We start from the raw sequence: 72,089 nt of genomic DNA on the forward strand, positions 1-72,089 counted from the left end.
TACTGGTGAGTCGTGTGCCAGAGGTTGCCGACCCCTGGTCTAAGAGAACATTGTGAGCATTGGTCCTGCCTGATAAGAAAATGGGTACCCTGAAAGAGTAGTCTTGGGGCAGTTTAACAAAATTCTCCCCTTCAGAAAGTGGGAGTGGATGAAGCAACTCTGTTCCAAAGACCTCTACAATGCAGTAGCACTATCTCATAGTTATCTACACACCACTGTTCCCTTAGCAGACCCCAGAGGGTGGCCCAAACTCACCCCACTTGATGAATGCCACAGATGGGAAAAGGAATGAAGGTGGCATGAGAGGTCCCTGACAACTTGATCTTGGCAAGGCCAAAGCTGCAGATCAGTGGTGGTATTTGGGGGCCAGAACCCAGGCTGAAGAAGTGCAGCTGGCCTTAGTAGGAGCCTCTTCCTGAAAGTGACAGTGATTGTGGGAGACCAAGCAAGAATCCCTTGGCCAGGGCCGCTGAGAGCGGGTCTGGGCCCCAGTGAAAAAAAATTTCCGGGCCCCACAGCAAGGGCAGACTGGTTAAACAGGGCCAACGAAGCCAGGGAAGCCAGGCCCTTGGCCCCCTTCCTGAGGAGCCAGGCCCCTGTAATTTGTACTGGCTTCCCCCCCTTCTCATCAGCCCTGCCTTCGGTGACAAAGATTTGCTTCATATGTGGGCAACCAAGCCACTTACACTGAGACTGTACATACATAGACTATAACTATAGACAAAATTAGATGGTACACTTCCTCAGATGGCTTGAAAAATATTGGAGATTAAATCTGCTTAAGGTCTAAATCCTGTGCACTATAATATTAGAAACACAAGATTTATAACACTGAAAAATTAGAATCCCCATTTCCAACTGGGTAAAAGAATATTTCATTCTAGCCCTGCTGTGTCATTAGATACTCTACATTAAATTCACAACATTATTATGTAAAGAAAAGCTATCACACTTCATTTCCAAATGTTTCTAGACTGTGCAATTTATCATTTTCGTCTCCCTCAAAGACGTGTAGGTTCCTGGTAATGTAGGAATGCCTTTCATTACAGGTGGATGCATATGAAAATGCTAATAACAACAACAAAAAAAGATTTATGTGCATTGCATAAACAAAAAGCATGACCTTGAGTGGTAAAAATGATGGTCACTCATCTGGATGCTTTCAATGGATGTTCTTCAACTTTTTAGGCCACTTATAGCCAGATTCAAAGGGTGTTGCAATGTCTAATTTTAAGTGTCTTAAATATCACTGGTATCCAGAAAAGCCTGAGTTAGGCACTTAGGTTCCCTGTACAATGAATGGGGAGAGATAAGCACCCAAAACTGGCATCCACAAAAGGCAGCACGCTGAGTGGGGAGCTGCTTGTACTAACCAGTGAGAGATGCTAATGACAGGGGTGTGTCCGAAATCACACCTATCTCACAGAGTTAGACACGTAGGTCTGGGTTGTTGGGAAGTTCCTATCCCCCCTTGTGATCCACAACTGAGAACGCTCTCCTGGAATCAGATTCCTATGTCAATTTTTTACAAGGACCAGTGGACGATGTGGTGGTGCTGGTGCTGCCCATCTTATAGCTTTTGCCCAGTGATTAGATCACTCATTTGGGTTGTGGGAGACTCAGGTCCAATTGTCTCTTCTGCTTGATTGTGAGGGGAAAGGATCTGAACAGGGGTTTTTTACCTCTCAGCACTAATCACTGGGCTATAGAATAATCTGATACAACTATTACTCAGTCTCTCCTGTCGAAGCTGTTCCACTGTGGACATATAACTACAGAGCCATTGGAGCAGCGGGGCTGGACCCTGAATGTCCATGAGTGCCCTAACACAAGGCTGCAGAGTTGCTCTCATTCTCTCTATGGCCCAAGAAGTAGCATTTTGTGAATGCCAATACACCTAGATGTTAGATGTAGACACCTAAAATGGCAGTTAGGCATTTAAATTTCTTGTGACTCTGGCCTTTGGTTAAATGTCTAAAAATGCTTTTAGGAGCCTAACCCAAAGCACCTATTTTTGAAAATCTTCACATCCATGTTTATAGCATTGATTGCAGTGATTCTGAGAAGTTAGAACCACGTATCTTATTTCAATGGAATTTTTGTCAATCACTATCTGCTAAATCACTTGTTATTAAACTTAGGGAAGTATCCTATTGGTATTTGTCTGACCCAGAAGACAATGTCTGATTTATCACATTAATTAACTGAATGCAGGTAGGAATCACAGTTTATTTGTGACTGGGTTATCGTTTTTTTTTCTGTGGGCTAGGAAATTTGGTACTTTACTTCCTGTCATAAACAGATAGCTAAGGGTTAATGTCTCTTTCACCTGAAGCACCTGACCAGAGGACCAATCAGGAAACCAGATTTTTTCAACTCTGGGTGGAGGGAAGTTTGTGTCTAGGTCTTTGTTTTCTGGCTGCCTGCTTTCTCTGAGCTTTGGAGAAGTAGTTTCTACTTTCTAGTCTTCTGTTTCTAAGTGTAAGGACAAAGAGATTAGATAGTAAGTTATATGGTTTCTTTTCTTTGGTATTTGCATAAATATAAGTGCTGGAGTGCTTTGATTTGTATTCTTTTTTAATAAGGCTGTTTATTCAATATGCTTTTAAGCAATCGACCCTGTGTTGTGTTACCTTAATACACAGAGACCATTTGTATGTATTTTTTCTTTCTTTTTATATAAAGCTTTCTTTTAAGACCTGTTGGAGTTTTTCTTTACTTCAGGGAAATTGAGTCTGTACTCACCAGGGAATTGGTGGGAGGAAGAAATCAGGGGAAATCTGTGTGCGTTGGATTTGCTAGCCTGATTTTGCATTCCCTCTGGGGGAATAGGAAAGTGCTTTTTGTTTCCAGGACTGGGAACAGAGAGGGGGAGTCACTCTGTGTAGTTTTACAGAGCTTGTGTCTGTGTATCTCTCCAGGAGCACCTGGAGGGGGGAAGGGAAAAAGGATTATTTCCCTTTGTGTGAGACTCAAGGGATTTGGGTCTTGGGGTCCCCAGGGAAGGTTTTTCAGGGGGACCAGAGTGCCCCAAAACACTCTAATTTTTTGGGTGGTGGCAGCAAGTACCAGGTCCAAGCTGGTAACTAAGCTTGGAGGTTTTCATGCTAACCCCCATATTTTGGATGCTAAGGTCCAAATCTGGGACTAAGGTTATGATACTTCCAAAGAAAGCTCCGTTTTGAATTGAAATATATGATACTTGAAATTAGTTTTTAATCTAAATGATAAATTTAATACTGATAGGTAAGAGAACTATTTTCCATAATCTTTAATCCTGTAATCCTCCCTCCTGCATAAAAAGGGTCAGGAACTACATGCACTGTAATACAAGAAATAATTGATTTGTACAATGAAAGCTCATGAAATTTACTCCCTCCCTCAATGTTGGGGAAGATATACACAGCTTCCCTCCCACCATTCCTGCAATATGGGTTCCACAAACTGGCTTTAGAGAAAACAAAAACAAGTTTATTAACTACAAAAGATGGATGATAAGGGATAGCAAACAGATTAAAGCAGATTACTGAGCAAATAAAATAAATAGCAAAGTAAGATTAATAGAGTAAAGAACCTAGTTACAAGTAGTAATTCCTTACCCTATATGTTGTTTTAGGCAGATTGCAGAGTTTCTTGAAGGCAAGATGCTCTTGCTTGCAGCTTAAAATTGCAGATATTTCTTTCACAGGCCAGACGCTTTTCCAGCCTGGGCTCAGTCCTTCTCTCTCCTTTCTCTTTGTTTCTTGTTTCCAGTAGTCATTCTGAGCGGGGATTCAGTGAAGAATGAACCTTGATTATTTCTATCTCCTGTCTTAAATAGGTTTTACACATAGTGGGAATCCTTTGTTTTCCAGCATGGTTCCTCTCCTCTTGAGTGGAAAAATACTGGTATTCTATGATGGAGTCCAGTACTAGGTGACTTAATCACATGACCCTGTAGTGTCAAAGCAGCCATGAGCCAGAAGTTGTTTGTAGACTCCCAGGAAGGTGGGAGATTAGCATCTTCAAAGACCTATTGTTCTCTCTAATGGTTCATTGATTTATCCCCAGTTTACCACCTAGTCTAATTTCATTTTGTCTAGTGGGCATTCCCCAGATGCAAACACTATTGTAGTGCAGATTCATAGTCAATATTCCTAACTTTAGATACAAAAATGATACACGCATACATATAGGATAATCATATTCAGTAAATCATAACCTTTCAGTGATACCTCATATAATCCATCTTGCATAAAATGAATCTTAAATATACTATAATCATATTATAACAATATTTCTATGAAGAATGTCACATTCCCCCCCGCCCTTAGATTATTGCCAAAGGGTTAGTCACTGGCTAATATGAAGGCAATGTGCCTAAAATTCTTGATTATCTAACTTCCCAATGTTACCCAAAATTGTATTTTTATCCACAAGTGTTTTTACGAAGTTCTGGGTTTTTTTTTTCTAGTTGCCTGAAAGCATTGTAGTTGCAGCATTATTAACATAATATAGATATCAATATCTTTTAGAGTGTAGGTGTCTTGGCATTTAGCCACCAATGCCATGAAGTGTTGTGCCTCGGTTTGCCCTTCCACACAGCAGTCTAGGTTTGTTATGCTTTTTCTGCCATGACAAGCTTTAAGCCCGTTTACAGGTACTAGCTGAGAAGTAGTGTTCTTACTGGACTTCCTTGTTACCACTGCAACATGCTCAAAACTTTTCCCCCACAATTATACATATTACACATTTTTAAATGATTTATCATCAGCACCAATTTTTTTTTTTACAACCTATTAGCTGTTTAGCATAAGGCTCAAGAGTACCAGCAACTTAATTACAGGGAAGTGTTTCCAAGTATATTTCTGTTTAGACAGTCAGGTTTGTTCAATAGTCATTGTATTTCTCAACCCCTTCAGGAACCACTGTATGTGTTCTGATCCTGGCCTTTCTTCCCCTTTAGTAAAGGTTCTCAATTCATATATTTCTTTGGGGCTTTGATGAGGAAAGGGCATAAGGAGACCTTGCAAGTTACTGGCCAGCCCCCTGTGGAGCTGCATTCCATCTCCTGGTCTATGCCCACGTGAAAAATTCACCCCCTCCTGGGGATCTTTTGTAATTCTCACTTCTAGTGATGGAACCTTCCCCACCCTGTTTTCTCAGCTCTTGCCTAGCTATTAGCAGGAGTTTACCTGCCCAGGAGAGTATATCCTCCTCCTCTTTCTCAGGTGGGTCATTAGCATTTTCACTGACCCCCAAGTTGTTAGAAAGACTCTCACCCTGCCTTAAAGAGACAGAATTAGTATTCACAGATAGATCAGGAACATTTTGCAAAAATGGGACCTTGATTGGGGTCCTCTTTCTCACCCCTCTCTGTTCCCAAGAGGTCAGTTATATGACTGTCCTCCTCCGGGAGGTCAGTTACACAGTTCCCTCTTAAAACCTGAGTCCCAGGTGGGATGCCTGGGAGCACAGACACTGATCCAGCAAATTTCTCCTGGGAAATGTCTACTACGTAATCACTGAGGGAAAATTCCTGCACTCCCCCACTTATAAGACATACCCCTCTGTTCTCTCTAGTGTGGGATCTATCCCCTGTTCAGCTGTGGGCTCACAGCTAATAGCCAGAACAGTCCCTTCACTGGTGAGCATTGAACCCACCCTCACCTTTTAATTGGACTTGCCTCCAGCTACAGAGGCCATGGAACTCTCAACCACTGCAGCGATCTCTAGGATTCCATCCCCTCCTATGGGCTTCCCTCTATCTCCCTATGCATTCTAGAGTGAGATCTGTCCTTCACTTGGCTGCAATCTGCTGGCAGCCAGCAACCTGGACAGTCTTCTCATAGACAGGCAAAACATTCCCTTCCCCTGAGGAAAAGCTGCCTTTAGCCATAGGAGCTGGCCTCAACAAGCCATCTTCCCCAGTAGCAGACTATTCTCTACTGCTGCTGTGGACTTTTGGAGAGCACATCCCTTGGCCTGCGCTGCTACCCACATCCCCCAGTGGCCTGGGATGGCAAACTGTGGCCAGTGGGAGCCGCAATCATTTGAACCTGCGGACACAGCAGGTAAACAAACTGGCCCAGCCCACCAGGGTGCTTACTCTGGCGAGCCACGTGCCAAAGGTTTCTGGTCTGGCTTATTCTGCTTCCTGTAAGTCCATACATCTTTTGTGTTCTTTTTCATTTTCTCCTGCCTGCAAACTGCAGAGCTCCAATTTCAAAACTGTTTCACTATTTTCACTCATCTTGCTGTTTTTCTGTCCCTTCTTCTCTTACCTGAAATAAGCAAACAGAAAATAACAAACAGGTAAAGACTTTCTTTGTTCTCTAGCTTCAAAATTCACTGAAAAGCACCACTAGTGTCTCAGAGCAACAAGCTGTGCACATCACCCTGCTTGCTGTGCCCCAGTAACGCCCCCCTCCCTCCTCGGTGTGCCACCTGATATACTGCTGTCCCAAAGACCCTGCCCGCTCCACCAGCCTGGGCTCCCTTGCATTGTCCTGCTGAGCCAGACCCTCCAACCTCCTCCATCACACACACAGCTTCAGAAAGACACAAACACTGAAATAAGCACTACCTGGGAAGGCTTCAGCTAGGGAATTGCCCAGCACTCAAAGTGCACATCCCTTCTGCAGTGTAAACCCAAAATTGTATCATCTTGTACTGCACAGAGATCTGTGCAATGTAAACTCATGAAATTCACTCCCTCGCTCATGAGTTCCACAAACTGGCTTTGGAGAAAACAAAAACAAATTTATTAACTACAAAAAACAGATTATAAGGGATAGCAAACAAATTAAAGCAGATTACTGAGCAAATAAAATAAACAGACAAAGTAAGATTAATACACTAAAAAGCCTAGTTACAAGTAGTAGTTCCTTACCCTAAATGTTGTTTTAGTCAAATTGCAGAGTTTCTTAAAGGAAAGTTGCTTTTGCTTGAAGCGTAACACTGCACGTGTTTCTTTCACAGGCTAAACACCTGAGCCTGGTATGCTGGCATGAAACTAGTGTAACATAATGTAGAATCAGACTCCTAGGATATCTCAACACAGCAATAAAAAATATGTGGTACTGAATGTCAGAGTCTGGGACAGTTGACTGTGGGACTAAAATAGCAGTGTAGATGCTCAGACAAGGGACACAGACATTTGTAATTGACAAGCTCCTAGGGGCGTATTAACCTAGCAAAGATATTGACATCTTGAAGGAGAGGAAATAATTTAGTCTTCTTGTAAGGATAGAAGGCTGGCTAGATCACTGGGCTCAACGGGTAGTGATCAACGGCTCCATGTCTAGTTGGCAGCCAGTTTCAAGCAGAGTGCCCCAAGGGTTGGTCCTGGGGCTGGTTTTGTTCAATATCTTCATTAACGATCTGGAGGATGACGTGGACTGCAGTCTCAGCAAGTTTACAGATGACACTAAATTGGGAGGAGTGGTATATACAGTGGAGGGTAGGGATAGGATACAGAGGGGCCTAGACAAATTAGAGAACTGGGCCAAAAGAAACCTGATGAGTTTCAATAAGGACAAGTGCAGAGTCCTGCACTTAGGACGGAAGAATCCCATTCACTGTTACAGACTAGGGACCGAATGGCTAGGAAGCAGTTCTGCAGAAAAGGACCAAGGGGTTACAGTGAACGAGAAGCTGGATATGAGTCGATAGTGTGCCCTTGTTGCCAAGAAGGCTAACGGAATTTTAGGCTGTATAAGTAGGGGTATTGCCAGCAGATTGAGGGACGTGATCATTCCCCTCTATTCGACATTGATGAGGCCTCTTCTAGACTACTGTGTTCAGTTTTGGGCCCCACACTACAAGAAGGATGTGGAAAAATTGGAAAGAGTCCAGTGAAGGGCAATAAAAATGATTAGGGGGCTAGAGCACATGACTTATGAGGAAAGGCTGAGGGAACTGGGATTGTTTAGTGTGCAGAAGAGAAGAATGAGGCAGGATTTGAGAACTGCTTTCAACTACCTGAAAGGGGTTTCCAAAGAGGATGGAGCTAGGCTGTTCTCAGTGGTGGCAGATTACAGAACAAGGAGTAATGGTCTCAGGTTGCAGTGGGGGAGGTTTAGGTTGGAGATTAGGAAAAACTTTTTCACTAGGAGGGTGGTGAAGCACTGGAATGGGTTACCTAGGGAGGCAGGGGAATCTCCTTCCTTAGAAGGTTTTTAAGGTCAGGCTTGACAAATCCCTTGCTGGGATGATTTAGCTGGGAATTGGTCCTGCTTTGAGCAGGGGATTGGACTAGATGACCTCCTGAGGTCCCTTCCAACCCTGATATTCTATGATTCTATGATATGATAAATCATTGAATGTTATGTTAATTTAGGTTAAATACATATGAATTATCCATTTAGAGCTTGCCTTAACAAGAGGCTAAGCATTTCTGTGAGGTGCTGGGGGCCCTCAACCCCTGCCAGCTTCTAGCAGTGTTCAGTTTATGGTGCTTAACACCTTGCTGGTTAATCTTCAATAGTGCATATGACAATTCTCTGTTTGAAATTACTGTTAAATAGTTTTGATATTCTGTAGAACACAAGAAGTTGCTCTGATATACATAACTTATAATGTTTATATTTAAGGGATTTTTTAAAAAGTATTTCCCCCTTTTTAATGTTAAGTTCACAGAAGCAGGTGGTTCATAAGTCGTGAATTATGAACACCATTTTGTCACATGTAGACTACAAGCATTATTATTTTGTACAGAAAATCTCCATCAGTCTAAGAAGAGAAGATTGTTCATTAATCTTGCTTTTTTGCATGGCAGCATGATGGAACATAATGCAGTCTACAAGCTTGTAAACAGCTACCTTCTATTATATACCTCTCCTTCTGAACAGACTTTGTTCATTGCTTTAGTGTATTCTGCTATGTCAGCTGTTTTTTTAATCATAGAATGTTAACATTTACTTTGTCTTGAGTTTGCTTTTACTGTTATTACTTTACCTCAGCACTGTAATGAATGTTGGTTATTTTTTTAAAGAAACAGTTGATTTGCCCTGTACAATCTTCTTGACAAATTAATGTAGTGTTGTCATGAGTGGGAAATGTGCACTTTAATTATTTAGATTCTAGCTTATATACTTTCACATAACATCGGGCTGATTTTGCACACCAAGGTAAGTCAAAGAAAGACAAAAAAGGTTAGTTGTTGGGTAGTAATGGCAGCGTCTACAAAGGGTAACAACACTTTTAGTGATCAACTTGACAGACTTCAAAAATATTTTATTCTTAAGTAGTTATTATGCAGATGACTGTAATTTGTGTGAAATGTATGTTAAAGAAACTGAAAGCCAGCGAAATTCTCTTTATACAATTAAGTATTATAAAGTGTGTTAGAATCTGAAATCCCCTCCTCACATTCCAGACATACAAACCTCACTTGTAGCGAAAAAAAAATCCATTTTAGCAGTTGGTCATTGAAAAAAAATGGCAAATAATAAATTATAAATCAAACTCCTGTGAATTTCAACAGGAAGTAAATGTCTCCACCTTACTTTTATTGTACAGACATGGTAAAATAAGACAAGTATCTATCTAGAAATTTAGGCTGCCCCTATCACCATAGTAACTGATCATCCCAAGCTTTTTAAGTATTTATCATCGCATCAACCTTATCAGATCAGGCAGTACTATTATCCTCTTTTGAAATGAAGAAGAGAGATTAAATGAGTCTCCCAGGGTCACACAGGAAGTCCGTAGGAGTGCCAGGAACCAAACCCAGATTTCCTGATCTTCAATCAGCCTTAGCTACAAGACCATGAACAATCACATCTGCTAGGTAAGGTATTAACTGAAAAAAATCAAGGGAAAGACTCTAAGTCCCAAGACTCAATCCTAATATCATTGATAAAATGTAATCCCTTCCAAACCTATGAGTAAATGTCAGTAAAAAATTGATTTCATCTTATGCATATATGTACAGATAAAAAAAAAATTCCATTGGTCATAATTGAAATTTACAGATAGGCAAAGAAAGCAAAATGTTGCTTGAAAACTTTTTAGGGTTTGATTCAAGGATATGTACTTTGTATATTTTCACATGTGATGTTGACAAATAGTGCTTTAATGGTTATAAAGCTTTAACTTTTGAAAACTCAGCATCTACTGTCATTAAATAATTATTTTCTAACACCCCCCACAATTTTGTGCAACCATGAAAACTGAAATAGATAAAAATCAGAAAACAACTTCCAAAGAAACATTGATATCATCCATAAAAACTATAAAAAATGAATTCTGTCAGTCGTCTTGAAACACGATTATTGATTTTGTTTATTCTACCTTCTAGTAAAGATAACATGCAGAATTATAGCCTGCTACCTATTTGGTCTGTGGCAATCTCATCTTATTACACTGGCTGATGCTGACTTCTGAGTTTCTAATATTGTTTGCCAAGTTTGTTCTGCAGGCTGCATTTGTACGTAGCAAACCAGATTGGTACACAGCATTTTAGCAAACCCGATTGGTGGCCTTAGTCTACTTATGTTATAAAGTTTTGGAGTACGGATAGTCTTTTTTCTATGTTTTTTTACAGCGCTTGGCACATTGAGATCCTGGCCTATGACTACTGCAATTCAAAAAATAATAATTATGGGTAGTCACAGTGAACCAGAATCAGCACTGGTCCAGTTCCGATAAATTTGTGATTGCTTGTGATAGGATTGAATGTAGCCCTTTAATAATAAATTTCACCATCAGTGATCTGCTGAAGTAAAATATAAAAACACATATTGTCCACTTCTGGCAATCACATTTAAACTTGAAATCCTGATTTAAGTTGGGCCATGCACCTAGTTAAAGTAGTTTGCAATGACAACATTCTGTGTGTAAACATATTTGTGATCAGGTTTCAAAATTCTGCCCCTTCTGTTTCTCATTATAGAATATAATACATGTTAATCTCATCCCTTATTATATTATAACTTTCTACAATGTGAAATGAAACAGCTGGTCTTACCACAAAACTAAGTCTTCTATAGTTGTTTATAAATCATCAAAAGGACATTTAGATTTTTTTTTTAATTTAATTTTGGTAATGTGATCTATTATGTCAAAACAGCAATATTTGGTATTTACAGAATGTTCCACAAAATAAAACCAGATAGCTGATCTCCTGATTCATGTTGGATCTTAAAGTAGTCTTAAGTTTTAATTTAAATACCATATTTCTTCCAATGTCAGAGTTGCTGAAGATATCAGCAAATATCCAGAACCACGTCTTAATGCATAACCCCTCTACTCTGCTCTAAAATATGGATCTCAGAATAATATACTTCTTTGAACTTGAGTTTGATGTGGTTCTGAAAATTTTGACTGCATGTAATGATTTTTAGGGCATAATATTGCAATTAGATTGCTGGGGCAGTAAGTAAGTGGAAGGAATACAGGTATTATCATGACAGAAACCACTACATTGTCTCCATTTGTGCACCACCTCTGCAGTGATTCCATCTGATCTCCCAGAAAGTTCATTGTGAAATCAAAAAGAGAAGTTCTTCCTTCATGCATCTCTCCTTTACACTCTCATACTAGATGCTAGAGGAAAACGTGTTCAGTTGCAAGAAATATTCCATCCCTGCAGTGGACTTTCTGATTTACAACAGTCTCCAGAGACCTAAACATTTAAAAATTGATAAATGTATGCTTCTCTATATTAGTAGAGTAATTATTAATGTAAAGGCACCATGCTAGCCTAATCATGAAAATTATTATTTTTTCATTCCAATATCATGGGTTCAGTTTTTTTACAAAGAGTTATCCTTCTATATTTTCTCCACACCAAGTTAGGTACTCTCCAGTAAATCACTTTCTCTTTTGAGGAAAAGTCTGAAGCACTATTATGCAAATATGATGACCCTGAGGAATAGATAGTAAAATGGAAAGAATAGCAATGAATATGGCCACCATTAGAAGACAAATCAGGGACACTTTCTTGTCTTTATGAGTTCAGTGGTTAAAACATTTGTTTGAGCAAAATATGTTTGAAAATGGACAGTAAAGATCTAATAGCATACATCATTGGCTTTCTTGCTACAGACAAATATATATTTGGAGAGACAGTGACAAAAATATTTTGATCTTTGAGAGAGGAACACAGAATTCTTTGCAAGGGAAGGAAATTCCAAATATATACCTGGCTCCCCTTCTAATTTATTGGTAAAGTCAGGGAGCTTTGTGCATAAGGAATCTATTTCTGAGACAGATATTTTGTATCCAGGGAGACTGAGACTCAGATATGAAGAAACAAGTGATACTTCTGCTAATAAATCACTAGAGAGGATGAAGACTGACAAACACCTGAAGGAGCCAGAGGGTAATATTGAGGAGATATGATGGAAAATGCCCTAACCCTAGTAAAGAGGACATTAATAAGCCCTTCTGATTTCAGCAAGCACTAACCAGTCACACTTTCAAAGCTTGCTTCGCCTGGAAGGACGAGTCTTAAAATGGGAAAGTCTGGCACAGGAAGGGGTCGGCCTGCTTGGTGGTGGTTCTAGGTGAAAATCGCGCTGCTTGGTGGTGGACTCTAGGTGAAAATGGTGAGGCTGAGCTGTAGGAGCAAGCTATGTGGAAAGAAGGAATACATAGAAATGAAAAACAAAAACAGGATAAAAGTCAACATTTTATAATTGTCAAATCAGTGACAGAAGAATTGAAAATATGAGATGTTAACCCCCTGAAAATGACAGAATGGACAAAGCACAGTGATGGTGAGATACAAAGAGTTAAATGAATGCCAGGTGAAGATCTATGGAGAGAATGTATACATAAGGAGCAAGCTGAAAAAATTCTTAAAACTGTAACCTTAGGGAAAATGACAGTTACTTTCCAACCGCCTAAATTTCTGACAGGAGCAAAAGGGGTAATGTATGGAGTGCCATTAGGAATGTCTGAGGATATCAAAAGGAGTATATGTGAAGATAAATTACTGTTTGTTAACTGGCTACTTTGTACAAGAGAGGGAGAAAAACAGTCATCTATGTCTTTACACATAACACTTCAATGTGGGACACTTCCAAATAGGATATAAATGGGGTATCAATATTTCTGGATTAAATTATATATTCCCACTTCCCAACCTCCACACCCCTCAAAATACTGCAATTGTCAAAGGTTTGGACATTGTAGCAGCCATTTATAAGGGAACAATAAAGTGCAGTAAATGTGAAATAAATCACTTATATGAGAACTGTGTAGAAGGAACAGAACCTAAATGCAGTAATTGAAGGGAAGACCACAGTGCAACATATAAAGAATGTGCAGTAGCAGAACAAGCTAGAGAAATACCAAAAAATAAAATTATTCAAAAATATCATATGCAGAGGATAACAAAAGGTATTCACTGCAGAAAATAGAAAGAAAAAAAAAGAAAAGAAAAGTCGCAAGTAAGAGAAAAGATGTGCAGTGGCAGAAAAACACATTTCTGATCAGAGAGGAGAATATGAGAGGAATGGAACATGATGTATTGCATGTAGATAAAGAGATGTTTATAGTGTTCATTATAGAAGTAATTAACTGCATCTTGCAGATGGAGGGAAAACCTGAGAGGATTAAAAACATAGCAAAAGCAGCTGAAAAATATCTATAGGCAACCTTGCAAAACACTACATTTACACAGTTTTAAATTAAGGCAATAAAACAGTTTAAATAATATGCTCTTAACTCCTCAGTTGGAATGTGCATGGTTTAATAATGCATAGATAGGAATTTAAGAAAGCCATCTTTGAAATGGGAACAAGTCTGATATAATATGTGTAGAATAAATATGGCTAATAAATAAACTTGTCTTCCATCTTCCAGAATATGATATGAGGCATCGAGAAGCTACCAGATGAGGGGATCTATATATTTATAAAACAGGGACTATGTTGAAATAGATGTTCAGAAACAAAGTTGTGAATATAATGCAGTACAAAATCTCATATGGATTTATAATGTTTATAAACCATGTAAAAATAGTTATTTTAGAACTAGAAAAAATATTTAATGTCAAAAAAACCCATTCATAATTTCTGGTGACTTTAATATCAATAAGGAACTATGGGAAATAAGAAAAGTGACCAAATGGGAAACATGTAGAATAATTTATTGATATGAGTAAGCTTGTAATATTGAACATAGAAGCACCTATTATATTTGTTTCAGTGGATCCAGGTGATTCAGGTGGATCCAGGTGATCCAGGTGATTATTGTGATTCCCAGATCCAAAACAGAAAAGGATCCTTTTCTGTTTTTGATCTGGGAATCACAATAATCACCTGGATCACCTGGATCGATCGGTCTTCAGCTCTCGTTAAGACTGCGTCGATCACAACATGTCAGCTATTCTTCTCGCATTTTTGCCTTTCTTTTCCACATTTGTTCAAAATATTTAACAAAGTCATCTTCCCATCTACTCGGAGGCCGACCAAGTGGTCTTTTTTGTTCTCGCCGGTACCACTCAATAATGATTGTGGTCCACCTATTGTCCATGAACCGTGCTACGTGGCCAGCTCATCGTATCTTATTATATCTGCTTTCCACAACAATATCTTTCACACCGCTGTGTTCTCTAATTATTTCATTTTGGATACGACCCAAAAGGGAATTCCCAACATAGCTTGTTCCATTGCACTTTCGGCTACCAACATCTGCTGTTCTACTCTCTTCATCAGTGCCCATGTTTCACTGCCATATAGCATGGCTGGCAGTACTGTTGAATTGAAGGTATTTGTACATGTGGTCTTGTGGATTTTTCCTTCGAGGACATCCTTGATGGAATTAAATGCACATCATCCTGCCCGAATCTTTCACAAGAATTCTCTGTTCATGTCTTGGCACATATTAACTTCTTGGCCCAAATATATGTACTGTTGCACTTCTGTTACCGTTATTTGGGCTTTTCATAAAACGTCTGATCACATACATTTCATTTTGCAACAGTTCATTTTCAGACCGACCTGACTGCTTTTCTTGTCGAGATTTTGTAGCATGTTCTGCAATTGGTTGGTGCTTTCGGCAATTAGTACGATGTCGTCCATGAATCTGAGATGACATAATCATTCTCCATTTATATTAACACTACTTCTCCAATTGATCTTGTTCATAACCATTTCAAGGCAGGAGGTAAATAGTTTCAGTGAAATCGTATCTCCTTGCTTTACATCTTTTATGACTGGGATGCAGAGTGGAGTTCCTAGGAGAGTAATGTCTGTTGTATATCCAGTATTCTCTTCCTTCCACAAACTGATGTACTGGGTGTTAATGCCCTGCTCTACGAGAGCCTTTAATATTGCGTTGAACTCAACGCTATCAAAGGGCTTTTCATAGTCAATGAAGCAATGCACAGCGGGAGTTTGTATTCCCTCGTGCTTTCTAGTAGCTGGCTACGGGTAAATATATGGTTGATCATGCTGAAATTTCTTCAAAATCCTGCCTGCTCTCTCGGCTGTTGTTCATCCAGACTCTGCGAGAGTCGGTTAGTTATCACCTTTGTAAAGATTTTATAGATATGAGAGAGCAGGCATATAGGGTGATAATTCTTAAGGTTTTCTTGATCCCCCTTCTTGTACAGCAAGATGGTATTCGACTACTTCCAGCTTGATGGTATTTTTCCTTCTCTGACATATTGACTGAATCTTGAAGCGAGGGCCTTCCAAAGTTTTTTGCCTCCTATGGAAATCATTTTGTACATTTTTCCATCTTTGCCTGGAGATTTTCCCTTCTTCATCTGGTGTTGTGGGCTTCAGACTTTGCTGATGATTATTGAGGGGACACGTTCTTCTTACTCTTGGAGAGTTGGAAGAGGGACATTGATTCGTGATTTGAACAGTTCTGTACAGAAGTCCTTACAGACCTCCTCCATTTCTGCTCTGCAAATTGACAGTAATTGAGCAACAAATAATATAGCTAATAAATGCAGCTGGGAAATCATAAAAAGATAACTTCCTTATGCTTACTGAGTACCAAGACTAAGGAAATGTCTAAACCACAAAAAGAGTTCCTAGCTGGAATTTTCAAAAAAGCTGATTGTGGCCTCTGTGATAAATTAAAAGTAAATGTATACCTAGCCTTACAGTAAATAATGAAACAATTTAGGAGAGGCAGACAGTTTGGCAAAATAATTCCAAAAGATCAGTAGTGACATGAATCAAAATGGTGATTTTCCTGGGGAGGCAGGGGAAGAGTTTTATTGAGGATATCTGTGAACTATTAGATAGTTACAGAGAATATATTGATGTGTTAAACAAAAAATTTGTTCGGAAGAGCTGATTGCAGCCATAGAAAAAGGAAAAAATATAGCTTAATAATGAAATGCTTCAACATATGTCAGAAAGGAGTCTAAAGATTCTATTGTGCTTAGAAATCTTTCCACTATATTCAGTGGGCCCTGGATCAGGTCTACAATTAGTTAGGTCAGGTTTCTGCAACTAAAAGGGCTTTTATTCAAGAAGTCACTTCTTTTTACTGCAGTATTTACATGCAGTCAGGAGCCAAAAGTCATTTCAGTATTTCACCATTCTCAGCTTCATCATGACCAACATTCCCCCCACCACATCTATGCCCAATGTCCTATACTGCTCAATTCACATTTGCCACTTTGGGTCAGGTAAGAGCCTGGCATGGAATTTCGGCCACACCTTCTCCCACAGGAGCAAAAGTCTGACTCTGGGAGCTCACATTATAGTGAAGCACAAAATATCATCATTAGGCCCATGCACAGGTTCTGTTTTCTCCTACTTATGAGCAGCAATAGGACTTTGGTTTGTCCAGTGGCTACCAAGCAAGATAAAAATAGATATGTATCAGAGGTTGAAAAATAGAGAGTAGATATAGTGTCCAGTCAGATAACATTAGTGCCAAGTTTAGTTGTAATAGTATAAAAAACTAAAACAGACTCAAGCCCCCAGATTTTCATTTGCACTCAGTGCACATTTCCTATCTGACTGTTTCCATGACCTTTAAATCTAAAGCCTGGGTCAGGAAGCTGAAGTTAAATTAGCAGAGACAGACTGGTAATGATACATTTTTTCTAATGTAGTTTGTAATATGTTTATAGCATTTTTTTAAAAAAAAGGCTTGGCTTTTTATGCATTTAGTAGCAACAACATCTATATCTCCTTTATAAACATGTTTATAAACAGTATTTCCCCATGAACATATTGTAGTTGCATATTCAATGACTAAACTGCCTAAACTCAGCTCACAATCTGAGTAAGCTATGAGCAGTTGTGATTAAGGTGTGGAAGTAGAGCAAGAAGTGACAGGGATTTGAAGGGAATTTCAATGCTTGACAGTCTCTGTGAGCAAGAATCAGGCCAACTGTAACCCTAATAACTCTAGATTTGTAGAAGCTTTGTGTGAGGTGAATGGGAAAGAACTGTGTGAGAAGTTGTTGCGACCTAGTGTTAGATATGGAATGTAGACTGTAGTCTAAATAGAAGTCAGCAAAATAAGAAATCAAGATGACCTATGTATAAACAAAATGCAGCTGTTGCTTATTATTGTATGTAACAAAAGGTTTAAATGCTTGCTGTAATTGTTTACTTGTAGAGAGACCTGCCTAGGAGGGGGAAACCCTGTGTCCTAGTGCACTCTCTCCCTCTATGTAATTTCTTGAGAATATAAAGTATCTGACTTTGCTGCACCCAACCAGAAAGTGAGAACTGTGTTTTTCTCCAACAAAGGTTAGGCCATTGGAAACATCTGCTTTATAAAATAGTGAAGATAAAAGAAATGAAGATGCTATTAGATACAAAGTTGGGTTGAAATCCAATTTCCCTGCTTTTCTGATATTCTTTCTTAAATCCAATGAAATAAGCTACCAGAGAATGGTATATTTTCAGTGCAGTGTACTATAATTAGACTTATGCCTCATGTCAATGATAATGGTGTTAATAATGTTCATTATATGTCATATTAAAAATGTACCTTGGGAAAAACAAAACATGTTTAACTTACTTAATTTCTAGGACCCTGATTTTGGGGTCTCCTGTGTACTCAGCGAAGATAAAAAAATGGGAGTGCAAAGGTGCATTTCAGCCATCTTCTTGTCACTGCTGAGGCCAGCTGGGGACTGGGATGCTCTTCAGCAAAAGTTAGAGCAGCTTTACATCTGCTCTAACCTTTGCCTGATTGCTCATAGCCCCAAGGTAGAGCTAGTTGGAAAGTTTCAAATTTCAACATCTTGATTTTTTCATCAAGATTTTGCATTTCAATGAAAAACAAAAAAAATGGGGTCTATATTCTTACACATACATCTCAGATTATTTCATTCTGTTAAATAGAGTTTAATATGTAGATACAGTTAGGAATCATGTACTATTTTTTGAATGTCACTATCCAAGTAATTCAGAACATCTTCAGAGAAGCTAGTTCCTTAGATAAATCAAATCTAATTCAAATAGTTGTCATATTCCAACTAGTTAATATTAGCAGCTGTGACAATACAATGAGGGAATTTAAATATCATTAGAAGCAAAGAATGTTTTACCCTTTGTGATTAATTTGGAATGTGTATCACTAATGTCTAATGCCAGAGGCAGAATACTAAACTAGATGGACCAGTAATTTAACTTGACATAAGAACATAAGGACTTCCCTTTACTGAGATCTAGAACATAAAATGACCATACTGGATCAGACCAAAGGTCCATCTAGCCCAGTGTCCTTTCTTATGACAGTGTCCAATGCCAGGTGCCCCAGAGGGAATGAACAGAAAAGGTAATCATCAAGTGATCCATTTCCTGTCACCCACTCCCAGCTTCTGAGTCTAGGGACACCATTTCTGCCAGTCCTGTCTAATAGCCATTGATGGACCTATCCTTCATGAATTTATCTAGTTCTTTTTGAACCCTGTTATAGTCTTCACAACGTAGATATGTATCAGAAGTTGAAAAATAGAGAGTAGATATAGTTTGCACTCAGTGTATCTTCACAATATCCTCTGGCAAAGAGTTCCACAGATTGACTGTACATTGTATGAAGAAATACTTCCTTTTGTATTAAATCTGCTGCCTATGCCTATTAATTTCATTTGGTGTCTCCTAGTTCTTGTGCTCTGAAAAGCAATAAATAACACTTCCTTATTTGCTTTTTCCACACGAGTCATGATTTTATAGACTTCTATCATATTCCCCCTTCGTCATCTCTTTTCCAAGCTGAACCCTATCACTCCTTGGAGAGAAAATTCTCATGTAACTTCTCCTAATTTCTCACATATTATTTTGTTGGTCTGCCACTGTCTGATAAACATGGGCAATGGATGCATTTTTTGTAAATACTATTTTGATTCTCTTTTCCCAGAGTTCTTTTGTTGATTTCTTCGCCTCTTCCTACTGACATATAGGATGTTTAAGATTATAGTCTCACTACTTTTGTCTGCATCTTAATTAAGGGTTGTCATAGCATTTCCTCTCAGATCTGAACCTTAGAGTTCAAAAAATGAGATACTAGCACCTGAATCCTCTAAGCTTAATTACCAGCTTAGATCTGATAGCACTGCCACCACCCAAAAATATAGTGTTTTGGGGCACTCTGACCTCCCCAACCTTCCCTGGGAACCCCAAGAGCCCAGATCCCTTGGGTTCTTAAAACAAGGAGAAATAACCCATTCCCCCACCTTTCCCCCTCCCAGAATTTCCCTCCCTGGGCTATCCTGAGAGATACTGATCCAACCTCTTAAATCACCCTACAAGGAAAACAGAGAGAGATTCTATCTCTCTCCCCCCTCCCGTCTCCCCCACCCGTCCTGGTGAGTTATCCCAATCCCCTGGAATAAAACAAGGGAAACAAGGGGAAAAAATCAATCAGGTTCTCTAAAAAGAAATCTTTTAATAAAAGAAAGGAAAAAGTAAAGAATTATCTCTGTAACTTCAAGATGTAAATATTACAGGGTCCCATAGCTTACAGACACCAGAAAGAGACTTTCCCCCCAGTACCAATACAAATCAAAATATTCCTAGCATATAAACGTTAACCAGCCAGATCCACAATTGCAAATAGAGTAAAACAATCAAAAAGCCTAAACCACCTGTTTTTACTTACTATTTGAAAAGAAACTTAGAGAGCCTGTAGTAATGTCTGGTCTCTCTCAGACCCTCTGAGAGAAGAACACACAACGGACAAAGAACACACACAAAAGCTTCCCTCCACCCAAATTTAAAAGTATCTTGTCTTCTGATTGGTCTTCTGGTCAGGTGTCCAGTTCCTTGCTTGTAACCCTCTACAGGTAGAAGAGACATTAATCCTTAACAATATGTTTATGACAAGGGTCATATTTTGATTCACTGAGAAGCACCTTGCCTCCCAATTATGTCCATTTGCTAATCAATGTAAAGGTACCCAAAACTGGACCCAAAATTTTAGCCATGTCCAAAGATTTCTCCATTGTACTTCTGAGTTTTATATTTGTTCTTCCTAATTAAAGAAACAAACACAATATATTTCTCTATTTTTATATACTACTTTGGAGTCCTAGCAGCACATCTGAGAGAACTTGAAACTCAGGTATTTCTCATTTAAAAAAAAGAAAAGGCAAAGCTGGTTTCCTTTAATAAAATAACTCACATATGTAGCACTTAGTTATGTTTGTATAAATGGAGAAGCTCTCAATGAGTGTCATATCATATTTTACTTATAGAGAAAAATCTTATGAAGGATTAGAAGTTTGTATTATCACAATTATACCAAAACAGTCCACAGGAGTTGGAGCCAAGTGATACTGCACCTAGGGTAAAAAGTCTGGATATTAGGTAAGTAAAATTAATATCTGAAAAAGGTACCAAATGGAAATTGTCAGGATCCCAGCTACCAGGCACCGATTAAGGCCAGGGCCTTGATTAGAAGAGGTTTAATAACAAGGTCTGAGATCCATCCAGATGATCAAGGTCAGAAGCAGCCGTTCATACTAGTGTGATATTGTAGAATCAGGTTAGAGTTAAGATTGATGAGCTACACTGGGTCAGAGCCAGGTAGGTCAGTAGAACAGAGGCAGGGAAGGTGTCAGGAGCTGAGCAGTGGGCCAAAACCAGGAACGAGAGGCAAGGTATCAGGACCCATGTAACAGGGTCTATTGCAGCAGCAAGCTGAGGACACACCTAGTTGCAAAGACAGCCTCCAGTGTTTCCCTCTATGCCTTAAACAGTATCCCCAGGCCAATCAGGGAACATGGTAGGCTTCATCAGTCAAAGACTCTATGGGTGGGACAGCCCTACAAGGCTCACAGGCTGTCCAGCTGAGCTTTACCAGAGCTGCTGGGTGACAGTGTGGCTGCACCAGTTGTTCAGTAATCAGCAGCTCCAGATTAAAGCCAGGTGGCGCCACATAGAACCTATTTGCCTTTGGAAAAGATAAAGAACATTCTTAACTTGTATTAAGAATACCAATTAATTTACTACTAATACTTTTTAGAGTACAAAGCAGTGGTGGGCAACTTGTGACCCACAAGCTGCATGTGGCCCATCAGGGTAATCTGATTGCGGGCTGTGAGACATTTTGCTGACAGTATGCAGGCATGGCCCCCCCTTGCAGGTCCCAGTGGCTACAGTTCTCCATTCCCAGCCAATGGGAACTGTGGGAAGTGACGGACCACAGAGATAGAAAGCACAAACTTCAATCTCCTCTACAGATTTGCTTGCTCATTGAATCATAGTTGCAACTTCTCTTAAACTTGGATACAGTATGAATAATACCAGATTGTCAGGAAGGAAAATAGAACATTTTTTCAGATTTAAAAATAAAAAATAAATGAAAATTAGTAATTGGCCTCCTCAGGAGCGAAGATTGGCCAATATTGGGTATTTTTAAAAGTTATCATCCTAAATCTTGATTGATTTTTAAGAAAGTCAGGCTTCCAACACTACTTAGCACTTACATAGCACTTTATATTTTTAAAGTACATGCTAGAATTAGCTAAACCCTACAATATCTTTGTGTCATGAATGTATTTCTGTTTCCATTTTGCAAAGAGAGAGATTAAGACAGAGAGAGGTTAAGTGACTTGCTTGAAGCCACATAACAATTGAGAGTCTGGTTTAGACATCAAGAGCTACTTTCTTCCTGTCTAATACTCAGCCCACTGGATCCTGCTCTTTTTCATGGGAATAGGTACAATAAATGATTGCATTCAAAATGTAGAAAACCTGCTGTTCGCACTGAAGTCACTTCTGAAAATGAACATATACACGTCTATCATTACATAAGTCAGCATTAATGCCCATTATATTGATATATTGATAAAACCAAATAATGTTTTGCAAATCACCAGGGGGTACAGAAAACAGCAATGCAAGGTAAATATGTGGTCGCAACATCACTAGAACAACACTATCAAGAAAGAAAGAAAGAAAGAAAGAAAGAAAGAAAGAAAGCTTTCAAATGATCTGTAAAACAGAAAAAAGAATGGCTAATACAAATGTGGTATGAAAGGAAATCACAACCACCAGATGCTACAGTATATGTAAAGAAAACTAACATTTACTAGCTCTTATGCAGTTTACATCCAGCAATCTAGCTTTATAACCCTGTCCAATGTAGTGTCAGTTTTCCAAAGTACTGTCTGTTTTAATTACATTCATATACGTTTTGTTTCCATTGTGATATTGATGGAAGCATTCATTGGTTTGAATTATCTTGTAATACTACCAAGTAACTACTTTTCAAAAAAATAATATCTACAATGTGAGAAAAGAACATTCAGGGGAAAAACAGATAGCTGTCAAAACAATAATAAGTTGCTACACACCTCCTTTAAAACTGGCAAGCACTTATATGGAACAGTTATATATTCCTGTTGTATAGCATTGTATTAGTTTATACCATTTTTGTGTGCTTTTTGATTGCCATGAGATTAATAATGCAACTCTTTAGAGATTATTAAAAGAACATAACTCAGAGTTAACTTTATTCTTGCAAGAAGTGAGTGAGAAACAAGGATTGGGTCAACTACTCTGACAGAGTAATCACAAGAATCTAGAGAAAGTAGCACAGACAATTCTGTATGTGCTGATCTGTGTCTAAGAAAAGAGAATCTTGCTTCGAAAACTTCACAGATGTAAGAACAGAAAGACTTTATTTTTTTCCCTTTGCTATAATCCAATTGTTCTCTTCATATCATGTACTGCTACTGTTACCTAACAGTGTGAAATGATGTAGAAAAAAAATCTGTTATTCAAACTGTTGACTCACAAAACTTAAATATACTTTATTCCATTGATATAGTGAAGTACTACATCAGCTTTAGAAATGTCTAGGTATCAAAAAGTTTTTTAGAAGCCCAAAACATGCGACATTCATAGGTCAATTATAGTAAACTGTCTGTTATCACAGGAGGATAATGAGAAAGGTATGAAATATAACATTTTATAGAAGTAACTGAAATAAACTTAAGATTACCTAAGAAAGGTGAATTCATTTTAAAAAGGATGGATAACATGATTGTACATCCTAGTTTTATTCAAACAGTCCCATTTCCCCAAGATTTTATTTTGGGGCTCCTTAAATGTTCCACGTTTTTCATTTCTCCTTCAAAATATTAATATGTATAACTATAAAATGATTATTCTAGACATATTGCTATGTGGCATTTGCTCCGTGCAAAATGAAAACTTAAAGGTATGGTGGAACAAGGGTTCAGTGTGAAAAGTGATGTTGGAAGTGAAAAGGCGATTGTGTGCAGACACTATCAATGTTGTTCTTTTACTTAGAGTGAATGTTAACAAACACTTGTTCCATATTCATTATAAATCTATTCAGAATATTATACTGCTGGGAAAAAAAACTAAAATATGAATAAGCTATTAGGTCAGTAACTGACTGTAATGACATTAGCACACTCTTTCCAAAAGTGAAAGTTTGTCTTTTTCATGACATTTGGCAACCCTAAAAAAAATGTAGCCTCAATGTGTCCTGGCTTTCATTTTGAAAATACGGTCACACTGAAAGAAAAAAAAAATAGAGTAAAAATTACCTGCTTGACTGACATTGAGCAAGGAAATATTTCCAGTTGTAAATGAGACTTTTTTCCAGAAAGTTCTGAGCATCTGAAAAAAAGGGTATTGTAATATAAATCCTGATTTAATTGTAAATAAAAGAAGCTTTGATATGTCTGACCTTAGTATGGGCTTAATATGGGAGAAACAGGTCTCCTGACTCTTCCTCCTATGGTTCACTTAGGTCCCAGTCCATCAAAGCACTTAAACATGTTTAAAATTAGAACATGTGCTTACATGCTTTGCTGGACTCATACTTCACAAAAGGGAAGCCAGAACTTTGGTCTTAGGAGGACATATACTAGAAGCTGAAACTTTGAAAGGGCATCTTCAGCTATAGTTGAGGGCCCTTGTGCCTCCCTTCTTCTGCCCTGCAATCACCTTTTCTTTTATCATCTGGAAGTCATCCTTAATTCAGATACCCAGGGCCTCCTCAACTAGGCCTACTCCTAAATTGACCCACCCATTAGGTGCAACAAGGTGCACTAATTGCTCTCTTGTTCCGGTTATCTTTCTCTGCCAGTGTGAGGAATACACCTCATCCCACTTCACAAATGCATTTTTTGCATGTACAAATGGATACATTTGCCAGAGAAAGAGAGCCTGCTACAAGCCCAGTGATGAGGGGACATGCTGGCCTGTAATTCACTGTTTCCAGTGCAGAAATATTGGATAACTGTGCATTGACATCCCCATTTGCCATTATCTTATTTGTCCATTAAAATTCAGCCTTTTTTGTGTACACATAGTTACATTGACATTATCTGTGAGTGTATCCATGGGAGTTCTTGAAAATTTAGTCTATTTTCCATCATTATTTGCAGGATAAATTGTTTGTAAGCTTGCACATTCTCTTTGCAGTATTTATCCTGAAAGTATCCATTATTTCCATTCCTTTTCTTGCAAAATTTGGATGAAAAGGTGAGGTTTTTTCTTATAAATACATGAAAAAGATGTTTCCATCTCTTTTCCATATGAAACCGCTTTGCTTGAAAAGGTGCTTATTTCTAATGTCTTTATGCAATTAGATTAAAAATATATTTGTCTGTTTTGCATCTCTCTTATGATATCCATTTAGAGCAGGGTCTTTTAAAGGTTTTCCAATAACATCTTTGCTCATGTTAAATTGTATAAAAATGTCATGTAACAGCTGGTATCTTTGTTGACACTAAGAAACTTCACAGCCACTACAAATGCCATTCTCCCATCAAGAGAGCTGTTACTGTCACATCACTCAGTTCTTTATAATGCCAAACCCAGCATGTCTTCTTCTTTGAACATGCTGGATTTAACTGACTCAGTGTTCCGCATAAATGTATTGTACTAGAAAGTGAGGCCGCTGCATAACCTTGGCAGAGAGGGTGCATACACTCCAAGGCAGGTCAGCTTTACTTCCCATTTCCTCTGGAGAGGTTGGTACCAATAGTGGCACTACATTGGAACAGCCTTTGCACTTTGCAGGAGTTCAAAGAATGCTTTTGCACTCAACCACTGCCCTACACTCTAATATTACTTCTTGGTTGAAATCCTGGCCCCAGTGCAGTCAATAGAAAAACTCCAATAAATTTCAATAGAATCAGGACTTCATCCGTTGTGTCTTCTGCACAGTATTGGTCACTACTGAGGCCAATGATGTTTGAAAACATTTAAATCAAGATTCATTAGACTTGTGTCCTCAATTCTAACTACTGCACGATAAAGGCTTCATCATAGTGTCATTAACCATATGCTCCCTGGGCCAAACATAAGCATTCAGGGACAGGCTGGAGCGACTCAGCTGCCTAGAGAGTATAGATAAGTAAATTTTGCCAATATGTAATAATAGGGAATAGCAGCTCAAATCTGACACTATTGTAAAGTGATGGGAGAGATCTCTCCTTTCTGGTATGTCTATTATCCAGAACTAAACTAACAAATCAGAGAAACTATGAACAGAAGAGGAAGTAAGTGATACATTGTGTAAGTGATACACTGTATCTTGTGTTGCAAGTACTTATATAAAAATATACCCACATTTACATGAACAGGTAGATTGTTCATGATGTTTTACAACACATTTAATTTGGAGAGATGAAAAACACAATAGTGTTGCTACAATCTGAAGAGAACAGCATAGACATAACATAATTATGATGTAATCAAAGGATATATAGTTGATTGTTAGAATACAAGATGTCTTCTTGAAGGTGGCCTCCCGTGAGATTGAACTATGTTTCAGTATGTTACATTGTTAACTTCAGAATGCGTCCAGCTGATGAGAATTGAAGGCAACATATTTACAGGATAAGGAGTAATACATATATAGAGATATAGATATAGATATATGAGCACTGCAGCTGGTTTTCTTTACCTCTATTTTAACCTCTTGGATATCTCACTAATATTGAAATAACTCTTTGAGTTTATGACTTAGTGACGTAGATGGGATTAATTTTGACCCATTTGCTTCCTTTGAGTATCTATCCACAGCAGCAGAGCATCTATCCACAAAGCAGAGGAGACAGCAGCTTTGCCTTTAGGAACAGAAGTGGCATGTACATATCCAAAATAGTGATAGCAGCCAGTTAGGCTGCAGCAGCTCCTTATACTATTGGTTTTTGTTGTTGTTGTTGCTGTTGTTTTTCTTCTCTTGATATAGTAGCACAAAATAATGTCATTGAGTATACTTTCCAATGAAGATGTTTTGAGACACGTTCAATTGCTTTACTTACTTATCTTATGTTATATTTATTATCACCACATCATATCCTTCCAGGAATTGAATAGTTAAATATTCAAGCCCAAATGGTCAGTAAGGGCTGTTTTAGTAACTATAGAGACCTAGTCATAAAATCAGACATTTTAAAATGCAAAGCTGTTAAATTATAAGATTCAGATGATACAAGAACGAATGAAAGCAAGACTAATTTGAATCATATACTAGTCAACTTGCATAGTTCACAGAACTTACACCACTTTTGGTTATAGTTATTCAACCTCACTGTTCAAGTGTCTTTAATTATATTTTAGGTTAAATTTTAATGAATATAATGTGAAGCTTCTTGAGTTTGGCCTTTTATTAAATTCCAAATCTCTGAACTTTACTCTCATGAAAATATTGTTACAGATGCAGCCATCAACACCATCAAAAGCCTACCTGTTTTGAACCAAGTTGACAATGAACTGACTGTCGAGGAGCTTAGACTTGCTATAGATGGCCTCCCCGCTAGAAAGGCCCCTGGAAAAGGCTGCACGCCATTCAAGATCATAAAATGCAGAAAACCTATTCTACTGCAACATCTTCATGAGTTGTTCTGCCTGTGCTGGAAAGAAGGTGAAGCACCACAAGAAAGAACAGATGCCAACATTATCACTTTCTATAAAAACAAGGGTGAAAAGAGTGTCTGTAACAACTATTGTGGCATTTCCCTTCTTAGTATTATAGGAAAAGCCTTTTCCCAAGCTGTTTTGACCAGTCTTCAGATCCTTGCAGGTAGAGTCTATCCTGAATCATAGTGCTGCTTCAGTGTGTGATAGCTGAAAAGTCTATTACCAACATGATCTTCTCACTAAGACAACTCCAATAGAAATGCAGAGAACAAAAAAAAAGCCCCGCTATATAGCTTTCAGTGATCTCATAAAGATTTTTGACTTTGTCAGTAGAAGCAAACTATTTGCACTTCTAGAAAAGATTGGATGTCCCTTCTTCGATCCTTCCATGAAAACATGTATGGCACAGTCCAATACAACAGCACAATGTCTGAGGCTTTCCAGATTCATAGCAGAGTTAAGAAAGGTTGTGTACTTGCCCAGATCTGTTGGAGATCTTCTCCACCCTGCTCCTGAAACAAGCTTTTGGTTCTTCAGCTGAGGGCATACAATTTCTGATGGAAAGCTGTTCAATCTTGCAAGACTCAGATCTAAAACCAATACCCAGGAAGCTCTTATCCAACACTTTGTTTTTGCTGATGACGCAGCAGTGACAACCCACACAGAAGTTCACCTTTAAAGCCTAATGGATAGTTTTTCCAAAGCCTGTCAAGACCTCAGGCTTACTACAATCCTAAAATGTCTAACATAATGTGCCAAGGAGTTGAGGAAGCACCCTCCATCAAGATCAGCTATTACGAACTTGAAATGGTGAATGAGTTGACATATGTGGGATCCACTATCAGAGTCAACCTTTCACTTGAAACAGAACTCAACATCCGCATTGGAAAAGCTGCCACAACAATGTCTAGATTGAACAAGTGGGTATGGCAAAATAACAAACTGACAGAACACACAAATATTTGTGTGTATTGTGTGTGTGTGTGTTATCAGCACACTTTTGTATGGGAGTGAGATATGGATCTTATATTCTCATCAGGAAAAAAAGGCTCAACAGCTTTGATATGCATTAGCTTCATTGAATCTTAGGAATCTCCTGGAGGGACAGAGTCACCAACACTGAAGTGCTCAATTGCCCAGCATACCCATCATGCAAACACTCCTCAAACAGCGATGCCTTCACTGGCTTGGGCATGTGTGCTGAATGAATGATGGGCACATCCCAAAGGATATCCTCTACAGTGAATTGGCATCTGGAAAAAGACTTAAAGGATGCCCAAATTTGCATTTCAAGAATGTGTGCATGCAAGACCTCAAAGAAATAGACATGGATGTGGACAAATGAGAAGGTCACTCTCAAGACCGCAGCCTCTGGAAACAAGAGCTAAATAAAGGTTTCCGGAGTTACAAGAGGAAGCAGTCCAGCTTAGCAGAGGAGAAACTAGCTTGCAGAAGGCAGAGACTGAAGGGTCAAAACACCACCTTCAAATGTGACAGATGCAGCAGAGATTGTCTTTCTTGAGTGGGTCTTTTCAGCCACATTCGCTGCTGCCATAAAACCAACTGAGTAAATTCTTAACCTCTCAAAAGTGCATACCCATGGTCTCTCAAGACTGAAGGATGCCTTCTACTACTAATCTTATAAATGATAGGTGAAATAAAGTCACATCTGTTTTTGTGCCATTACTATATAGATGATCTTCAACTCAGTTGTTCAACCTGAGTGTCTTGATTTATTGCAAACTGTTTATACACCTTTGAGGTCTCTATGTATCACAGTTACATGATTCTGAGTATAGTTAAGTATGAAGGTTTATTCATGGGCTTCAGTATACAGATAAAGGTTTGATTTCATCTCTGGTGTTAGACAGAAGATTCTCCATTGGGGTAATCTAGCAAGTGCCAATAATTCGCATGATCTGAAGACCTAAGTGAGTCTAGGGAACAGTCCTTCTGTGCTAATAAAATATATGTGAAAATACCAAAAGTTAGCTATATAATCAGGTGAAAGGTTGGCTAGATGGTATATATGAGTACTCTATTGAGATCCTTATGTGAATAATGCATTGCTAATGTATATTAACCTGTGTTGTGTGCATTGAATGTATTTCCTCACCCTTGTACCAATAATGAAAAAGCCATCAGAATTCCTATATCAACGGGGGCAGGTGTAGAGATGATGAAAATAAGAGCACTTCATTTTCCTCCATTTGTCACAGACTGTACGAGGAGGTAGAAGACAACAACAGAGCTGTTTCAACAGATGCAGTCAGGTATTGTAGCTGGCCAGAAATATTCTCTAGTTCAAGTTCAAATTCTGGAACAGCCACATATGTGCTGTTTGTCATACCATCTGGCAATGAACTTTCTGCTGTACTTATAACATGAAAAAATGTCTTGTTATGTTTTCTTTGATTTTTTGTATTTTCCTAATTTTCTCTTTCTATACTTGTGCTACCAGTTTTTTGCCTATGATATGATGTATTTTTCCTTCAATTTCCCCCCCCCTTCATATTTCCCCACAGGTGAACACTTTGTTTTCAGATGGGTTTCAGCTAATTTTTTCCTCAAGATTATTTTTCTCCCATTGTGCCTATGTCTTCCATTTGTTTTCACCATTATTTCTAGATTTGTCTTTCTAAGTAGCTACCGTTTTCTCCCCTCACTCTTTGGTTAAATCTCTTTCCTCCACATCTTATTTTGCTTTCTCCTCCTCATCTAACCCCTTCCCCCTTTCTGAACCATTCCCTCCCTCCCTCCCTCTATTATTGTCTTCTTCCTCCATTTTCTTTACACTGGCCTCTCCCCTGAATTTCCCCTCATTTTGGTCTTAGATCCCATTTTCTTCAACGATTCTAGAGCAGCTCGACTGTCTCTGTATCCTCTAGGTATTTATTTTCCCTTTTCTCTATGATCTCTTTTCTTTGCTTTGCCATTGAAGCATTAAATGGCAGTAATGTGATGAAATGTCTGCCAACACTTCTCTGGTCACTGTTAAGCTCCAACTCCTCTGTGCCTGCCTATTTAACCTAGAGAGAAGATGACTGAGTCAGACCTAATTGGAGAACTCAAATTAGCTAGCTATTAAAAAAATCAGCTTGATATTCTGTTATAGTATTTTTGAGAGTCCAAAACTAGGGCATATAAGTAAGTTTGTATATATTCAATGCTCCATTCAAAGTGTTTTACTCAGCATAAGAGTATTAAACCTTGCTATGAAAAGTCCTGTCTGTCTTGCTATCAAGTAGGATCAAACTATCATGCTAAAGTAGTGACAGAAGAACTTCCTGTAAGAGATGTAAACTCACACTTTGTTCTTGTTAGTACACAGGGATCTATGCCTGCCTCTCTTGTTATTGTTGAAGGAAATTGTGAGTATTTGACCACAACTGTCAACATCACAAAGTAGCCTTAATTTATTTGCACATGTGCATCCCAAGGAAAAAATTGCCACTAAAGAATATGCACATTTAACAACATTGGAAGTGTTAAATATAGTTACAAATTTACATTAATTCCTCAGGGATATTGGACAGAAAATATACTTTACCATATATGCCAAAATAGCCATGCTATCTAGAAGTCACAGGAGTTTGCTGTCAAAACATATATAAACAGGCATTCATACTTCTATTGCGTTTATCCACGATGGGTATAATGTTAGTTGCCATTCCTTTAAGGAGTTTGTTATTTATATTTAAACAGATTTTCTTAGATCACTGAACCATGAAAAAAAACCCACAAACTACTTTGAAAAGACTTTTTTCCCTTCTATGGAAATATTTTACAGATATATTAATCAGCATATTTTGAAAGGGGAAATGCATAGCTCTGTTTAAATATTTAGATGTTGACCTTTAAGTTGACAGTGTATTCAAAGCAGTCCTTGCCTCCATAAGATAATACACAAAGCTAAAAAATAGGATCCTTGAATTGTGTGTTAGTCAATATTTCTGAAATCATGATATATTTTTGTTTTGTATTTGCTTTTTACTAGTTTCTATCAGCACTGCACAATTAAGTGGATTTAACTCTGTCAAGACTTCATTTAGACCAGCAATGTGAGTGTTTTCGTGTTCATTAAATACAAAGAATCAAATTATGATGGTATTGCTAGGCAATGCAAGAATTCTCTCCCACTTACAGAACTGAGCATGTTCCTCCTACAAGAACGGTCTCTGTGCTCTGGATACTCCTCACTCCTGCTCTTTCACTGGGGAGCAGTTTGCTTCAAAACATAAGCAGGAGAAGGGTCATAGCCTGTTTCTGTTACCTTGCTACTGTCCACAGCAGCCCCCAGAGCAGGGCCAGCATGCTGAGTGAGGCAATTTGCACCAGCCCAGTGGCTTGTACAGAGTTCAGGCGCATACACATGCACTGAGCAGTCCCAGAAAATACTGTATCCTTGTGAGGGGCAATCTCCCTTGTGCTTCTTCTAAGGCAGTGCATCACTGTGCCATCCTTATAATGGGCAGCAGCATAAATGTCATGATGTAGCCTAAATCATATTCTGCCCCAAAATGGCACAGATCTCAGGTATTAAAGAGACAAGGTGGGTGAGGTAATATCTTTAATTGGACCAACTTCTGTTGATGAGAGAGACGAATATTGAGCTTACATAGAGCTGAAGAAAAGTTTCAGTACAAGATATTACCTCAGAGTTGTGTATTTGGTTGTCATGGTAATAGAATCTTGTGTTGCTGTGGCAACTGAGTTGGATTATTAGGGGATAGCCCAACCTGTTTGGCTGGCTGTTGGTTAGTTCTGTGTGTAGCAATAAATGGCTGCTCCAAGGTTTACAGCTCTCTGTGTCTTCAGTGATTTCTTCCTAAAGCTGCTGCCCCCAAGTATATAACAATGTGGCGATGAGGATGGGATCTCTGTGCTGCCCCAGCAACAGAAGGAAATAGAAGGTACACAAACAAACCTAGTTTGCTGCTGGAAGGGAGTGAGAAGTGGCTTGTTTGCTCTGACTGTGCAAACTGAAACTAAAATCATGGTGTTGTCAGAGGTGTTGTCAGATGCTACCGGTGTGGTGCTCTGCTCTGCTCTCTCCTTGTTGGTATCACTCGGCTGCATGCGTGTGTTCCCTCTGTGTGCTGCCCCAGCTCTGTGCAGATAGCTGACACAGCAGACCCGAAGAGAACCCCCAATGACCGCAGAGTCTAGTAAGGTACGAAGGCACGTCGGCCAGGTTTATTGCCATATTGGATACAATAATAGTTCCCTGTAGGTTTCTTAGCCTAACTCAGGGCATACTACGAGTATGTACCCACGGTCAATGGACTCGGCTCAGTCAGTGGCGGGACTTTCTACTGCTCCCCCGGCCGGACAAAGACATCGCCCCAGGGATGCATTCTTTACACAGGTACAAACAAGTTACACATCACTCCTGACGTATTGAGGTACAACCCTTCTACGTAGCAAGGTACAACCCCTCTACGTAGTAAGGTGTTGCCTCTCACCTTGTACATGTTGGTTCGATCAAAACAACTCTATCCATCATATTACCCTTTTGCCCCTGTCATTGGGATGGGTCAGTCTGTTCCTTGTTATCTGTGTGGAATGTGCAAGTATGTGAATGTTCTGATCTCTAGTGTTCAGTACCTTTTAGGTACGTATCTTCTTGCAGCATCAGCCCTTTCCTTGCCAGCTTCTGTGAGCAGGGCCTTCCTCTGGCTCACAGTTTCACTTTGCTTTATGTTAGCAAAGTCTTGGCCATTATTTTAGTTCAGGCCTCAGGCCTCATACTGGGCCTTTATCAGGGCCTTCACTTACTACACATGGCTACACTTACAGGGCCACTGGAAACTTTTGAGGAGACTATAGTGCAATGGCCTGTATATACTGAGCATTTTGAGCTTTTTGTTATTGCAAATGACATTACAGAAGCAATGAAGGTGCCAATATTCTTAAGTGTTGTAGGGGCTAAGATCTACTCCCTGCTACGCAGTTTACTACACCCTGTTAAGCCAGAGACCAAACCTTACAGTGACATTGTGGAAATCCTGGGGTCCCATTTTAATCCTAAACCACTGGTAATTGCTGAAAGATATAGATTCCACAAAAGAGACCAGAAAGGAGACAAAATAGTTGTACAATTTTTAGCAACTTTGAGAAAGCTGTCAGAACACCGTGAATTTAAGGAGATATTAAATGAGGCCCTACGTGCCAGGTTAGTGGGTGGCCTGCACAGTGAAGCTATATGGAAGCACCTATTGACAGAGGCTAAGCTTACCTTACAGAAGGCCATTGATATTGCTGGCTACAATGGCTACAAAGGAGGCACAATCCATCAGTGCATCCCTAGGGTACATAAGGTGCCACAAGAATCTACCCACAAAACTGTGGGGAGTCAGGAATGTTACCGCTGTGGTAAGCCGGGTCATCATGCATCAGAATGCTGGTGTAATGACCTAGTGTGTCGATACTGTGGCAAAAAGGGACACATTGAATGTGCCTGTAAACAACAGAAAAAAAGGCCTGTGGTCTGGAGGACCAAAAAGGGAAATCTGCATACCCTAGAGCAGACCCAGGATGACCAAGGAGATACCTCCTCACAAGAAGAAGAGCCACTGCACATTTTGTCTTTGGCAGTGGGCTCACATGAATACTGGGTAACCTCGTTGTTGAATGGCAAACCTATATGCATGGAACTGGATACCGGTGCAGCCGTCTCTCTGGTCTCAGAGACGGTGTATAAAGAAAAGCTACAGCATCTTCCACTTAAAGCAACAAAAACAGTGCTGAAGACATATACAGGAGAAGCTGTGCCCATGTTGGGCACTACTGATGTTAAGATGGAGCTCAATGGACAGGCTGCTAAATTGCCACTGTTTGTGGTGAGAGGTAATTACCCAGCCTTAATGGGTAGGTCTTGGCTTAGGAAGATCCAGCTGAACTGAGCAGAAGTGCATCGAGTGACTAAAGAAGAAACCGGTCTGATCACTATACTAAGGAAACATGCTGCTGTTTTTGGAGAGGATCTGGGAAGTACGAAGGGAATCACTGTGACATTGAACATTAAACCTGACAGTCAATGAAAATATCTGAAAGCCAAAACTGTGCCATATGCCACCAGACTGAAAGTCAAAGCAGACCTGGAGCACCTAGTCACAAATGGAGTCCTAATACCAGTTATCCATAGCCCATGGGCAACTCCTATTGTTCCAATAGTGAAGAAATATGGCTCCCTCCGGATTTGTGGTGATTTTAAAGTCACAGTCAACCCAGTGTTATGTGCAGAGCAATACCCGCTTACCCGCATCGATGATCTCTTTGCAGGCCTGGCTGGGGGCCAAAAGTTCCGTAAGATTGATCTGAGTCAAGCGTATTTACAGAAAAGTCCCGAAAGCTGTTGACTATTGTGACGCATAAGGGGCTTTATTGATACTGTCGCCTACCCTTCGGAATAATATCTGCTTCCACTCTGTTCCAGAGGGCTATGGACCAGATCTTGTGTGGCTTGCCAGGAGTCCAGTGCTATCTGGATGATATCCTGGTCACTAGAAGGAATGAGGAGGATCACCTAAGGAATTTAGAGGCTACCCTACAAAGACTGGAAGAGTATGGACTGCCAGTCCGCAAAGACAAGTGTGACTTCTTCCAGCCCCCTGTTGAATATTTGGGACACATCATTGATGCTACAGATCTTCGTAAGGCCCCTGCCAAGGTTAAGGCTATTGTGGAGGCTCCCCTTCCTCGAAATGTTAGCCAGCTTTGCTTGTTTCTAGGATTATTGAACTATTATGGAAAGTTTATCTCACAGTTAGCCACACTGCTAAAACCACTTCATGAACTCCTTAGGCAGAACAAGGCCTGGAAGTGGACTGAAGCCTGTGATGTTGCATTTAACAAAGCTAAGGATGCATTGCTAAATTCTGAAGTTCTGACACACTTTGATCCCTCCTTACCACTACAGTCGGCCTGCGATGAGTCCCCTTATGGAGTGGGAGCAGTCGTGTCACCCATTATGCCTTCGGGAGAAGAGAGACCTATTTCTTTTGCTTCACGCACTCTAAGCAAAGTGGAAAATAACTATGCCCAAATCGAATGTGAGGCATTGGGAATTGTTTTCAGAATTTGGAAGTTTCATCAGTACCTGTTCAAAAGGAAGCTTACTCTTCTCACTGACCATCGACTCCTGACTTCGATTTTTGGACCCCTCACAGGTATTCCTCCATTAACCACTAGTCGTATGCAAAGGTGGGCATTGTTGCTTTCCACGCACGCATATGAAATCAAATATAGGAAACCCACTCTGCACGGCAATGCGGATGGTCTCTCAAGCTTCCTAAAGCTGCTACCCCCAAGGATATAACACTCAGCCACCTTGTCTTTCTAATATCCTGGGACCGACATGGCTATAAGAACACTGCATACATATCTCAGATAGTTTGTTGGCTAAGCAAATTCAATGCACACTCATGGAAAAAAATCACAGAAAATCAACAAAAAAAGGCAGGAAGTGATCTTAACTTGAATTTAAATATCCAGTGCAATTCTATTTCTCAAAAGAATTTCCACAATTACCTGAAATATTTGGAAAATTTGAATTTGATATGAACTGGGGATCAATCCTGCCAGGTAGGGTAAGCACACTTCAGATAACTAGGGATTTCAGTTATAAACAATTGTGCTTTTTTTGTTGCTCCTTCAAAGAAATAAAAAACAAACAACACTAACATTGGGAGAACAGATAAATCCCTGTACAACACTGAAATCAGTGAAGTTACCCCACAAATATATTTGAGTCATTATATCTGTTTGGGTCATGATAGCCTGTAAATGTAATGGCAAGTGTGGATGTGCCTATATTATTCCCAGTAAATTAATGGTATTTACTAAACCACTTCAACAATAGTCAGGGAATAGTCAACCCTCTGGATGACTAGCATTACTGCCAGAACTGGATTTTTCTAATTATATGCAACAATCTTAGACAATGTTTCTCAGGATTTTTCTTATCTTCCTAACCTTACTGCTGATAGATACTAGAGACAGGCAAATTGGCATAGAAGAAAATAAGAACAAGCCTGATTGACCACTCTTTCCCAGAATGTTTTCATGATTTTCTTCATACCATCCATAAACTAGTAGATTATAAAGCCACAAGAGACCATTGTAATCATTTACTCTAAAATCCTGCGTAAGATAGGACTTCCCTGAGTTTTTGTTTGAACTAGAGCAAATATTCAATCTGGATTTTTTAAAAATGGTAATCCTCTAGGCTAAATTTTCTAGACAGCTCTGAAACAGATTGTTAAGAGCTCAGCAACCAAAACAAGGACCAGACTTTCAAAAGTGCTCATCACTCAGCAGCTCCCACTGTAACACATAGACTCCTATTTTGGTGCCTAAATGGAAGTTGAGCTATTTTGAAAATCTATCTCCAGTTCTAGGTGTTGAGGACTTTTGAAAAATCTGTTCCTTACTGTGTATCTGTTCAACATATGCCCACTTCCTCTCCATGCCCCAGAGATGTAGTTCATCCCCTAATCCACTGGCAGTAAGGTTGCTGGGGAGTATTAAAAGGAAGCCGTGTCTCTCCTAGTGTTCTTTTATAGGAAACTAGAGCACAGATCCTCAAAGGTATTTAAGTGCCCAACTCTCTCTGAAATCAATGGGAATTAGGCACCTAAATCTCTTTGAGGATCTGGGATTAGTTCTCCAGCTATGGAGATAATGAGAGAGCCAAGCACTCACCTTCCATAGCATTGGAGGCAGTTCAGTTCCAGACCTAGCTGTGAGCCAGCAACAGGGATCCTTGACTCAGTAATACACGCATTCCACAAAAAAATTATTTATGGACAGTGCTCAACTACACTCAATCTCAACCCTCCAAAATAGTATTTTGTTTTGGAGTCACTGACTGAGCACAACATTGCCAGACCCTTTCCCATCTCCATGCAGGTTCTTCAGTGTATTTTATTACAGTCTCAGGATTGCAGCAGCATCCTTGGTCCCTGTTTAGGGAGCATATAAAGGCTCCAAGGAAGGAGCAAGGAGCTCAGGCAAAGGAGCTTCTGGTGGGGCACTGCAGGGCTCTGCATGCCCTGCCTCAAATCGCCATCCTTATTATCCTTGGAATCAGTCAGTCAGACATGTGACTTATGTGAGACCCAGGAACTGCTGTTGCTATGAAAGTAAAATGTTCTGAGGTGTATTAGTATGTCTGGAAAGGGACAAATTAGACTTAGTGTTTCATTACTATTGATGGTATCTGAAATACACACAGACTTCTTGAAAGCTGCACTATAACCTACACATCAGGTGATAGAGAGTGGCTGTAAATTAGAATTTATACTGAAATTTAAACCACCTCTTAATTTTAAGTGTTTTCATTAAAGAAAAAAACAAAATTCTTTATACAAATGGGTTGGATTATCTGAAATATTTCAAACACCACATTATTTGATCTTTTTTCTTCCACACCATTGACATTGTAGTTATTTATTATTCACATCAATGTTTAGTGTAATGCAAATTTGTAATGGGCATCTAATTCAAATGTAAGAACTCTTCTCTTGAATTTTTACAACTACTTTATTACACACTTTGCAATATGCACATATCAGAATATTAATTCATAAGCAGTAACAGTTTAAACTCTTATACTTTCAAAGCCATATATCAACAAAATAACATTCATGACCTTCTTCCAGCAATTAATATAAACTAGTAGACAAATTATATAAATAACAGAAGTGCAGAAAAAAAATTGTAGGAGGATAGTGGTTATAATATTTATAAATCTTAAAGCTAGAGCTTCTACGCACTGACAGGGTATTTTCCCCAATTCTCCACTAGTTTTTCACATTGTATGCCTATGTAATTCAGAACTGAAAAAGATATTTGGACAGGAGAATTTGTGTATAATAAGAGAAAGAAAACAACACCACACTCAAGGATCCATACTCAGTTAGTGCCTGATCCTGTAGGGTGACTGAGCCCAACTACCAGGAATTGGATATCCTCAAGCAGACCTGGTTTTTGCTAGAAGAATATCTGCTAAATCCTCAGATAGTGTAAATTGACATTGCTACAAAGATTACACAGATTAACACCAGCTGAGCATCTGTTCCTAAAATAATTTGGCTCTGCTGAGATCAATGGCAAAATTCCCACAGACTTCAGCAAGGCCAGGCTTTCACCCTTTATTTTTAAAGGGTTTAAAGATGAGTCCAAACTGAAAGCCCATATCTGAATACCCTAGAACGTTGTGCAAATTCAGATTCAAATCTGAAATTACAGATCTGAAATTACAAAGAATTACAACTGGCTCATGTTATGAGGCAGGTGACCTGAATGGATTAGAAGCACAAGTAAAGGCTTCAAGACTTGACCCAGTAGTGATATCAGCAAAGGGATGTGTGCATATAAGAATGGGCACAAGTGGATGAGTATCCAGGGCCAGGGAGGAAAATGAAGTTTTAACTTTTGAGAGCAGGGACTATCATTTATTATGTGTTTGTACAGTGCCTAGCAGAATGGGGGCCCTAATGTGGTTGAGGCCTGTCAGCTCTACTACAATACCAATGATAACTATTAATAAGACTGTAAATGATGAGTGGCAGATGATATGGTGTAACAAGGACAGCTTGAGATGTTACCCAAACATTTTGAAATTTAAACTTTAGCATTTGATTGACTTTGGGAAAGGACTGTCACTCAGCTGATTCATATTTTTTCTGAAGCAGTCTGCAATGTAGCAGCCCAGAAGGAAGTATTTTATTTTTTTTGAACTCTCTGAACTCAATTCTTGGGTTTTGTATGTATTAGAAAGGACAAGTATAGATGCAGCATTACAGTGAAAATAAATAAATAAATGAAGCAGAACATCGTTCAGTTGACTCATCTCTTGAGAACTTATGTAACAATGATGAGAATTTCTGATCTCATAAAGACAATACACGATTCTTCAGCACTGTGCTTTTGAATCCCCAGCTCTGCTCCAGTGCCTTAAAATCTACAGCAGAGAAGAACTGGAGCAGACTGTAATTCAAATACTGAAATACATTAACTGTTCCTTTCAGTTTAATCAGGATGATTGTTCTGTTGACTTTAGTCCAGTGGTAGGAATTATCTTTAACAAATAAAATATGATGATACAATAAACTGTTCTGTGTTTGTGACAGGAAGCCTGATAAATGCTGAAGGTGAGACTGTGCCCCTGTTTTAACCAACTGAGCAAGGGAGTAAGAAAGCGTAATTCCCCTTTCCCTCACACTGTACAGATATTGGGTACAAACCTGCTGCAGAGTGCAAGCATTGGGTATTTCCCTTTGCAAACAAATGGGGACGGATAGGTTGAAGAGGTGGCAGAGCTTGGGCAGTGCCCCCTATACTAACCCACTAGTGTAGCGGGCCATGCTCAAAAAGGGAAAGCAAACTGCATCCTTTCAAGAGTTTGAGTAATTTAGGGAGTGAACTATGAAAGTATTTAGGTGCCTAAATCCTGTTTTTAGGCTCTAATGAAGTCCATAAAACTCTCACTTGGCTGATACATAACCCTGTTTTGCATAAACTCACTCATTGTCTTTGTTTTTGCCTCTGGACAGGAACACTGCATCCTCATACTAGGAGCCTGGATGCCTATCTCCCCCCTGAGCATGGAAACTGCAGCCTCCTGATAGAAGTCCAGGTGCTTAAGTCCCAGTCTGATTCAAGAACTGGGAAAGATAGAGTTGGCTAAGTGTGGGGGCCCAAGCCAGTAGACATGCTCTGATGCTGCCAAATGGATCTAGCCCCTCAGGCAAGTTCATAGAAAACAGCTGGGGAATGGGCCAGAGGAGGACCTCCCTTATAACCTTTAGCCTAGTGGTTAGGATATTCATCCAGGATGTGTACCCAATTCAAGTCCCTCCCTTCTTCAGGGAGAGAAGTGATTTGAACAAGAATCTGCTACCTCTCAGATGAGTGCCCTAATCACTAGGCTGTGGTATAATCTGAAGTAGGTTTTGCTTAATTTCTCCTGTTCAAGGTGTTCCACTTTAAATAAATACTTATATATTAATAAGAGAAGTGAAAGGGTTAGAATGACTATAGCCTAGTGCTTACCCTGGCGATCTGCTTGCCAGAGGTTGCTGACCGCTGGCCTAGTGGTTAGGACACTCATCTGAGAGGTTGCAGTTTCCTGTTCAAATGTCTTCTCTCCCTCAGGAGGAGTGGGACTTAAGCTGGGGGGCCTCCCACATCCTTGGTGAATACCCTAACCACTGGGCTAAAGATTATAAGGTGTGGCAAGTGGCTTTCTTCCCCCTTGGACTGTTTTATTTTGGTCTCCACACAGGAGTTAGGTGGCCGAGTATCTATCTTCCCCCCAGTTCATGGATTGCAAGCAGAGATAGATCCTGTGGCCTGAATTTAGGTACCTATCTCCAAGAGAAGTAGGGATTAGCATATACCTTCTGGTCAACATCTCCCCATAGCTATCTTAGGTGGCCCCCTCCCTGCATGTTGGCTTTGTGAATTGCAGTCTAAGATGGCTTTCTCTCCCCATTCATTGTAGAGGTCCTAGGTGCCTGACGCAGGCTTTGAAGATCACAGTGTGATCCTTGTGGCTTTGGTAGGTATCTAAAATGTTGATGCTGCAGTGTTCACCATCATACTACTTAAGGCCCTTCATGGACCTGGGCCCTTATAATCTTCCCCTTCCTCCCTTTGAGAGCAACAGTGTCTGAGGCCACTCCTGGGACAGTGCAGCCTATATCACTCTTTACATTTATCTTTAGTGACAGTGCTATCTAGTCTGTGATTATGTCATTAAAGACTGTATCATAATGCATGTACACAAGGAGACAGAGTATAGATTGCAAGCACAACAACAGTGCTATTTCCTGACTTCTGTGTGTTTATATAAAGACAATGTTAAGGTTGCGTCGTCTAGCTTTTAATTGCATTTAGTACTGTGTTGAATGCCAACTTCTCTGGCACTGAAATAATATCTTTCAGTAAATATGACATTTCATCCATTAGATGGAGACACATTTTACTTTGTTTCAAAACTAAAGGTACAAACTATGGAAAGCAAAAAAATCAAACATCTCCACACTTCAACAAAGCTTTTTGCAGCAGTGGTCTTCATGAATGCATCTGCATTGCTTTTGACATGATGAAACATTTGCTCCAAAAGCAGAAATGCATAATTCAGTAATATATGGCTGATGTCTGTACAAACAGATGTAGTAGGAGGAGGTAGACCCAGGCTGAGGTCTTTGTCCAACTAGAAGACTCATTCCCTAAAGGCCACCCACTAACTAAAGACATCAGACAAGTCATGGGAAATAAATGTGCACCATTTACAGCATATCAGAACCTAGTGTCCACAGTCTTTACAGCTGTATGGCATCACAGAGAAAAGCTTTAGCTTTCTCTTCTAATGTTCAAACTTTTACCATAGGCACAACTTACCTTGTCTCCCCATTATAAACTTGTACTCTTGATTACACTTATTTAATATTTTCAGATGTGCTACTGCAGTGGAAAACTCAAAAAAAATGTGCACTTTGAAAAAGTACTGTTCAGGAAATGTAACAGATTGACCCAAAAACATTGCATTGCATGCATTAACTATGCCACAACAGTAAAGGCTAAAACTGGATTTACATGGACATGCTTCTGGCAGACAGGTTTTTATTTCCTATTTGAAAACATTTGGCAATGTCATATTTTCATTTTTATTACCTTTATGTGGAACAGACAGGCCTCTTCCCACACTGTATATTATATTTTATGCATTTCACAAGCTATAGCTGTTGTGTTTATAATACATTTATTTTCCAATTTGTGTTTGTGTTGCTTTTTGTTGGCAGATCTCCTGAAGCCTCACAGGCAGGCACAGCAACTGATTTTACAAGGTGCAGTATGTGGTGATGCATGCAGCATATCTGCAGGCAAAACAGAGTGGGTTTTGTGGTTTTTGCTCATGTTATCGTGGGTTTGCCTCACGCCTCTCACAGAATTGGAGAAATCAGAGATGGGAAAGGCTAATTTGGCTATTTAGTCTGTCCTGCCTATGCATAATTGTTTTCTGTATGTGTTCTAGTGATTTCCCAACATTTTTTTCTCTTCCAGCCTTACAGTAGGGTATTTTCAGGCATCTTTTATTCCAGCCTCGAGATATGAGATTCACTTGCCTGTGCTATTAATACATTTTTTATACAAGCTAAACTCTAAAAACAGTACAGGAAGAATTATCCTAATGTGATAAAGTTCACTGCCTCCCATGATGTCCCCGGGCTCTCTCCATTCTAGTGAAGAGGAGCAATGTCTTCTAAAAACAGCTCTCCCATACAGAAAGCAAAGTATTATCTCCATCCACTTCATTATGGGTTGATAGCAAGTGCTGTATGCCTGGAACTAACACTGAAGTCAACTGCAATACTGTCACGGAGGGCTTGCAGGATCATATGCAAGGCCATGGAGCTGCATTAAACCTGACATCTGTGGCTGGGTTAGTTGAGAGTACTTGAGGATACTTGGGAGTGCTGTATATATGAGTGCTACCGTCAGGGGTGGATGTGTTCTCGATGAAGCTATCTGGGCAGGAATCTGGCAGAGCTTTATTGGAGGGGGCATACAAACAAATATGGGTAATTGGGAAATGTCTAGGGTAGCTGCAGGTACTTGGTGGGTTGGATATATGGAACTGCTGGGATGCAAAAGTAAGGGCAATATTCAGCTGCCACTAGGGTGACCAGATAGCAAGTGTGAAAAATCAGGACAGGGGTGGGGAACCTATGTAATAGGCACCTATGTAAGAAAAAGCCTCAAATATTGGGACTGTCCCTATAAAATTGGGACATCTGGTCACCCTAGCTGTCCCTGACCTAGTGCTGTTGCTGCTCCCTTCAAGCTTTCTTCCTAGTTGTGACCTAGCAGGGGGGAGTGCCTGCTCAGCAGACCCCACAGTGGTCCCATGCAGCAGGAAGCAGCAGCAGCAGCAGTAGGGAAATGCCTGTAGCCTTTCCTGCAGCACAGCTGAAGGTAGAAATGTGTAGCAGGGCACTCAGCACTCTAAGTGTCATGTTTTAAACATCTATTAAGTTAGTGACTTGGAATCATTACCTAACTCTCATTAGAGGTGTCTCATATATAGACACCTAAAGATGACCAACAGAACAAGCAGCTAAGTACTCATGTTAATGGGTCATTTTCAGTGCTGCAGATAGTTACAGTATTTCATTAAGTTTGTTAGACATTGTTTATACTTTAATGATGTGCACATTGCATACAAGCTTGGGAAAATAACAAAAGACATGTTTAAAAGAAAAGGTTCTTGATAAATAGTCTTCCTTGTTCTAAGTTGTGATTATAGCTGACGTAAAGAGTTGCACAGAGGGAGCAATTTGGAGTGCACAATTGGAAAGCGTTTTTGAGCCACCAAAGCCAGGAATTATACTACATGTTCTTAAGGACCATCTAACTGGCACATGTTCTATTATCAGCATATATCATCTCTCATAATTGTTACAGTAATACACGGACACCAATCTGGCAGAAAGCTGCATGTGGGGGGCTGGTCCCTCCTGGAGCCCCACTGAATTTTGTGTCTTTCTCATATTCATAGTACAAAGTATGTGTCCCTAGAAACATGGATTCCCTAGTAACATGGATACAGACATAAACTAGTTAATTTAAAGAATAATTCACTAATTCACCAACAGGACAACCTGGAGTAATGTCCCTCATGATCTGTTCTAGTCATCGGCATTGACAACCTTATTCTGTATGTATCAGAAAATATTATTTCCTGTCCCTGACCCCTATAGACAGTAACTCCAAACTCATTTCAGTTAGAGCGGTAAGAATAGCTGGTTTTTGCGTCACTGGCAGTTCTGAAAAATCTGAAAGCTGGGGAAAAGATGTTTCTGGTTGAATTAAACTCTTTGATAGAAAATGAAAAACTTCATTTTCAGATATTTTTAACTCCTCTTTTAATAAAAGCAAAGGAAATTTGGAAACAAAGAGCTAGCATCACAAGGGGACTTAGGTTCACATTCACAAAATTGAGAAGATGGTGGTGACTCCTTAAGAGCCAATAACTCAATCATTATGGCTCTCACCTAGGATATGGGAGACTCAGATTTGCATTTCTTCTTTGGAGCAGGGACTGAAACCCACATCTCACCTTTCTAAGGCACATGCCCCTAGTCGCTTTGCTATTGGTATTCTGGGATGGGGATCTCTCAATTTCTCCTGCTGAAGCTGTTCCACTTTGTATAAGCCAGAATATGAGAAAGATTCTATAGCCTTGTGGTTGGGGCACTCACCCAGGCACGGGGACACTTGAGTGTCAGTCCTTATGCTAATGATTATTACCTATACAATGGGGAACAGCTTCAAACAAGAAAGACAAAGAGATCTACACTAGTGGTTCTCAAAGCCGGTGGTGGGCCAGGATGGTTTGTTTACCTGCTGCTTCTGCAGATTTGGCTGATCGTGGCTCCCACTGGCCGTGGTTCACAGCTTCAGGTCAGTGAGCACTGTGGGAAGGGCGGCCAGCACATCCCTTGGCCCGCACCGCTTCTCGCAGCTCCCATTGACGTGGAGTGGTACATGGGCAGGTGGGAGATAGGGGGAGGGGGATATTCTGACATCAGCTCCCCTCTCCATCATTCCAGTCTTCACAGAAAGCAGGAGGGTCCTGGAAGCAGCTGGCTGGGGCTTCCTGGCAGAGGGCAGGAGCAAAGTGGCTGCAGAGCAGGAGGGGGAGGGGCTCTGCTAGTCAATTGCATAGCACTCGATTGACTCTTGGGTGGCCGCACAGCTTAGAGGGAAGACAGATACACAGAGATGCTGATGTACAGATGCCTCACCTCCAATCACCATACAGCATGAATTCAGTTGCCCAGAAACTCTCTCACTCTGTTCAGAACTTTAGTCAGTTTTTTTTCCAGTTTTATATGTCACACTATATCAGTAAGTAACTGAAGTATGGACAGATAGCTAACGACATGTAGTGTTAAGAACACACAAGGTGTCACTGACTAGAAGAGGTGGGGTATGTGGGCAGCTGGTAGACCTCGAAGGGGACACACAATGTGAAAAGCTTGGGTACCTCTGCCCGAGTCTATGGGGAGACCTGTGTTCAAGACACTTCTCCAGAGATTCAAACCTCGGTTTCCCACATCCCTGGGAACCAGTGGGTATAACGGGGGGGGGGGAGGGGAGAGGGAGCGAGGGGAAACACCAGCACCTCTTCTTTCATTTTGTGACACTAGAACAAAAAGAAATTGAAATGGTTGGTTTCAGAAATGTCCACTGAAACAACTTTGACATTTCAAAACATTTTCCTTTCATCCAGAAGAGTTTACTGAAATCAGCATGAATTCCCCAAATGTTTTGGTCTACCTGAAAGTCAATTTTTTGGGGCGAGGGAGGGAAGGCCAAAAAATTTTACTCCTTCCTGATTACAGTATTCATTACTCTTCAGTATACAAATGCTCAGAATAGTTCACTTGTATGTATCCCAGTATCTGTAGCTTATTTCTCTTTTTTTTAATAGATTTTTTTTCTTTGTAACTCACAGTATGTAGAATTTTCTTGTTGTTTCCAATTATCTTTACTGAGTAATGAATGATCTGTAGTCTTCCAGTTATACTAAATCTGGGACTTAATTTCATTAATATTAATATAATACTTCTGTCAAATAACTACTTGTGGGATTATGGTAGATGTTGGGGGTTTGTTTGTTTGTTTGTTTGTTTGTTTTGGGGGGAGATGGATAGCTTGTATCAGAAACAGTTGGGTCTGCTAATAAAATATGATCCTATACAGCAAGAGTTCCTCATTCTCCATTTAACTACTGTAACCTTGTGTTTACATTGACTATTTGTAAACCCTGTAACTTGAAGCTATGGAGGATAAGGAGCCCTCTGCTCTCAACTACTTGTGCACGGAGATTCAAATGGCCTTTTAGCTGCTTCATCTGCATAAACCCAGAACTCCAGGTGGACAGAAGCTTCTCCGGACAAGAAGCTCTCTGACATATTCATTGGTGAACAGGGGAAGTATGTTTCAGAGAAAGATTCATCTGCATAACCTTTCAGTCCTGAATTCCTCTCATGATAATTTAGGAGTCATCAGAACTGTACAAAAATCCAAAATTGCTTTCACAGTCAAACTGAGAGATAGGGAATTGATTCTGACCTTTTAGCGAGTTATGTGTCCCTAATAACATTGTCATAAACAGATAGTTAAGGGTTAATGCCTCTTTTACCTGTAAAGGGTTATGAAGTGCACCTAGCCTAGCTGACACCTGACCAGAGGAACCAATGAGGGAACAAGATGTTTCAAAAGGAAGGAAGGTTTTTTCCTCTGTAATTTTTCAGTTTCAGCCAGAGTGAAAAATATCAAGGAACCAGCCTCTTATCAGAGTAGTAAGTTTTAGAAAGGAACAAATAGGTTTATGTTTATTTCTTTGTAACCTGTCTTGTGCAATTAGAGGTAGATTCAAATTAGGTATGTGGGTATTTTCATTTGTGTACTAAGTTTTTGCCCAGGGGAACATCCTCTATGTTTTGAATCTGTTGTCTGTGAGAGTAGTTGGTATGCTAATCTCTACCAGAGCGTTTTCTTTTACCTTTCTTTTCTTTAATTAAAAGCCTTTTTTCTTAATACCTGATTGATTTTTCCTCGTTTTTAGATCCAAGTGGGTTGGATCTGTATCTACCAGGAGTTGGTGGGAGAAAGGAAGGGGGATGGTTATTCTCCTTGTTTTAAGATCCAAGGGGTTTGGATCTGTGCTCACCAGGAAATTGGTGAAGTTTCTCAAGGCTACCCAAGGAAAGGAGTGCTTGTGAATGGTGGCAGCCAAACCAGATCTAAGCTGGTAATTGAGCTTAGAGCTTCTCATGCAGGTCCCCCACATCTGTACCCTAAAGTTCAGAGTGGGGAAGGAACCTTGACAAACATGGATTCTGCTTAATAGCCCTATGTATTACTGGTTCTCCACTACTGAGGGCCTGATAAGAAGTGGCTCCTTGGCATGTAATGCAGAAAAGGGACTTTGTTGAAGCTACAGAGAATAATAGCAGAGCTGAGTGAACTCTGGTCAGGCCTCTCCTATGTAGCCACTTTATAAAACTGAAATCATAGTGTTCGAGCCTCAGCTGAGGAGTAGGCAGCACTTTCCAGGAAGTGGAGACAGTTATCTGAATGCACCTCAGGACAGTGGGTTGATACTATCTAATAACACCAAACCTTGAGTGGAGTTTAGCTAACGAGGAAGGGAGAAGTGGTATTTATGTATTAGATGCTCATACTGGAAGGTGGGGTAACAGATTTAATAAACTACTTCCAAAGTCACGATGAGGAAGTAGTTTATTAATCATTCATATAGATATACTGTTCCTGTGTTTTCAAAGTTGATGTGTATTCCTTTTCCCCCATACACTTTTTTTATTTCATACACAAACTCGTTGCTTGTGGTAGCGGAAATACTGCTTATTAAAGACCTCCAGGAAAAGCATTTAGTGTTCCCAGAAATTCTGGGTAGAGGATCAAGTTGGTGCTGTTTGTTAGTTGTAAGAGGGACTTTAGCTATTTGAATGCAGCCTGAGTTGCTGCCAATATCACCTGGTAGAAGCATTATGCATGTATGATAACCAGAGATGTCATTAATATTAGCAAAATTATAGTCATTTCAATTGAGTGTAAAGGAGTGCAGGATTAAATGCCAAGTCTTGAACATTTTAGCAAACCAATCACTTGCTGTAATTCCTTCTTGCAATTTTTCAGCAACTTTATCTTCTCCATTTCCATTCATAGGAACTTATGCTCTTTTCACTTCTACTTAAAACTGATGCTGTGTTAATAGGAATACAATAACCAGTTTCGGCCTTTTCATTGTTTATTTGATGTAGGTTTCTTAAAGAGGCTCAGAATGCATTTCAAGCATCTCAAACGAATTCAGCACAACATGTTTTATGTCTTTGTATTGTTGAAAATGCACTAGCTTTCTAGTACCCTTGATGCTACAGTGTCTCGTCTGACTGTATGCTATAAGTGTCATGACAGAAGCCTCGAAGAAAAAAATCATTATTAAAAAAGTGGTCAAAGCATGAATGGGAAATAACAAAAGCCATAAGTATTGTTGATGATAGAGGGCTCAGTTCTGCTATTCTTGTTCATGTTGAATCATATCGTACTTTAAATAGCTCCACTGATTTCAATACGATTGCTGTCAGATACAGCTTATTGTGAGGAAGGGAAGCAGACTCAGATCGAGAATAAATAATATCATCATTGCCAGTTTTAGAAGCAATTAACGTTCAGAGAGCAGGTTCAGAGAAGAATCTTGCTGCAAAAAATATTCCATTATCAAATCATAGAGAATCTGTGATATAAATAAAGTAGTGAACTTCGTAAAGCTGGTATTTGATTGGTCTCTGAGAACTGCTGCCTGATCTTGACCACCCAAGTGGTAAAACATCTTCATAGTTAATCTCAGCAAATCTAGTATAGCAAATCTTGTCAGGCAATTGAAGTATTTATCAAAGACATATAAATTTTTTTCCCAACCATTAATTTGCATTCTATTAGCCACAATTCTTCACATGTAGTTACTGACTGAAAAACACTTTATGATGATAATAATCTGAATGCATCATTGCTTTTTTGGCTAGTGGCTATTACTTCCTTTGACTAAGATAGTTTTGTTATTTTCTTGATGAGTCTTTTTGATTTTTATCTTGAGATCAAGAGACCAGATTCTGTCCTGGCACCAGTTTTAGCCCAGTGTAATTCCTCATTGATTCCAGTGTAACTGAGAGCAGAAGCAGATTCTTAACAGGAATTGGTGACCCACGGTACTAGGCACTTTACACAAAAATAACAGAAAGACAGCCCTGTCCTAAAGATCTTATAATCTAAATAGTAAGAACAGATCTCTATGAGTTTGATCCCACACATCACATAGTTAGATGCTGGGAAAATAAACACAATGTAAGGATTATGGAAGGGGGCCCAGAGTAACCAAATGCTGCACTAAAATGGGCTTGTCTATACTAGAGTATTTTACTGCTAGTTAGTTAATGGACAAGTGATTAACTCTATTTAGAGTCTAGTGTAGACAAACTCTTGTTAAGCAGGGTTCAGCCGAAGGTAAACCTCAAACATTTGTTGTATGTCTAGACTAGCATGTAAAAACATGTTAGCTAACCAGAGGTAACTGGCAATTTTTAAATTGAAATTAGAATCTCTAGGGTAGATATACCTTAAGAGTGCTACTACACAAGTGCCAAGTCATAGTGCTTTTGCTTAGCTTTGCTCCAGCTTCTAGAAGAAACATGTAGGCAAACACCTTTTGCTTTGCTGAGCATCACATCACACCTAAGCACCTGGGTCACAAATCATAGTCATTCTATGTGAACAGTCATCCCTTTTCATATCCTGCACTCATATGAAGTAAAAAGAGAGTGGCTTTGCCTAGGACTTGAGAGTACACCTAGCTTTTAACCTCACTTGCATTCTCCATTCAGCCTTGATCTTCAGTTCAACAACTTTACATCCCCTTTTGCACATCAAATAAAGACTTATAGGATCAGAGTATAGACACTATTCTCCCCACTTGCATCAATTTAAGTCTCAAGCCCGAATGAACCTATTCCAGGATGTAAATGGGATGGGGTCTTTGCTGGTAATGAACATGGTTAAATCAAAGTGATTGAAGTGTGATCTTCATCATGCTAATGAAGCCCTTAGTTATGAACTCCTCTCTTTGGATTTAATTCTGCTAGTAGGCAGGCATAAGTTAGTTGCCTTTCTCTGAACCTTTTCTAATTCCAGTTTTCATTTTTAAATCTTATCCAAACAGCAGCATATCCTGTAACACAGTCTCGTAACTAGGTAGATTAAATATTACATCAAAGGATTGACAGCTGCCTTCTGAGTCATGAAAGGCTTTCTCCACCAGGTAGATTATCTGCAGCTAAAATCTGTTTGGCCCAATGCTGAGCAGATCCTGTGAAGTGCTGCAAACTCTCTGTTCGCATTGACTCAGCATCTCACAGGTTCATTGCCTTCTGGAGAGACACTCTGAACAAGATGACTTCTTAGCATGAACTTCTCAAATTTCCTACACTTGCTTTTCCAATTCCCTGGCCCTATAAGCATTGGTCCAGGTTTGGTCATGACAATAGCAGTGTGTCTTTCTTTCCTTTGGCTCTACTTCTAGATCATCTACATTACAGGAAGTATGATGTAACGCAGTTGTAGCCATTTCTCTCCCAGGATATTAGAGAGAAAAGGTGGGGTGAGGTAATAATTTTATTAGATCAATTTCTATTGGTGAAAGAGGCAAGCTTTTGAGCCACACAGAGCTCTTCTTCAGGTCTGGGGTAGGTACTACAAGCATCACAGCTAAATGTAAGGTGGAACAGATTGTTTAGCATAAGTTGTTACCACATATTCTAAGGGATCATTCAAGATTATATGGCTTATTAAAACAATCTGTAACCCACTGAGCCACATGACCTTGAATGGTCCCTTAGATAATGTGCTAACAACTTACGCTAAACAAGCTGTTCCACCTTACATTTAACTGTGACACTTGAAGTAACTTTGCCAGACCTGAAAAAGAGCTCTGTGTGTCCCAAAGGCTTGACTCTCTTACCAAGAGTAGATAGTCCAATAAAAGATATTACCTCATGTGCCTTGTCTCTCTAGGAAGCATGATGTTAGAGATAGGGGGGTTAAGCCACTGGAAGGGCCAGAATTACTCTTTTCTTAATGAATTCTCTGTTTTTTTTTCTTCTCCTTCATTGAGAAGGATTTTTAACTTTATGACAAATCACAAGAATTTAAATAGGATTATTTAACTTTCCAGTTCTCCAGTTGAACTTCACAAAGCTGGAATCCACTGCTAAATTTAGTTCTTACTGTAACTGTACATTGTAATTTAAGCATAACTGTATGGTATAATTTAAGGGATGAGCATCTTTGCAGGCAGGCTTGCTAACCTAGTGAGGAGGGCTTTAAACTAGGTTCACTGGGAGATGGTGACCTAAGCCCAAAGGTAAGTCAGGAGTGGGATACTGGGAGAACACACAAGGAGGACAGTACAAGGCAGGAAGCCTCCTAATTCATACTGAGAAAGTAGGGCAATTGGCTAGTTATCTTAGGTGCATGTACATGAATGCAAGAAGCCTGGGAAACAAGCAGAAGAATTGGAGGTCCTGGCACAATCAAAGAATTATGACGTGACTGGAATAACTGAAACTTGATAGGGTAGTTTACATGACTGGAGCACTGTCATGAATGGGTATAAACTGTTCAGGAAGGACAGATATGGGAGGAAAGGTGGATGAGTTGCATTGTATGTAAGAGAGCGGTATGATTGCTCAGAGCTCCAATTTCAAACTGAAGAAAAGCCTCTTGAGAGTCTTTGTGTTAAGTTTAGAGGCAAGAGCAACAAGGGTGATGTTGTGGTTGGCGTGTGCTATAGACCACCGGATCTGAAGAATGAGGCAGACGAGGCTTTCTTCAGACAACTAACAGAAGTTTCCAGATCACAAGCCCTGGTTCTAATGGAGGACTTCAATCACTGTGGCATTTGATGGGAGAGCAATAGAGCAATGCAGAGACAATCCAGGAAGTTTTTGGAGAGTATTGGGGACAATTTCCTAGTACAAGTGCTGGAGGAACCAACTAGGGGCCGTGCTCCTCTTGACCTGCTGCTTACAAACAGGGAAGAATTGGTAGGGGAAGTAGAAGTGGGTAGCAACCTAGGCAGCAGTGACCATGAGATGTTTGGGTTTAGGATCCTAACAAAAGGAAGAAAGAAGAGTAGTAAAATATGGACCCTGGACTTCAGAAAAGCAGACTTTGACTCTCTTAGTGAAATGATGGGCAGGATCCTCTGGGAAGCTAATATGAGGGGGCAAGGGGTCCAGAAGAGCTGACTGTATTTTAAAGAAGCCTTATTGAGGGTGTGTAGCGAGGCGGTGCGATACCCTACAGCCCCATTGAGGGACGAGCCTTGCCTAACACCAATGTAGGTGGAGCCAGTGGATCCTGTGCTCGCCCCCCAGAGGTCATGGCACAGGACAGGAAGTAGAAAAGCCCCGCTGCAAAGCTCGGTTAAAAGCAAGTTGCTGGAGATGCCAGATGCCTGTGGCCTAGCTCCGGGTTGGGGGACACAGGCAGGCTGTGGCCAACCTGACGACTGGCCGGGCCAGCTGAGCATACCCCTCGCCAGCTACCCCGAGGAGGAGCCATGCCTACCCCTCGCCAGCAGCCCCGAGGAGGGGAGGAGCCAAGCCAAGCCTACCCCCACCAGCTACCCCGAGGAGGAGCCGAGCTTAACCTTCGCCAGCTACCCTGAAGAACCAAGGACACTGGCCAAACCCAGGTACCTTACAATGGGGAGTCCGGAAGTAGCCCAGGGGCAGCCGACGCTGGCCTGCTCCCAGAAGGGCCAGAACCAATGTCAGTGTGTTGTGGTCAAAATCCCCACTGACACGGCAGCGAGTCTTCTGCCGCTGCTAGGGCCCCGGGCTGGGACACAGTGGAGTGGGTGGACCTGCATCCTCCACTGCCACCCCACTCATGGGTGGCAGTCTCCCCCTCGCACTAGACTCTCAGAGGCCTGAGCTTCTGACTGTGTGTTTGCTGCTCCGCCCTGACCAAGGGCCAGGGCTCCTATTGGACTATTGGCTCAGCCCCATCTAAGGGCCCTGAGCCCCTGACTGTGTGTTTGCTGTTCCGCCCTGACCTAGGGCCAGGGCTCCTATTGGACTATTGGCTCAGCTCCCGCCTAGGGGTTCTGAGCCCCTGACTGTTTGTTTACCTGCTAGCCCTGACCCAGGGCTTGGGCCCAGATCCAACTAGTGCGAGGTGGTGGGATACCCCACAGCCCCGCTGAGGGATGAGCTTCAGCCGAGCCCATCTACAGGGTGCAAGAACAAACCATCCAGATGTGCAGAAATAATAGCAAATATAGCAGGCGACCAACTTGACTTAACAGTGAAATCTTTGGTGAGCTCAAACTCAAAAAGGAAGGTTACAAGAAGTGGAAATTTGGACCGATGACTAGAGAGGAGTATAAAAATATTGCTGGAGCATGCAGGAGTGTAATCAGGAAGGCCAAGGCACAACTGGAGTAGCAGCTAGCAAGGGATGTGAAGGGTAACAAGACAGGTTTCTACAGGTATGTTAGCAACAAGAAGAATGTGTGGGACCTTTACTGAGTGGGGGAGGCAACCTAGTGACAGATGATGTGGAAAAAGCTGAAGTACTCAATGTTTTTTTTTGCATCGGTCTTCACGGAGAAGGTCAGTTCCCAGACTGCTGCACTGGACAACACAGTATGGGGAGGAGGTGAGAAGCCCTCAGAGGAGAAAGAACAGGTTAAGGGCTATTTAGAAAAGCTGGATGTGAACGAGTCCATGGGTCCAGATCTAACACATCCAAGGGTGCTGAGGAAATTGGCTGATGTGATTGCAGAGTCATTGGCCATTATCTTTGAAAATTCATGGTGATCCAGGGATGTCCCAGATGATTGGAAAAAGGAAAATATAGTGCCTATATTTAAAAAAGGAAAGAAAGAAAACCCAGGGAACTACAGCTTCACTTCAATCTCCAGCAAAATCATGGAGCAGGTCCTCAAGGAATCCATTCTGAAGCACTTGGAGGAGAAGAAGGTGATCAGGAACAGTCAACATGGATTCTCCAAGGGCAGATCATGCCTGACCAACCTGACTGCCTTCTATGATGAGATAACTGGCTCTGTGGATATGGGGAAAGCGGTGGATGTGATATATCTTGACTTTAGCAAAGTTTTTGATATGATCTCCCACAGTACTCTTGCCAGCATGTTAAAGAAGCATGGATTGGATGAATGGAATATAAAATGGATAGAAAGCTGTCTAGATTGTTGGGCTCACTGGGTAGTGATCAACAGCTTGATGTCTAACTGGCAGACCATATTAAGTGGAGTGCCCCGGGGGTTGGTCCTGGGAATGATTTTGTTCAACATCTTTATTAATGATCTGGCTGATGGGATTAATTGCACTCTCAGCAAGTTCACAGATGACATTAAACTGTGGGGAGAGGTAGATACACTGGAGGGTGGGGATAGGGTCCAGAGTGACCTAGTCAAATTGGAGGATTGAGCCAAAAGAAATCTGATGTGGTTCAACAAGAACAAGTGCAGAATCCTGCACTTAGGAAGGAAGAATCCCATGCATTGCTACAGGCTGGGGACCGACTGGCTAAGCAGCAGTTCTACAGAAAAGGATCTGGGGATTAAAATGAATGAGAAGCTGGATATGAATCAGCAGTGTACTCTTGTTGCCAAGAAGGCCAACGGCATATTGGCCTGTATTAGTAGGAGCATTGCCGGCAGATTGAAGGAAGTGGTTATTCCCCTCTATTAGGCACTAGTGAGGCCCCACCTGGAGTATTGCATCCAGTTTTGGTTTCCCCACTACAGAAGGGATGTGGAGAAATTGGAGAGAATCCAGCTGAGGGCAACAAAAATGATTAGCTCAGCCCGGAGCTCGCAGCCCCGCCCCCTTACACACGGCTCTGAGCAGGGCGGGGCTCAGGGTCCCCGCTGGAGCCATGCTGCAGCTGTTCACAGACTCTGCTGGATGCGCTGAGACTCCGGGAGAAGGGCAGAGATGGGGTCGAGTCGGGTGGGGCCGGGGAGGGAGCCTCAGCCATTCTCATGGGGGCCTCTGCGGAACCCAGGGCCTCGGGCAAATTGCCTCACTTGCCCCCCCGGGCGGCCCTGTGGTATTTACCCACGAAAGCTTATGCTGCAATAGATATGTTAGTTTTCACTGTGTCCCACAGCAATTTGTCCTCCAAGAAACAGTCATGTTCTCCTCTGATTCAATTCTTCTTATATCTCTGCAAATACTGTCTGTTCATGCATCTTGTGCTTCCTATACTCATGACAGTAGTGAAGAGCTATGCAGGCTCCATGCTTCTGTCAGAGGTGGTGGACATTGAGGAGGGTCATGTGGGTTCAGTGTGATGGACTGTTCCAGATTGTACACTGATATAACTACTCACTGTGCATCTCACTGTTCATTTACAAAAGCACTCCCGGTGAGTACACACAACACTGACTCAAGGAGCCAAGTATGCACACACCCATGTACTCTACTAACTGTGGCGGCTTTATGCCAACATAATTTGAATCAACCACAGTTTGTAGTGTAGACATGGCTTTTGTTGGTTGTTGGCAAACATGAACCCTGTACTTGGCCTTAGGTATTGGGGCGGGTGTGTTTCTACACTTTCATTATGTTTTTTTTATCCCTTGTTATGAGATATGTGACATAACATGATGTGACACTGAAATCAAAGGAGCCAAGGTTTTATTATTCATCAGATACACTCTAGCTCTTATTGCCTAGCCTTTTTTGTGAATATTTGATAGATCAGGAATGCAATTAACCCCAAATGCAAGCATTTGAAGATACTCTTATTTCAGCATGCATATCTACTATGATTACTTTGATTTTGTTCTCTAATCTCTGTATTTGGAAATAAATAAACAGAGATGAGAGTATGCTGCAAAAAGATTACAAAATTCTATGATTATTTGCATAAAAACATTCACTTCAACTGTGTCTGTAACATTTTTTGTTTCTGTGACCATTTGTGTCAGTTAGTTTTACTATCACAAATATTAATGACAGTCCAATTTTTAACATTGCATTTTAAAGTGCTGAAGGAATGCAACATTTAAATTAACTGTATTTACATCAGAAATATTATTCTTAGAATTGGAGTTATCCAGTCAGGGAACAGAAACAGTGCCAGGTAATTTACGTGACCAACTACAGCTAAGTCATACAGCTCACATTTTGGTTTGAAAATTCCAAAGAGCATGCCATATAATAAAGGATATTCACTAATAATAATAGGTTTTAGAACATGTCAGTTTGTTCACAGTAATTAATGGCACATATTATCAGGAGGTATTTAGGTGCCTAATTCCCATTGCATTCTGTGAGATTCCCCTCTGGTGTTATCTGACCTGCCAGGTCACTCCAGTCTTTGACTCTGGGAGCCAGCTTTACCCTGCTCTGCTTGTGAGAACCCCCTCTCCTGGGCTATTCACACAGCCTCTGACATGTAAGCTGCTCCCAGCTACTTGCAACCAAATGACACTAGCCAGTATCTCCAGTTTCAGAAACAATCCTAAGAACCTCCGTCTTGCAATGTCCAGTTATGCCTGCTGGACGGTGCAAGCTTATATAAGTTTGTCAATTTAACAAAGAAATTGATGTGTACCAGGCTTGTTAGCCTAAGGGGAGTCTCTGTCATGCTTCACCCCAAACATATTGCTTCAGGTAGAATAACCATGTTAGAGATGAAAAGGAGCAGGAGGACCCAGAGATGGACTGAGTAAATAGACTTCTTTATTACAGTACTGGTTCCCTTCAACCCAATTGTCGAGTAAGCCCCCACTTAGTCACATCACACTCTTTTTATCTGAGTTAATATGTAAATACCCACATTTACTACAACACCTCCAAAATCGTTATTTAGTAATATGAATTCCCATATGATGAATATTAATAGCTATATACTGAATATAATTATACCAGCCCCAGTTTATTGTTTACAGCATTAAACATATTATACAGACATTTTTATCTTGAAAATACATGTCATTGCAGTAACTGTAGCCACAAGTTCCCTTAATCAGCAGTTCACAGGGGACAGGGGAAGAAGCCATGGCCCCGAGCTTGTTTGTGGGTACGTCTACACTACAGGATTATTCCGATTTTACATAAACTGGTTTTGTAAAACAGAACAGATTGTATAAAGTCGAATGCATGCGGCCACACAAAGAACAATAATTCAGTGGTGTCTGTCCATGTACCCAGGCTAGCTTTAATTTCTGGAGCCTTGCACTGTGGGTAGCTATCCCATAGTTCCCACAGTTGCCCCCACCCATTGGAATTCTGGGTTGAGATCCCAATGCATGATGGTGCAAAAACAGTGTCGCAGGTGATTCTGGGTAAATGTCGTCACTCATTCCTTCATCCTTGAAAGCAACGGCAGACAATCATTTTGCACCCTTTTTCCCTGGATTGCACTGGCAGACGCCATAGCATGGCAACTATGAAGCCCGTTTTGCCTTTTGTCACTGTCACCATACATGTACTGCATGCCGCTGACAGAGGCGGTACTGCAGCGCTACACAGCAGCATTCATTTGCCTTTGCAAGGTAGCAGAGATGGTTACCAGTTGTTCTGTACCGTCTGCTTTGCTATTGTAAATTGGTGATGAGATGACGGTTATCAGTCATTCTGTACCATCTGCTACTGCCATGGGTGCTCCTGGCTGATTTTAGCTGAGGTCGGCCGGAGGCACAAAGACAAAAATGGGAATGATCCCCTGGGTCATTCCCTCCTTTATGTTGTATCTAAAAATAGAGTTAGTCCTGCCTAGACTATGGGGCAAGTGTACTAGAGAACCAGTGTATCAGAGAACCAGAGAGCACAGCCGCTCCGTGTCAGATCTCACAGAAATGATGAGCTGCATGCCATTCACGGGGGCTGCCCCTGCAACAACCCCACCCATTGATTTCGTTCTCCCCCAACCTTTCTGGGCTACCATGGCAGTGTCCCCCATTTGTTTGATGAAGTAATAAAGAATGCAGGAATAAGAAACACAGACTTTTTAGTGAGATAAAATGAGGGGGAGGCAGCTGCTATGATAGTCCAGGCAGCACATTAAAGGGTGGCAAGGGAGAGGAGCCCAGCATCCTGCTGCTATGATAGTCCAGGCAGTACAGAATCTTTTCTTTAGATATGAAAGGAGGGGGGCGTGATGGAACTCAGCCCCCGTTGCTATGATGAGGACCATCTACCGGGAATGACCGGGAGTCATTCCTGTTTTTACCCAGGCGCCCTCGGCCGACCTCACCTGAGGCCAGACAGGAGCACTCATGGGCTGCTGCTGATGATGGATAGCAATCATATTGTACCATCTGCCACCAGGGAGGGGAAGGGAAACGATGCTGCTGTTCATTGCCGCAGCACCGTGTCTACCAGCAGCATGCAGTAGACATAGAGTGACATATAAAAAAGTCAAGAAACGATTTGTTCCCCTTTTCTTTCACGGGGCGGGATGGGGGGTACACTGACAACATATACCCTGAAACACCCCGGACAATGTGTTTGACCCTACAGGCATTGGGAGCTCAGCCAAGAATGCAAATGCTTTTCGGAGACTGCGGGGACTGTGGGAGAACTGGAGTCCTCAGTAAGCCCTCCCTCCATGAGTGTCCATTTGATTCTTTGGCTTTTCCTTAAGCTTGTCACACAGCACTGTGCTGTGGCCTCTGTCTATCGTAGCCTGGAGATTTTTTCAAATGCTTTCTCATTTCGTCTTCGTAACGGAGCTGTGATACAACAGATTTGTCTCCCCATACAGCGATCAGATCCAGTATCTCCCGTACGGCCCATGCTGAAACTATTTCTGGATTTATGACTGCATCACCACCCATGTCGATCAAAGCTCCACTCTGGGCAAACAGGAAATGAAATTCAAAAGTTTGTGGGGCTTTTCCTGTTTACCTGGCCAGTGCATCCGAGTTCGGATTGCCGTCTAGAGCAGTCACAATGGGGGATACCGCCCGGAGGCCAATACCGTCAATTTGCGGCCACACTAACCCTATTCCAATACGGTAATACCGGTTTCAGCGCTACTCCGCTCGTCGGGGAGGAGTACAGAAACTGGTTTAAAGAGCCCTTTATATCGATATAAAGGGCCTCGTTGTGTGGACGGGTGCAGCGTTAAATTGGTTTAACGCTGCTAGAATCGGTTTAAACGCATAGTGTAGACCAGGCCTATGTAGCTGGAGAGGAAGGGAGGGGGAAGATAACACTTTTTCTCAGAAAGGGTATCCTTCATTGATATTTCTCATGCGGCTGCAAACTTATCTATCCTTAACAAGCAGAAGGGAAGAGAAAAAGGTGGTAACTTTATCTATCAAGTGAAGAAAGAGTGCCTGCCTGTGCCTTTTTCTCCCTATTACCATGATAGCGGTTACCCAAGTCTTTACTTAACCCTTATATATGCTAACACAATAAACAGATTTATTAACTATAAAGATAGATTTTAAATGATTATAAGTCAAAATATAATAAGTTCAATTTGGACAAATGAAATTAAAGCAAAACACATTCTAAGCTGATCTTAACACTTTCAATGTCCTTACAAGCTTAGATGCTTCTCACCACAGGCTGACTGGTTGCTCTTCAGCCAAGCTCTCCCCTTTGATCAATGCTTCGGTCGCTTGGTGTGGTGTCTGTAGATGTAGATGGGAGAGAGAGAGAGAGAGAGCATGGAAAATGTCTCTTCCTTTTGTCATGTCCTTTCTTGCCTCTTGGCTTTTCCCCCCCACCTCGCCCCCTCAGAGTCAAGTGAGCATTGCCTCATTGCAGTTCCAAACTGACCAAAGGAAGGAGGGGTGACTAGAGCTCCCCACTCCCACTGCTAAAGGAATTCCCCCAGCCTAAGGGGAGGATTCACAGGGTCCAGGATCTCAATTAAGTACAGGGGACAACTAAAGATATAACAGCTACAGGAGTGATGTCACATGGCTAAACAAAGGGAACCCGATGGTGACATCGAGCAGAGAACGCCAGACAGTGCCCACTGCTCCTCGGAGGCATCAAAAGAACCATCAGATGCTGCTCAGATACATGAGTGGATGAGCATCAGAAATAGGCCCCACAGTTGCAGGAAACTCAGTCAGCCAGCCTCTTCTCTCTGGTCTTGTAGATGGCCATTTTGGCCAGTGCTAGGAGGAGGTTGACAAAGAGGTCCTGCGACTTTATGGGGCCATAGATAGGGAGTGCATAGACAAGGAAGTGGGGGGAAAAGTGCAGCCAAAAATGCAACAGGATGTCTTAGAGGAGCCAGAATAGGGAGCTGCAACCTGGCGCACTCCAGATACATGTGTGCCAGGGTCTCTTGCGCCCATTTCTTTTGTTGCTGCCTAGGCCAGCGTATTTTGTTCCTGTGAGGCTGGGCTGAGTTTGTCCCATACCTGCTCTGATGAGTTGTGAACTCCGTCTCTGCTCTTGGAGAGTTTTTGCCTCAGCTTATTTTAAGCCATGAGTTTATGTTTTCAGCCTCATAACTACATATATGAAATTATAACCTATAACATTACTATAATGTTACTGTAACAATTACTATAACATCACTATAACAACCATGTTCAGTGCATCATGAGCCTTCTGAAGACACCCAACGTAACAAACTTTGCATCAGATACCATGCAATCATTTTATAAAGGTGAACATGGAGGAGGGAAGTAGGGTGTACCTGAGGTACAGAGGATTTGGGCCTATTGTCATAACACCTAACTTTTAGGCACTTAAAAATATCAAAGGAATGCACTGCAATTCACAAAGCCTGAATTAGGTCCCTAAGATCCATATACAAAAATGGGGGAGAGATAGATGCTCTAGATTGATTCACAAAAGCCATTATGCATGTAGCTGCCTAGCAATGGTGCTGTGTGGCTTAGCTGTACTTGGTCATGTGAATCATAGAACCATGGAACTATAGGGTTAGAAATGACCACAAGGGTCATCTAGTCTAACCCACTGCTAAGATGGAGGATTTGTTGTGGCTAAACCTGGGATTGGCTACCTTCGGGATGCCGCCAATCGGGGTAATACAATGGTGGGCTATGAGACATTTTGATGACATTGACCGTCTGCAGGCATGGCTCCCATCAGCTTCCAGTGGCCATGGTTTGCCGTTCTCACCCAATGGGAGCTGTGAGAAGTGGTGGTCAGCACATCCCTGCGACACACAACTTCTCGCAGGTCCCATTGACCGAGAACAGTAAACCATGGCTACTGGGAGCTGCAGGGAGCCGTGCCTACAGACGGTTAACGTCAGCAAAATATCTTTCAGCCTGCCAGCAGATTATCCTGATGGGCCGCGTGCTGAAGGTTACTGACCCCTGGTCTGAACCATCCAAGACAGATGGCTATTCAGCCATCTCCTGGTATTCTTTCTGTTCCTTCATTAGATACTGCAATTAAATGTTACCTAGCTCCTCCTTAGGAAAAATAAAAATCTCTGTCCTTCCTGACTGGGGTTTTTCCTGGCTGCACAGTTCCCCGCCCACACTCTGAATTCCCCAGAAATCCAGAATACCTAAACAGGCCAGTGTCTGCACTTTGCTTTCTCTCTGAAGAGCTGTAATTGCCAGCAGTTATAAGTTACCACACAACTCTTTATAAAGAAGTAAATGTATTCTTCAGATGAAGGCATTAGAGAGAAAAACATATTAAAACCAATACAAGAACTGACACACACGATAGAAAGCTTAACAAGGGCCACCCAAACTCCAGGAAGGGCTCCAGTAAGAGTCAATCCTTCAAACCCCACACAGTTTTTTTTCCTCCTGTGGTTTCAAGTTAGTAACAGACTTAGCTCAGAACCAGCACCCAGTGAATAGTTCAGTCTTTCTTTTATAGAGCTTGGGCTTTTGATCTCCAGTCTCCAGGAACAGGTGATCAGTGGTCGCTTCTAAAAGGTATAGCTTCAGAAGATTGTTTTTTGCCAGAGGTAGGTATTTGCATTCACTTCCCCATTGAGGGGTTTCATAAAAATTCCCATCCACACTATTCAAACCGTCCATTTAATACAATGCACTCCAAAGATATTTAAATTTAATTCAATAAAGCTTCCCAAGGAAATTGCCCTGTCTGTCACATGGTTAATTCACATGCAGGGCCCAATCTGGTAGGTGTGCTCAGACGCTGTCTATCTATACAAAACTGAGAATGACAATCTCCCTTTATAATCTTTGCCCCTGGGGTTAGGCACTCATCCAGGATATGGGAGAGCCCAAGTTCAAATTCCCCCACTTCCTGATTAGGAGAAGGGATCTGAATGGGAATCTGTCACCTCTTCAGGTGCATATCCTAACCTCAGGCTATGGGATAGTTTAATATGGGGATCTCTCAATCTCTCCTATCAAAGTTGTTCCACTTTAATTAAATACTAACTGGTCCATAGAGTGAAAGTTATGCTGTAGTTTACTGGTCAGAGCACTAACTGAGAGATAACAGATCATTGTTCAAGTCTTTGCTCATCAGGTAGAGGGCGGACATACACTGAGAGTCTCCAACATCCCAGGTGAGTACCTTGACCATGGGATTAATAGTTATAAGAGAGCTCCTCCTCCAGTTTTGTGTGGAACTAGGCAGCTTCTGAGCATGTCTACTGGATTGGGCTCCCACATGCAACTTAGGTGGCCAAATGATCTTGGGGCTCATTAAATAAAAAACTAGTAAAAGAGAAAAAATATAATAAAACAAACTGAGGAGTGTCTCTGGTAAACTGTTGCACACAGCCATGCAGTATTCCCAACCCCAGGCTCCAGGGCACATCTCCAAATTCCTATGTGCATAACACTGTCCCTTATGAAGGAACATCTCTAAATTATAATAGTCTACATACATATCTCTACAATCCCCTGGTTAGTGTGCTGAAAGCAGAGATAAGCCTGTGCTGTAATTGCCAGATGTCATGAGAGGGCAGACCCTTCTCCTGAGCATCTCCCATTGGCTCGCTTAGGTAGATTCCCACTTAGTGTGCTTGGCTTTGTGGATATCATTCTGAGGCACCTATCCCCATTCATTGTAAAGGTAGTCTAGGCACTTAGTTCAGGTTTTGTACATTGTAGTGTTGCTCCTATGATTTCCTAGATACCTAAAAGTTAAATTTTGGAATGCTTAGTGTTCTAACACCTAAATCCCCAGTCTCCACACTAAGATAAAGTTTGCACTTTTCCCTGTGATAAGTCAAATGTGAGTTTGACAAACAGGAGGGCAAGGGTCATAGAGGAAAAGGGTGACAAAATAAATTACCAAAGTTACCTAGGTTAGGTATTGCATGTAATGCACTCAAGGTTTTTGATGGTTTGGTCATTAATCATGCCAATTTTCTTTGTGTGTAATTCCTACTTCTGGAGTATCAAATTGAGGACTGCATTAGAAGTTTTCCAAATGTCTGAAGACTTCATGTATATAAAATAAAACTAACTGTATCTCCTCACATACTTAATATGATAGTATAACCAAAAACTGCTTAAACCCAGCATTCAATGCTCCTTGCTAATATGTGCATTCTCTCTGGTCTCTAAAGCATCATACTGAGTTCAGAGGGGTCTGTGTGCTGAAGAGTGGAATTTCTGGGTCACAATTTAGCCAACTCACTTGTACCTCAAAGTAAGAGGGATCAGCTGTAGGGTATAAATTGGAAAAAAATACAAGCAAACAATTATAAATTCTGCATTCTTACATTTTTTCTTCATTTACTCTCTAATTATTGAGAATATTAGCCCCATGTGAAAGAAAAAAATAGTGAAATGTGGACTGTAAACACATTTGGAATCTCTGCTGTTATCAGTACCACAGTAAACAGACAACAAATGAAAACCAATATTTCATTACAAGGAAGAGTTACTTATTAGAATAATAAAAGAAAACATTATTTTTTCCAAACATCTGGCATTCAACCATGTAAATTAGGAAGAAATAATATAAATGAGAATCAATAAAAGTAAGAAGACTATAAGAAGCAACGTATTTTAAAGCAAGAAACTTTCAGCATAAAGGCACTTAAAAAAACCAACAATTTAGTTATTTCCCTATTGATTTCTTTTAAACCAAGTTTTAGAAAAACAATCACTCTTGTATTCATTAAATAGTAAAATAATGCCCTTCCATGATATCTTTTCCCCCAGCTATGCAAGAGACTGATGTACAGTTGCGGGTATAGAATATGGCTTATACTGAGCAATTATATAGTATGTTCTTAACAGACTCTAATGTACCATCTTTTCTGTCAGTAGAAAACAGTTTCTTTTTTAAAAACTGGTGTGAATATAGTTCTTCTGAAAAGCATGACCAGAGAATGGAGACTGAAGTTCACTAAGTAAATACAGAATGGGCAGTGGCAAAACAAGTTTCCCAATGGTGCTTCGCCATTGTGCCTCATCCCTGAACTGAATATATTGCCTTTGGTCATGAGAAGCTACAGATTTCTAAGTCTCCATTTTCATTTAGTCCTCATCATTCCTGCAGAGTCTGCTATAAAGGTTATTAATTAATGTTGTTCATGAAGATGGCTCTAGTCATGTTACCTACCTGTTTACTAGGATCTTGGAGAAGACCTAATTTCACATAGGCCATTGAATATTTATGAGGGACAATGGATCAGCATTCACAACACATCCCCCATAAGTTCCCAGCGGGTCTGCCATTTGGAGAAATGGATGATCCATCTAGCAGATCAAATTCAAGGATTACCACAAATCTCAGTCAACTGGTCAAACAGGTTCCAGACTATGATTTTCTCATCATAGGTCCAGCACTTAAGGTCTCCAGCTGAATGTTCCAAGTGGGAACTTCTTGGTATTCTGGCAAAGGAAGTTCTAGCTGACCTCATTTATCTAAAAGAAACTAACATCATGCTGAATGAAGCACGTTGGTTGAGATCATTAGTTTCTATATGTTAAGAAATGATCTTCATGTGAAACCTGGTTGAACTATGTACCTCCACAGTGGTATATTGGATGCTGTCCATATTGAATCTTCATCCTTTTGTGACAATTGAAGTTGGTGGGTTTCAAATCACAAATATATGTAAGCCATCAAGTGAAACATGGGGTCCACAAATTCTCCCAAGGCTTACACATATGACAGCGTATGTTGGCGACTGTAAAAGTCATCATATCAAGTGGGATTATGTGACTGAAGACCCGAACAGTGAACAATTGTAGGATTAGGAAAAAATAATGATCTCGTACTGGTCCATGATCCTAAGCAGCGTGGTACCTTCCATTCATCATGTTGCAACAGAGACCACCATCCAGACCTGTGCTGGGTAATACTTTCTACCAATCAACAGCAGCCTGCAGCATGACTGTACTTAATGCTTTTCCACACAGTCAGCTTCATCTCTTGTTGATTCTGATTGGAATGTGTTTTCAGATTATAAGGAGCATACTAAAGCCTAAATGGAACTTCTTGAAGGCATATTGGGGTTCCTTTACAGAGTATTTAGAATGGAGCATTATAACCATCCTGTTAAACATAATCTCATGGAAGATGGAAACCATCATTTCTGTTGCACCATTTTTAAAGCTGAAAGTGCCATAATTCCACACATTTTCCAACCAGCATACATTTAATCTTTGAACAAAGATTTTGCAGACTTCTTGAGGCAGTATGAGCAGTCAGGTGATCCGGAGATTGTGTACCATCTAATAGAATTGTTGGATATTGCTTGTGGGGCTTGATTGGACAAAGTGATAGCGGTGCTTGACTTTATGCGGTCAAGCCAGAAAAGCTGGAGCTAAATTCATCAACTAGGTGAAGCCCAATGTTCATGTGCACAAGGCAAGCTGGCAGTTACTCCAAATCAGAATGCCAGTCATCTGTTGAAGGTTGCCAAAGCTCCTGTTGACAGAGTTGTCAAATGACAGGTACATGACGAGTAGCAGTGTTTCTTAAGGAGTAAGTCAGCTAACAGTAAGATAGAGCCATTCACTAGTCTGGAATTGGATAAAGTTGGAATCATTTAAAAATGGGTGCAGCCCCCAGATATGATAGATTTGAACCTGAATTTATGAAACATCTGGGTCCATGTTTTCGGGAATATCTCATTTGTTTTTTCAACAGAGTTCTGCAGAAATCCCTACTGCCTAGAATCTGACACCAAATGAAGGTCATTGGCTTTCTGAAATATGGGAAAAACCCAATTTTGCCTTTGAGCTACAAACTAATTTCATTTCCAAGTGTCTGCTTTAAAATGCTTGAGTATCTGATTTTGCAAAGAATTTCAGCATCTGTTGAAGGCATGCTGGCACCACAGTAATGTGGTTTTCATCGTGTCATATTACATGTGATCAAATGCTGGCACTTACAACTTTAATCAAAAATGGATTCCAATACAAATTGAAGACTGGTTCTGTTTTCTTTAACCTGACCACACAATAGATACAATTTGGCTTATGGGCCTTGGGGTGAAACTGTCTCGCACTATGCCAAGTTGGTTAGTATGTGCAATGGGTCTGCTTTTGAGAAATCTCCTTTTACCTATGCATATTGGTGGTGGAATAAGTTCCTGGAGGGACCAAAAGAACTGCCTCTCATAAGGATCAATATTATTTCTAACATTACCAGTCTTGCAAGTTTGTTTATATATGTCTCTTCTCTTAGTCACACTCTTTTGACATACTTGAGAGTGTTCTGAATGCAGCTATGGCAGCTATGATTGATTATTGTTGTTGGTGACATCTAATACCAAGTTAGATAGAACTCTCACAGATCATGACCATCTTACAAAGACATTGACTAAGGTCAAATGTGCAACAACCTTCTCAGAAAACTGGCCAGAATATCATGGGGCACCAAAACATTATGCATTTCATCTTTGGCACTCGGTTATTCAGGCACAGAGTATTGCGTTCCAGTATGGGCTCCCTTGTCTCACACAAAGATGATTGATAAACAACTTAATTCCACACTGCATATTATTTCAGGCACACTGAACATCTACTCCTCTGTAATATTGCTCTGTCCAGTGTTCGCAGAGAGGAAAATGTAGCAAAGCTCATGATGAAATTGTGTGATATGCCAGATCTACCTTTAATTAAATACTTGTTTAATCCACCTTATGATTGTATGCCCTCATGTTCACCTTTGTGGATAAGTTTCCTGGGTGGGAGATTTACATTAGAGGATGTGTGGCAAGCTTCACAGTCTGCAAAGAAAGTGACAAATAATTGTCTTGGACTCCACTCAACGTCAACCCTGGTTTGATTTACCACAAGACAATGGAGCCTTCTGAGCTGGTTTCTTATAGACATGGAATTTGTGCTTCAGTGTAATTACAGTGGTGTTTTAGAGACAGTCCACTATGTGAATGTGGGCAGCCACAAATCATGACACATATTGCTGAGGACTGCAAAATTACTCAACTTCTTGGAGGTCTTCATGCCTCGAACACTGTTGATATGAATTCTGTTGCTTGGCTTGACCAGATAGCATATGGCAAATAATAAATAGGCCACTAAAAATGTTATTTTTAATTATCTTGATATCCAACATACTCCATTATAGTTAAGGTTCTGACACTGTTTATGTCATAAACCCTATCTGTAATGAATCTCAGATATAAAAATCCACTCTAGGCTTACACTTGGAATGTAAATTCTGGAAGACAAATTGTTTTGTAATCATAACATTTTTTTATTTAAGAAATATTTATTATTAAGAAATATCAAATGTCTTTGGGTGGTCCTATAACTAAAAATGACACTATTTTAAATTAAATGTTATAACTACAGATATTAAGATAGACTAGGCCCTTCTAATACTGGAAAAAATATCAATTTATTATAACTCTAACTACTGCCCCAGGAGCATTATAAATATTCATAGCTGACATGTATACACAGGTTAAGAGAAGAATATGTTGTCTGTTTGGCGGAAACAAAGTATGGAAGCAAAATTAAGGTTGTGTATTTATACTTTGAAGGAGATTAATGTGTGTAGCATGTTTCCTTATCTGCTGGAGGCAGAAACAAGTTTAAATTGAAGTTGTGGAATCTGTCAGTAAATTGTGCTATGGGGATATTAAGATACCCTATTTAAGAGATGTCCCATAATTTGTTACTTCCTTTCTGTTAGATGTCACACTTACCAACCTTAATCCTATTTAAACAAGATGTTGTTTATGGATTAACTGAGTTTAATTCTCTCATGCAATGATGAGTATATACTTGTATATTCTATATTACTTCAATGATTTTTTTTTTACTGGCGCATTTATTTTCATGCATAGCAAAGGACACATAATCAGTCTCCACAGTGACTGTTTCATTATCAGTATTATGCTCATAGCTCTCAGAAGCACAATAAGTGCTATCCATGGAAGCAGGTGTAGGTTTGAGTGGGTGCCATTGCCACAATAGTTCAGAAGTGTCCTTGAAGTGAAAACTGATCTGCAACCCCAGACCCCTGCTGGCTTTAAATCCACTTGTATAAAAAATGAAATGCTTGAAGTCACCTGGGGCTCTTCTACTTCCTATGAGAAGAAAAAATAACCTTGTTTCAGCCAGAAATTTCTTGCTGTGCACTTGTCACTTTAAATCTGAGAAAACCATTAACTGTGTTTTACACAGGTGCCAAATACTGCTCACTTTGTACTGTCAACTATTTTTACCTAAATTCAGAGTATGGTGCTAATGCAACATGTTATATTTTTTTGGTGCAGACTTATTACATTGATACCATGAGAATGGTAATACGTTGGCAGTATTATGCTTCCTGATACAGTTTAATCTGATCTCTTGCCCCATTCAAGTAATTTCTCAGAGTAGTCTGAGAGTACAAAATTAGGTCGATTTTATTTAAGTAAACATTGAGCCTCTGATTTAAGCAAATCAATTCTGCATGTCCCCACTATGCACATTGTGTCAGTGGAGTGCATCCTCACTTGCAGGGCTTGCAGCAACTCACGAGCACCGCACTGTCGGTTGCAATCTCACAGTGCATGGAGCCTCGTGAAATGTTGGGTTGAGCTTGCAGTGCCTCCTGGAACCAAAATATTTGCATGGGTGGTTATGGGAACATGACACTAGCCTCCCATGATGCACTTACCTCCTTCCTTCTCTCTCACCTTGAAATCAACAGCAAACAAACCAAGCCTTTTTCACTCCTTTTTTTCATAAGCTTGGGTTACCCATGCAGATGCCATAGCATGGCAAACACGGATCTTACTCAGCTGTACACTGTTGTCGTGAGCATTACAAAAGCCTCACACCTTATCCTTCAGTATTTGCTCAACTGAAGCAGGAGCTGCTGTGCGGAACAATGTGATGCCACACAAGAAGCCCTGCTGAAAGCCATGGAGTGGAGCAATTTGCAGATGCTGGTAACAATCGCACATCCCCTTGTCATGGTAGAATGCCACTACTGGGTCTAGGAAACAAGCACTGACTGGTGCGACCACATAGTTATGCAGCTATCGGATGACGAGTAGTGGCTGCAGAACATTCGCATGCATAAGACCACTTTCATGAAACTATGCAAAGAGCTTTACCCAGCCCTGAAGTGCAGCAATACTAAAATGAGAGCTGCTGTGACAGCTGAGAAGCGAGGGGCGATAGCTCTGTGGAAGCCTGCAACTCCAGGCTGCTACCGGTCAGTGAGAAATCAATTCGGAGTGAGTATATCTACTGTGGGGTCTGCTGTGATCCAGGTTGCCAGGGCAATGAATAGACTTCTGCTAAGAAGGGCAGTGACTCTGGGAAACATGCAGGACATAGTGGATAGTTTTACCGCAATGGGGTTCCCTAACTGGAGTGGGGCAATAGACAGAACACATATCCCTATCTTTGTGCCAGACCACCTTGCCATAATACCTGCAAAACAAAAGGAGAAAAGTTTCCAGTGAGGTGGGGGGTTAAGGCAGATTGCCTAGAAGCCAATTTTAAACAGCCAGACACCAGGACAATAAGAAGAGCACATTGAGGCATCCTGCGTCTCTGTGACGCTTTGAAAACTAGTTTTATCAATGACCCACAGTAATGTCACACTTGTGCGTATTGTTCCTTACCAAGCTGTCACCTTCATTGCATGTACTCCCCTGTAAACTACACTTTCGCTAACCACAGTTTCTCTGAATGAATAAAGACCCTTTTCTCCTCAATCTGTTAAGTTTTATTATGCTCACAAACACATAATGACGGAAAGAAAAGTAAGATAACCTAGGGTAAAAGGGCTGACAACACTTGTGTGTGTGTGTGTGGACGGGGAGGGAAAGGAGTGATTGCTTACAATTGCATTGCAATAACAATCAAAGGTGTGGGGAGGGGCACCATCTGGTCCTTGTACCCTTCCCTGGAGTTGAGTGTAAGGGATACTGGACTCCACCTCTCCCTCCCCACACACATCCTAGGATATCTGGAAGAGGAGGATGTTGATCTTGGCGATAATGGCAGCAAATTCAGTATAGGCTGCACAGTGACACTAGTGTCCAGCTGTCTTTCTTGGACCTCAACCAGATTCTTCAACATGTCTGTTTGCTCCTTCATAATCCACACCATCTCATCCTGCATGTCACACTCATTTTCTCTACATGCTCTCCTGTCTTTGTGGTCATTGTGCAGGCTGTCTGTCTTGTCATACTCAGAGGCGTGCTACAACTCATTGAACATGTCCTCCTGGGTCTTCTTTTTCTGCCTTCTAATATGGAAAAGTCTCTGTCCCCACATGGAGGCTGCACTGATAGACAAGATTTCAGCTGTAAAGAATATAAAGCACAAGGGTAGCATTGACAGTGCATATCTTGTTTCTGATGCAAGGTTAAATCTTTTTATAAAAGAAACAGCCCTCAATGCACTTCCCTGCAATCCACAAGGTAAGCAGAACCATTGGCTACTGCAAGATGCAGTTTGCTGCTACAGCAATGATGAGTAAAAAGTCCATGAGACATGGATGAGATGTCTTGGGCTACAGCTTTTGTTAAGTCATCCTTGGGATCAATGGTTGCAACCTCAGTATAACCCCCTTTCTACTAGTAACCTGGTCGGTGCTTGAGGACAGGTTCCAGTGTAAAGCCCCACAAATAGTTTGATTGTTACAAAAATGGCACCGGGTTGGGGTGGGAGGTTAATGAAAAGGAAGCATCATCCTTCACTCCTATTTTAAATGCTGGCTGCAATATGTGGTGACCCCTTCCAACCACAACCAGGGCACACTCAGGAAAGTGTGTTTGTGTGACCCAGAATTCACCAAACAGGGGTGGATTACTTATCAGTTATTACTTGTTTTCAGTTTAAGGGCTAGCATTTAAAACGTCCCCCATTTCTCCTATGTGATCATATGCAATATCATGTTCTTGATGGTAACAAAGATGGAAAGAGAGCAGATGCTGCAAGTGTTTGGGTATAGACCTGGTCTTTATGCTGCAATGCTACCTGCCACAATGATGTCAGAAGAGTTAATGCTGGAGTGGCTTGGGAAAATGTCCTACCATGGTGGACGTAAAAAGGCAGCCTTTCCCAGAAACCTTCTTCAAAGGATTGCAGAGTACCTCCATAAAAGCTTCCTAGAGATCTCAAAGGAGGATTCCTGTGCCATCCTTGGGCACATAAACAGTATTTTTTTTGGAAAGAACTCTCTGCATAGCTGGAGGGGCTGTCAATAACTATGATCCCAACTTTTTTTATTCAGAGTTAACATTAAAAATTATAGCATGTAACCCCTAGAGTTTGCCAGTATAGACGTGTCCATACAAAAAGCAATGAAAAGGCTGTGAGAGAAATACCTAAACCCATGGGATCAGAATGACCAAATTACGGAAACTCCCCTAGCCTCATTTGCATTGAAGATGAGATAAGGAGGCATCTCTAGTAGCATACAGAATGGAGAAAAAAGATTCCAAGGCAAGAACCACATTGAACTCTGGGACCAGAAAAGCAGGGAAGCACTGCATAATAGGGGATCTCTACTTTAGAACTTAATGAACTCATGCCTGTACACACCCAGCTCAGTAGTTATCAGACCAATTCTAGCAATACATCCTTTATTGGTATCCAAAATAGTGAAGCTCCCTAATTGCACTGTGAACTCCCTCCAAGGAACACAGCCCATAGCCAGGAATGATCAGCTTCCATGGTCTAGCCTGAACAAAACAACATTGGTATACTCCCTTGTTTACACATAAACAAATCTAGTGTTCTTTCTTGAACCATTGTTTCTCTACAAAAAGCCCTATTCATGCTCAAGTAAGTGC

The sequence above is a fragment of the Gopherus evgoodei genome, chromosome 1 (genome assembly GCF_007399415.2).
Source record: "Gopherus evgoodei ecotype Sinaloan lineage chromosome 1, rGopEvg1_v1.p, whole genome shotgun sequence".
In the NCBI taxonomy this organism is placed as follows: Eukaryota; Metazoa; Chordata; order Testudines; family Testudinidae; genus Gopherus; species Gopherus evgoodei.